Source organism: Thalassophryne amazonica, chromosome 4 (assembly GCF_902500255.1).
Source record: "Thalassophryne amazonica chromosome 4, fThaAma1.1, whole genome shotgun sequence".
Lineage (NCBI taxonomy): Eukaryota > Metazoa > Chordata > Actinopteri > Batrachoidiformes > Batrachoididae > Thalassophryne > Thalassophryne amazonica.
The window spans coordinates 121,235,657-121,307,745 of NC_047106.1; the positions used below are offsets into that span (position 1 = coordinate 121,235,657).

General features: G+C 41.7%; 2 protein-coding genes across 2 annotated transcripts; one reads left to right on the forward strand and one right to left on the reverse strand.

Moving 5' to 3' along the window:
* The first annotated feature begins 17,484 nt into the window (after window positions 1–17,484).
* Window positions 17,485–36,746, forward strand: LOC117508675 (F-box only protein 40). Its single transcript, XM_034168486.1, has 3 exons — window positions 17,485–17,532; window positions 24,782–26,657; window positions 36,328–36,746. The coding sequence occupies exons 2-3, from the start codon at window positions 24,798–24,800 to the stop codon at window positions 36,502–36,504; spliced, it is 2,037 nt and encodes a 678-aa protein (XP_034024377.1). The 5' UTR covers window positions 17,485–17,532; window positions 24,782–24,797; the 3' UTR covers window positions 36,505–36,746.
* Window positions 36,747–37,073: 327 nt separating this feature from the next.
* Window positions 37,074–42,117, reverse strand: ttc36 (tetratricopeptide repeat domain 36). The gene is made up of 3 exons (XM_034168963.1): window positions 41,816–42,117; window positions 41,415–41,603; window positions 37,074–37,470 (listed from the first exon to the last, which is right to left on the reverse strand). The coding sequence occupies exons 1-3, from the start codon at window positions 41,919–41,921 to the stop codon at window positions 37,211–37,213; spliced, it is 555 nt and encodes a 184-aa protein (XP_034024854.1). The 5' UTR covers window positions 41,922–42,117; the 3' UTR covers window positions 37,074–37,210.
* Window positions 42,118–72,089: the final 29,972 nt, after the last annotated feature.

Here is a 72,089-nt window from a genome sequence, read left to right on the forward strand (position 1 = left end):
TGTTAGAAATAATTTAATAGTTACATTTATAAACAATGTAGGTTAGAAATTGCAAGTTTTACTGTTACAGTGCTGTTAACAGTTAAATATGAGGTCAAGAAATAGGTCTTTTTTTTACTTTTTATAAAACAAGTATTTATTTTCATTGAAGTCAAGAAAGGGTGAGTTTTGGCAAAACAAGTATCATTGTCATGTTGAGGTGGCAGAGGGTTGTTGTCAGCAGCTGAAGAAAGTAACTAAAAAAATAACTAGTAATCTAACTTAGTTACTTTTACAATTGAGTAATCAGTGAAGTAACTAAGTTACTTTTTCAAGGAGTAATCAGTAATTGGATTACTTTTTCAAAGCAACTGTGGCAACACTGTCTGTGATATATACATATTACAAAAGAATCAGTTGACAATATACATCAGTTGTCACACACACACACACACACACACACACACGTGTATACACACACAACATGTGTCAACATGCAGGTTAGGTAGACTGGAATATATATATATATATATATACACGAGGTCTGTCAATAAAGTATAGGTCCTTTTTATTTTTTCAAAAACTATATGGATTTCATTCATATGTTTTTACGTCAGACATGCTTGAACCCTCGTGCGCATGCGTGAGTTTTTCCACGCCTGTCGGTGGACGTCATTCGCTTGTGAGCACTCCTTGTGGGAGGAGTTGTCCAGCCCCTCGTCGGAATTCCTTTGTCTGAGAAGTTGCTGAGAGACTGGCGCTTTGTTTGATCAAAATTTTTTCTAAACCTGTGAGACACATCGAAGTGGACACAGTTCGAAAAATTAAGCTGGTTTTCAGTGAAAATTTTAACGGCTGATGAGAGATTTTGAGGTGATACTGTCGCTTTAAGGACTTCCCACGGAGCGGGACGTTGCGCAGCGCTCCAAGGTGCCGTCGTCAGCCTGTTTCAAGCTGAAAACCTCCACATTTCAGGCTCTATTGATCCAGGACGTCGTGAGAGAACAGAGAAGTTTCAGAAGAAGTCAGTTTCAGCATTTTATCCGGATATTCCACTGTTAAAGGAGATTTTTTTAATGAAAGACGTGCGGACGGTTTGCAGCGTCGGCTCGCAGCCGCCGCGACACTCCGCCACAGGAAAAACACCTCTGTTGGAAGCCTTAAGGACAAGTTGGAACATGTCCAGCTGTTAAACAATTTCTCATATACTCACTCCACTGAAAGTCATCAAAAGCCGCCTGGATTTTACAAAGGGTTATCAACACGGAGGTGTTTTTCCTGTGCCGCCGCACCGCACCGGCTGCGTCCCGATGCGTGGACCCGTCCACACGTCTTTCATTAAAAAAATCTCCTTTAACAGTGGAATATATCAGGATAAAATGCTGAAACCAACTTCTTCTGAAACTTCTCTGTTCTCTCACGACGTCCTGGATCAATAGAGCCTGAAATGTGGAGGTTTTCAGCTTGAAACAGGCTGACGACGGCGCCTGGGAGAGCTGCGCGATGTCCCGCTCCGTGGGAAGTCCTTAAAGCGACAGTATCACCTCAAAATCTCTTATCAGCCGTTAAAATTTTCACCGAAAACCAGCTTAATTTTTCGAACCGTGTCCACTTCGATGTGTCTCACAGGTTTAGAAAAAATTTGGATCAAACAAAGCGCCAGTCTCTCAGCAACTTCTCAGACAAAGGAATTCCGACGAGGGGCTGGACGACTCCTCCCACAAGGAGTGCTCACAGGCGAATGACATCACCGACAGGCGTGGAAAAAGTCACGCATGCGCACGAGGGTTCAAGTATGTCTGACGTAAAAACATATGAATGAAATCCATATAGTTTTTGAAAAAAATAAAAAGGACCTATACTTTATTGACAGCCCTTGTATATATATATATATATATATATATATATATATATATACACACACACACACACACACAAAACGGTTTTCAAACATTTCTGTGTGTGCTTTGAGGTAAGCAATATGTATGTATATATTGACTGTCACCTGCAGCTTTTTGACAGACAAGACACAAAAACCTGTGCAAAGTATGTGACTAAGCACATCAGATAGACAAGCTGTGACATTCTGCCCTGCTGGTCTCAGACATCACAGACTGCTCTGACAGTGCACTGATGTGGTTCTGAAAAGGATTATGCAGCCGCAGGGTCTGAGCCCGGTTATTATAGGTCGAAGCTCGCTATGGCAGGATCTGGATTGCCCGGCTGAATCACTAAAGTACACCTTGCGAATCCCCAGGCTCTGCTGCCGAGACGCCCAGCATCTCCAATTCTTTCACATCCTTCAGCAACTCTGTGTCAAAGCCACTGTCTGGTAGGAGGAGATAAATGGGTTGAAAATGCTCTCCAACTCATTTGACAGGTAGCGTGGCAAGAAAAACATAGAAACATCACCTCAAGAACTCACTGTGGATTAAAATGTCATGTTTTCTTTGAGGCCAGGAATGGAATGTGCTCAGTCAAACTCAGTATGCTGTGAAATGATGAATGGAAAAGGCTGTGACATGATATGTGAAGCTCACGCTCACCATCATCGATTCATTCCTCCTCTTGGTTTTGGCCTGGGACGTCTCCAAAGGGGGTGGTGGGATTGAATATTGCCTGGAGTACAGCTCTGTCATATTCCCAGACCATCATAACACGTGTCACCAAAGAAAGCCAGCAATCACAATTACTCTTTACCGAGTCAATCAAAGAATGTGTTGGAAGCAGAGGACGACTGTAGTGATCATGTCTTCATGAACAGAAACATGCTCTTACCTGGGGATTCATCACACCAAATGAGGCTGATTTTTTTTAAAGCTTTAAAGTATTTGATATATTTTAACTGATTTAAATTAATCTAGTGCATGCTGTACATCTGCCAACAGATATTTCACAGTTTCTCTGAAATTGAAGGACCAATGGCCTATGTTTCACGTGAAATGTCCTCCTGATGGTCCATATTTACAATCATGGAATCACATAGTAAGTCCCTTTGGCTGCTCCCTTGTTTTCACTGGGAGTTGCCACAGCAAATCCGAGGTGGATCTGCATGTTGACGCAAGTTTTATGCCGGATGCCCTTCATGACCCAACTCCATATTGCATGGAGAAATGTGGAAGGGGTGGAGTTTGAACTGGAATCCTCTCATCACTCATTCACTCATCTTCAACCCCTTACTCGAATAAGGTGTCACGGGGGAGTGAGCCTATTCCAGCAGTCATAGGGCATGAGGCTGGGTACACCCTGGACAGGACTCCACATATAGACAGACAAACACATTCACACCCGCACGCACACCTACAGACAATTTAAAGTTTCCAGTCTACCTAACCTGCCTGTCTTTGGATGTGGGAGGAAGCCAGAGGACCCAAAGAGAACCCACACAAACATGGGGAGAACATGCAAACTCCACACAGAAAAGACCATAGGTGGGAATAAATTCCATGCCATATTGCCGTGAGGTAACACTGCAAACCGGGAATCTTCCACATTGAAACCAAGTGCACTAACCATTTAGCTACCACCACTACCCAGTCATGGAATCACATATTTTGTGGGAAATAAATAAATAAATAAAAACTGAAGCACAAAGTTCAAGTTATTTAATCAATAATGCCAATTTAAAAATGCTCCTTCAAAAAGGGATTCTCCAACCCCCCCCAAAAAAAAAAAACACAACCCAACCTTTGTCCAGAAAACTAGCAATGGTAAGGGCCCTTTCACACAGTGCAAATTTGGTTGAATTGCCCATGAAGTGTGCATGAAGCAGGAATCGTATGCAATACGTGTAAAATTGTAACTGCCTCTAACGCCTCGTACACCTGTTGCTACAATATTACATTATTATGATATTACTACTATTTGTGCACACCAGCAGCAAAAAGACACTGTGCTCTGTGAAAGCCCATCGAACCCTCTCGTGGCAGGTGTCGGCCAAATTCCAGGTGACACGCACAACATCTAACACCGCTCGCATGACGTGTGGCCATTCGCACTATTAAACTGACAACAGTCAGCAGATGATCACTGTTGAGCTGGATGTGAAATTTATCTAAGTGCCCTACGAGTGTGGCTTTGCAAACAGACACAGTGACAGAGTAGTGTGTGCCCTGAACTAACAGGGGTTGTGGCCGCTGACAGGAGCGGCTGTGAAGATCTGTGGTTTTGGACATCATGGCTGGGGAACACATACCGTGTTTGGATGGACATGAACTAATAATTGTCCACAGTGACACACGTATGTCTGCTTGCTGTCATCACATGGAAATACATAAAAACACATATCACTGTTGCAATGGGCTGCAGCGAGCACACGCACGCTACACATATTGACAAGCTACCACAGGTGGTCCGGACCATCAGATCATAACATGCCGTGGACGATGTGAATGTCACGCCACCCATGTGAGCTCTGTTCCACATGATGCAGTGTCTGTCCTGTGGCGCGTCATCTACAAGACACACGCATGGGGCCGGCTGGGCATGCTGCCAGCACATGTGTACATGATAAGATCTACCTGCTTCTCATTCATGTCATTTCATATATATATATATATATATATATATATATATATATATATATATATATATATATATATATATATATATTTGGGTCCATTGCCATGACACTTTTCTCCACTTGTAAAATCTCTTAATTCAGTCTTCTCTAAAAGGTTCCCCCCTCCCCCCACACACAGTTTCTGACATCTATATATATATATATATATATATATATATATATATATATATATATATATATATATATATATGGTAAATGAAAATCACCTGAACAGGACAAGAGATGTTGGGATTCAGATTCATTTCAATTTGTTACACCCTTGGGTAAATTTGATTTCCAGTGAGTAAGTCATCTCATTTTGTAATCACACAGAACGACACAGAACAAGACAAAGTAACGACAGCGCTAAGGCTGAAAGAACAATAAAGGATGACCCCAAGATTAAAAACTAGATGAGTTAAAACTGCAATTGATAAAAAGTCTAAAAACATATCATACCAAGCCAAAGGATAAAAATGTGCTATTCATAAAAACAAGGTAAAAGAAACTATACAAAAAAAAAAAAAAAATGCACAAGTTATATTGGAGTTTCTCTCACTTGCCAACAGCAATGATGACTGCTGGTGCAAAGCTGTTTTTGGAACATTTGGTTTTACCAGTCCAACCAGTCCACATGTGCTTTGTGGATCTGGAGAAGGCATTTGACTGTGTCCCTCGAGGCACCCTGTAGGGGGTGCTCCGGGAGTACGGGGTCCGGGGTCCTTTGCTAAGGGCTATCTGGTCCCTGTACGACCGCAGCAGGAGCTTGGTTTGCATTGCCGGTAGTAAGTCTAACCTGTTGCCAGTGCACGTTGGCCTCCGCCAGGGCTGCCCTTTATCACCGGTTCTGTTCATTACCTTTATAGACAGAATTTCTAGGCGCAGCCAGGGTGTAGAGGGGGTCAGGTTTGGGAACAGCAGAATCTCATCTCTGCTGTTTGCGAATGATGTGATCCTGTTGGCATCATCAAACCAGGACCTTCAGCGTGCACTGGGGCGGTTTGCAGCCGAGTGTGAAGCATCCAGGATGAAGATCAGCACCTCAAAATCTGAGGCCATGGTTCTCGACCGGAAAAAGGTGCCTTGCCCTCTTCAGGTCGGTGGGGTGTCCTTGCATCAGGTGGAGGAGTTTAAGTATCTCGGGGTCTTGTTCACGAGTGAGGGATGGATGGAGCGTGAGATTGATAGATGGATCGGTGCAGCATTTGCAGTGATGCAGTTGCTGTATCGGACCGTCGTGGTGAAGAGAGAGCTGAGCAGGGGGGCAAAGCTCTCGATTTACTGATCGATCTACGTTCCGACCCTCACCTATGGTCATGAGATTTGGCTCATGACTGAAAGAACAAGATCGTGAGTACAAGCAGCTGAGATGAGTTTCCTCCGCAGCTTGGCTGGGTGCTGCCTTAGAGACAGGGTGAGGAGCTCTGTCACTCGGGAGGAGCTCGGAATCGAGCCGCTGCTCCTCCACGTCAAAAGGAGCCAGCTAAGGTGGCTCGGGCATCTTTTCCGGATGCCCCCTGGACGCCTCGCTGGAGAGATGTTCCGGGCATATACCATCGGGAGAAGGCCCCGGGGAAGACCCAAATCACGCTGGTGGGAGTACGTCTCTCAGCTGGCTTGGGAACGCCTTGGGGTTCCCCCGGAGGAGCTGGGGGAGGTGTGTGTGGATCGGGAGGTCTGGGCAGCTTTGCTTGAGTTGCTGCCCCCGCGACCCAACCTAGGATAAGCGGAAGAAAATGGATGGATGGATGGATGGATGGATGGTTTTACCAGAATGGATGGATCACAAGCTTACTGATCATGTGTGACATTCTCCCACTCTTTTTTGTTTTTTTGACAATACTTTAGGTCAACGTCGTCAATCATGTCATCATGTCATCATGAAATGATGTAAAAGTTATGTAAAATTTCAGGAACAAGGGCCATCACACATTGTCAACACAACCTCCGTCTGCTGACTTCCATTATATAACTAGATGCATATGTCTGCATTTATTGTCTAAGAGTTTCTCATACAGTTTGTCTTATCCCTTGGCTTAATCCTTTACACTTTAGCCAGATCTATGTTTTTTTCTGGCAACCTCTGACTTATGTTCACTCACCATGTATTCCAAGTGTAGATAAGTCATTGCTGGAATCTGTCTGATTCCAGCAATGACTTGTTACACCTTCACTCTCACCACACATCATTGGTGCAACAGCCCAACATCATTTAGTGGTGCTCCCTCTCCCCAGCATTATTTAACAGATTCTCTGTTTTGTTAGCTCAATCAGTCACATCTCCACACTTCAAGTTTAAGTTCACCTCACCTTTATTGTCACTGCTACATACAGGACATGTTGATTTATGAAATGTTGTTCATTGTGGACCTTGGGTACCATACACACAACACTACACAACAACACGTGACATAAATCAAATATCAGATATCAAAAATAACAAATATCAAATAGTGCAAAAGACAAGAAAACAGTGCAAGACTCACATTGTAATACAGATAGGTGCAAGACAGGTAGATAGTGCAAAACAATAACAGTCTAGGATTGCCTGAGCAGCAGGGCAGAAACTATGGAGAAATACAACATCTGAATGAGGTAATCGGTTGCAGATTGTCCATTCTGGTATAAACTACATGTGCACAGTCAGGTGTGTGTTACAGTATGGAGGATGAAGGCAACAGGTTATGCGTGTGTGTGTGAGTATTCATGGTGATTTCTGATGACTTGGAGGAAGAAGAACCTAGCAGTGTGGGATCTGATGCTGTGGAACCTCTTGCCAGGTGGCAGATGGTCGAAAAGTCCATCAGATGGGTGGCAGGAGTCCTTGATGAATGAAGAAGCTTTGCATACAGAGCATGAGGAAGAGGTCCTGGAAGGAGAGGAGAGAGTTCCCAATGATCTTTTCAGCTGTCACAAAATGTTTGGTCTTACGTTCCTGTGCACTGCACTTACAAACACAAGGTGATGCAGCTTGTCAGGACGCTCTTCACAGTGCCTCCATGGAAGGTGTTGAGGATAGGTGGTGAGTGGTTGGATGGCTTCAGTCTCCAAAGGAAATTAAGACATTGTTGCGCCTTCTTCACGACAGAGCTGGTGTTTTGAAGGTTCAGGTGAGGTTGTCAGAGATGTACACTAGATGTCCAACTTTTTTTTTTTTTTTTTTTTGCAACCCCATAGTCCTGTATCATATTTTGAAGAGCTTTTGCTAGAAAACAATAAAAATCAATGGCTTTTTTTTTTTTTTGTATTTGATCAAAAAGGTTCACCCATGACTAACTTTGACATTTTTATACTCTATTGCTTTTGCGTGGATTCCCAAAAACTAGAAGTCTGGTTGAATAATAAACAAAAAAGGGGGAAAAATCCATGATGACTCAGCAATACAATCTAATCACCACTGAAGTTTTACAAATGCTAAGAATTTACTTAAAACCAAGAGTGCTATGCAACATTACCGATATTCATACATGTTTTGCATAAGAGTACAAACATGGGTTGATGGGTGAACGTTTTTAAAGATACGTAGCAAATATGATTATATAATGCTACAGAAGGAAGAGATGAAAGGATTTAGTAGAAGTGGTAGGCCAGTGTCAGAAGTTATAGACTCAGCTCTGGGAGGTTCAATGCAGTGAAATAAAGAGAGTGACAAATATCTTCTTTTTAGTGGCTGTTGCCTTATTACTGAAAGTGCAAAAGTATATTTACAATATTTACAAATCTGCAGATATTACACTCACAATCATTCAGTAGTTCAGACATGTTGTTACCCAGGTTTCACACAGTTTTTCTTTAGTTACCAAGTGCAATGGTCTTATAATTCATTTGTAGATCACAAAATATTTTCCAGCACAATATCAATCAACAGCAATACAGAATACAGTTCACAGCATTTTCCAACAAATCTGCCACTCGGCAGAAAAGTGCATTCTTTTCTAAAAGTCCATAAGCACCAGTTTTAATTTGTGCAGTCGCAAGAGTCCAAGGCACAGAGTTTGTGCAGAAGTAATAATTCATATGCACAGCACAGTTCAACACAGTCTTTACGTTTGTGCTATAAAACTCGCGCAAATGAGAGGAGGAGAGGTTAGGCTGTCTAGCCTCCTACTGCACTGATGGATTGGAAAAGTTCTTTAAGTTGTTGCTATTGAAGGTTCAGGCTCAGCTCGCCACAGGGTACCCAAAGGACCTGGCCAATTCCTCTCAGAGATCCCTCACACAGCAAAACCCGATGTCCTAAAGGTGGATATCCGAGGTCTGTCAGAGCCTTGTGCTAGCTTCCTCTCCCCGCATCTGCAGTGGGAGAGAAGCGGAAGGCTTACATACTCGAACGAGTTGCGTGATTGGCTGTACGCAGTGCGTGCGTGATGACTTTACGTGACAGTACATTTTAGGTCACACACAAAAAGATTGAATTTATTTATGTTTATAGTGAATGTTTGTTTTTTGTTCCCGTGGGTTACACATAGCTCAAAGGTGAGTTCACTTTTGTTACTTGAGGAAAAAAGTTGTATCGCTAGTGTTCACGCCAAGGTACGTGGTGGTTCTGACTCTCTCCACCTCAGAGCCGTTGATGAGTAGTGGACAGTAATCAGAAGGCTATTTAAATATGGGTGATGGGTGTAAAGCAGGGGTGCCAAAGTTTGGTCCCCAAGGTCAACCTTCCTGACACTCTTAGTTGTCTCCCTGTTCCAACACACCTGAATCCAATGAAAGACTCGTAGCAGGCTTTTAATGAGCCTTCATTGGATTCAGGTGTGTTGGAACAGGGAGACAACTAAGAGTGTCAGGAAGGTTGACCTTGAGGACCAAACTTGGGCACCCCTAGTGTAAAGACAACAACTGTGCATAATATGTAATGCTCTTCCTGTTGAAAATTCATGAAATATCACTCACATCGAGTGGAGGTCAGGAAAAGCTCTGGCTTGCCTCTACTGGTGGTTGACTCTCACTGCGGTATTGTATCACTTCCTGTTCCGGAGCACAGCCATGTTTTGCTGTATCTGTTAGTAGTTAGACTGATCTAGATAACAATTTATTTCAGAGTGTAATCTTTACGTGCCTTAACTAAAGCACCCTCTCTGCTGAATCACCTCTAAATTATTTACACATTATTCACTTTGTGTGTTTTTAGGACTCCGCTAGCTTAGCACAACTATTAGCTCTTAGCCGGTTTAGAATGGCGGCTTCTCCTGTCTCTCCCGCACTTTTCTGTTCTGGGTGTGAAATGTTTAGTTATTCCTCGGCTTCCTTTAGCAGTAATGGTACTTGTAATAAGTGCAGCCTGTTTGTAGCTTTGGAGGCCAGGCTGGGCGAATTGGAGACTCGGCTCTGCACCTTGGAAAATCCTACAGCTAGCCAGGCCCCTGTAGTTGGTGCGGACCAAGGTAGCTTAGCCGCCGTTAGCTGTCCCCCAGCAGATCCCGAGCAGCTGGGAAAGCAGGCCGGCTGGGTGACTGTGAGGAAGAAGCATAGTTCTAAACAGAAGCCCCCTGTACACCACCAACCCGATCACATCTCTAACCGTTTTTCCCCACTCGGCGACACACCCGCCGAGGAACAAACTCTGGTTATTGGCGACTCTGTTTTGAGAAATGTGAAGTTAGTGACACCAGCAACCATAGTCAAATGTCTTCCGGGGGCCAGAGCAGGCAACACTGAAGGAAATTTGAAACTGCTGGCTAAGGCTAAGCGTAAATTTGGTAAGATAGTAATTCACGTCGGCAGTAATGACACCCGGTTACGCCAATCGGAGGTCGCTAAAACTAATATTGAATCGGTGTGTAACTTTGCAAAAACAATGTCAGACTCTATAGTTTTCTCTGGGCCCCTCCCCAATCGGACCGGGAGTGACATGTTTAGCTGCATGTTCTCCTTGAATTGCTGGCTGTCTGAGTGGTGTCCAAAAAATGAGGTGGGCTTCATAGATAATTGGCAAAGCTTCTGGGGAAAACCTGGTCTTGTTAGGAGAGACGGCATCCATCCCACTTTGGATGGAGCAGCTCTCATCTCTAGAAATCTGGCCAATTTTATTAAACCCCCCAAATCATGACTATCCAGGGTTGGGACCAGGAAGCAGAGTTGTAGTCATACACACCTCTCTGCAGCTTCACTCCCCCTGCCATCCCCCCAACACCCCATCCCCGTAGAGACGGTGCCTGCTCCCAGACCACCAATAACCAGTAAAAATGTATTTAAGCATAAAAATTCAAAAAGAAAAAATAATATAGCACCTTCACCTACACCACAGAATAAAACAGTTAAATGTGGTTTATTAAACATTAGGTCTCTCTCTTCTAAGTCCCTGTTAGTAAATGATATAATAATTGATCAACATATTGATTTATTCTGTATAACAGAAACCTGGCTACAGCAGGATGAATATGTTAGTTTAAATGAGTCAACACCCCCGAGTCACACTAATTGTCAGAATGCTCAAAGCACGGGTCGAGGAGGAGGATTAGCAGCAATCTTCCACTCCAGCTTATTAATTAATGAAAGACCCAGACAGAGCTTTAATTCGTTTGAAAGGTTGACTCTTAGTCTTGTCTGCCCAAATTGGAAGTCTCAAAAACCAGTTTTATTTGTTATTATCTATTGTCCACCTGGTCAATGCACTTTTTATCGGCATCGGCCAAAATGCACTTTCTCGTTTACAGTTGGTCCAGAATTCTGCTGCGCATCTCTTAACTGGGAGCAGAAAGCGAGAGCACATTACTCCAGTTCTGGTGTCTCTGCACTGGCTTCCAGTTCATTTTAGAGTTGATTTTAAGATTTTATTGTTTGTTTTTAAAGCTTTGAATGGACTGGCCCCAACGTACATTTCGGACCTCATCCGAATTTATCAGCCTCCCCGTGTTTTGTGGTCTGAGGGCCAGTTTCCATCTTGTGGTGCCTGTGACGAGACTTAAAACCAGGGGAGACAGGGCTTTTTCTGTGGTGGGCCCTCAGCTGTGGAATGATTTGCCCCTTAATATCCGAACAGCCCCCACTGCAGAGTGTTTTAAGTCTCGTCTAAAGACCCATTTTTATGCTTTGGGTTTTAGCACCACGTGACTGTGTGGTCCTCTGTGTGTGTGTTTTTTTTGTGTGTGTGTGTACAGCACTTTGGAAACTGTGTTTGTGAAATGTGCTATATATAAAGGGTATGGTATGGTATGGTCGTTACTGTGAGTTTCTTTGTGATTTTTCAGACCTTTTGTCTGACTTAGTGCTTAGCTCAGTGATTTTAACATCCACATAGATGCTGAGAATGACAGTCTCAACACTGCATTTAATCTATTATTAGACTCAGTTGGCTTCGCTCAAAATGTAAATGAGCCCACCCAACACTTTAACCACACTTTAGATCTTGTTCTGACATATGACATAGAAATTGAAGATTTAACAGTATTCCCTGAAAACCCCCTTTTGTCTGATCATTTCTTAATAACATTTACATTCACTTTAATGGACTACCAAGCAGTAGGGAATACATTTCATTACAGTAGAAGTCTTTCTGAAAGCGCTATAACTAGGTTTAAGGATATGATTCCTTCTTTGTTATGTTCTTCAATGCCATATACCAACACAGTGCAGAGTAGCTACGTAAACTCTGTGAGTGAGATAGATTATCTCGTCAATAGCTTTACATCTCATTGAGCACAACTTTGGATGCTGTAGCTCCTCTGAAAAAGAGAGCCTTAAATCAGAAGTTCCTGACTCCGTGGTATAAACCACAAACTCGCAGCTTAAAGCAGATAACCCGTACAAGGTCTGTTACAAAAGTATCCGACCTTATTATTTTTTTCAAAAACCATATGGATTTGAATCACATGTTATTGGGTCAGCCAAGCTTGAACCCTCATGCGCATGTGTGAGTTTTTTCATGCCTGTCGGTTGCTTCATTCGCCTGTGAGCAGGCTTTGAGTGAGGTGTGGCCTACCCCTCTCGTCTATTTTTTATTGCGAATAAATGTCTGAATGATTTGGATCTTTGCTGCATCAATTTTTTTCCAGAAACTGTAAGAGACCTCCAGGTAGACACCCATAAAATCGTCCCTGAAAGCCATATTAATTTTTCGAATGTTACTGCCCCTTTAAGGACAGCCCATAACTGCTGAGAGTGCAGCGCACTCCCAGCGCCGATGGACAGGCTGACACCCCGCACAAACAACCAGATCATTTCCAACGTGAAGGCTTTGTTGATCCGGGACCTCGTCTGTCTTTCACAGAAAGGCAGAAGATGTGGACATCAGCACTTTTTCCGGCACATTCCACCGTTACAGGAGTTTTTTTTTTCATGGAAAAAGAAGCCAAGGGATGTGCCACGGAGCCGTTCATTACGCGGGACAAAACCACCTCGGTGTTGGTCTCACAGGATGGCTTAAAGGTGGATTTCAGACGGATTCTGGTTGCTTTCCAGTCGTGTGAATATCCGATTGTGATTGTGCATGAGCTGGACATGCCAGAACATGTCCCGTGAGGCTTCTTCACGGCGTTTCTTTTCACCATGCAGCTCCGCCGCGACGCGCGGAATTCCTCCACCTTTGTTCCTCTTTCCATGACAAAAACTCCTGTAATGGTGAAATGTGCCATTCATTTCTAAACTGGACGCTGTCTTGATCCGGTATGTCCTCTGACTAGCACAGGAATTGTGAAAAGACGTGGACATCAGCACTTTTTCGGCACATTAAGACAGACGTGCGGAGGAGTTCGGCGCGTCGTGGTGCAGCCGCTCGGCGCAAAGAAACGCCGTGATGAAGCCTCACAGGACATGTTGGGGCTTGTCCAGCTCAAGCTCAATTTCTCGGATATTCACACGACAGAAAAGCAACCGGAATCCGTCTGAAAGCCACCTGAAAACCACCCTGAGAGACAAACACCGAGGTGGTTTTGTGCCGCGTCAAGAGCGGCTCCGTGGCGCGTCCCTCAGCTTCTTTTTCCATGAAAAAAAAACTCCTGTAATGGTGGAATGTGCCGGAAAAAGTGCTGATGTCCACATCTTCTGCCTTTTTGTGAAAGTCAGACGAGGTCCCGGATCAACAAAGCTTTCACGTTGGAAATGATCTGGTTGTTTGTGCGGGGTGTCAGCCTGTCCATCGACGCTGGGAGCGCGCTGCACTCTCAGCAGTTGTGGGCCGTCCTTAAAGGGGCAGTAACACTCCTTAATCTGTTTAATCCCCGTAAAATCGTCCCTGAAAGCCATATTAATTTTTCGAACGGTGTCCACCTGGAGGTCTCTTACAGTTTCTGGAAAAAAATTGATGCAGCAAAGATCCAAATCATTCAGACATTTATTCGCAATAAAAAATAGACGAGAGGGGTAGACCACACCTCACTCAAAGCCTGCTCACAGGCGAATGAAGCAACCGACAGGCATGAAAAAACTCACACATGCGCACGAGGGTTCAAGCTTGGCTGACGCAATCACATGTGATTCAAATCCATATGGTTTTTGAAAAAAATAATAAGGTTGGATACTTTTCTAACAGACCTCGTAAGCTGGAGAGGAAATGGCATCTCACTAATTTAGAAGATCTTCATTTAGCCTGGAAAAAGAGACTGCTGCTCTATAAAAAAGCCCTCCGTAAAGCTAGGACATCTTGCTATTCATCACTAATTGAACAAAATAAGAACAACCCCAGGTTTCTTTTCAGCACTATAGCCAGGCTGACAAAGAGTCAGAGCTCTATTGAGCCGAGTATTCCTTTAACTTTAACTAGTAATGACTTCATGACTTTCTTTGCAAATAAAATTTTAACTATTAGAGAAAAAATTATTCATAACCATCCCAAAGACATATCTTTATGTTCGGCTGCTTTCAGTAATGCTGGTATTTGGTTAGACTCTTTCTCTCCGATTGTTCTGTCTGAGTTATTTTAATTAGTTATTTCCTCCAAACCATCAACATGTCTATTAGACCCCATTCCTACCAGGCTGCTCAAGGAAGCCCTACCATTAGTTAATGCTTCGATCTTAAATATGATCAATCTATCTTTATTAGTTGGCTATGTACCACAGGCTTTTAAGGTGGCAGTAATTAAACCATTACTTAAAAAGCCATCACTTGACCCAGCTATCTTAGCTAATTATAGGCCAATCTCCAACCTTCCTTTTCTTGAAAGGGTAGTTATAAAACAGCTAACTGATCATCTGCAGAGGAATGGTCTATTTGAAGAGTTTCAGTCAGGTTTTAGAATTCATCATAGTACAGAAACAGCATTAGTGATGGTTACAAATGATCTTCTTATGGCTTCAGATAGTGGACTTATCTCTGTGCTCGTCCTGTTAGACCTCAGTGCTGCTTTTGATACTGTTGACCATAAAATTTTATTACAGAGATTAGAGCATGCCATAGGTATTAAAGGCACTGTGCTGCAGTGGTTTGAATCATATTTATCTAATAGATTACAATTTCTTCATGTAAATGGGGAGTCTTCTTCACAAACTAAGGTTAATTATGGAGTTCCACAAGGTTCTGTGCTAGGACCAATTTTATTCACTTTATACATGCTTCCCTTAGGCAGTATTATTAGAAAGCATTGCTTAAATTTTCATTGTTACGCAGATGATACCCAGCTTTATCTATCCATGAAGCCGGAGGACACACACCAATTAGTTAAACTGCAGGAATGTCTTTCAGACATAAAAACATGGATGACCTCTAATTTCCTGCTTTTAAATTCAGATAAAACTGAAGTTATTGTACTTGGCCCCACAAATCTTAGAAACATGGTGTCTAACCAGATCCTTACTCTGGATGGCATTACCCTGACGTCCAGTAATACTGTGAGAAATCTGTTGTGTGGGCCACCAGAAGAGGAGGTACTGCTGGCCCACCACCAGAGGGCGCCCTGCCTGAAGTGTGGGCTTCAGGCACGAGAGGGCGCTGCCGCCTCAGGAACAAGCCGTGGTGACAGCTGTCACCCATCATCCATGACAGCTGTCACTGATCATCTCATCCACATCTGGAATAAAAGCAGGAAGACACCTCCACCACACTGCCGAGATATCATCTTCTACAAGAGGTAATATCCTCAGCCGTTCTGTGATTGCAATATTTGGATATTGTGAGTGTTTGCAGGAGTACCAGTTCCTCCGTCGGTGAAAGCTGTGAGAGCGCTGAAGGCACTCTTTTCCCCTGAGGAATCTACAGTACTCAGCAGTGTTTGAGTGAGAGGTGGAGGTGGAATTCCCACCAGGATTGTTACTGGGTGTTCACACACCCACCCTTGACTGTCTTTGCTTTCTGCCAGCAGTACCAGATCCGACACGCCGTGACGGTGGCCACCTGGGAACTTCGGGACTTGGCGGCTCCAGTATTCCTCGGGTTCGGTGGCAGTGGAAATCGTGTGGTTCCGGTTCGTTTCCAGACGGGCGTCTCTTATCGTCGAGCCTGCCCACACGACACCTTTACTGATTGACTTGTGCACATTCTGTAATCTGCTGTGTTTGGTTGTGTCATTCACAACAGTAAAGTGTTATAATTTGACTCCTTCCATTGTCCGTTCATTTATGCCCCCTGTTGTGGGTCCGTGTCACTACACTTTCCCAACAAAATCTTGGAGTCATTTTTGATCAGGATATGTCCTTCAATGCGCAGATTAAGCAAATATGTAGGACTGCTTTTTTGCATTTGCATAATATCTCTAAAATTAGAAAGGTCTTGTCTCAGAGTGATGCTGAAAAGCTAATTCATGCATTTATTTCTTCTAGGCTGGACTATTGTAATTCATTATTATCAGGTTGTCCTTAAAGTTCCCTGAAAAGCCTTCAATTAATTCAAAATGCTGCAGCTAGAGTACTGACAGGGACTGGAAGGAGAGAGCATATTTTACCCATATTGGCCTCTCTTCATTGGCTCCCTGTTAATTCCAGAATAGAATTTAAAATTCTTCTTCTTACTTATAAGGTTTTGAATAATCAGGTCCCATCTTATCTTAGGGACCTCATAGTACCATATCACCCCAATAGAGTGCTTCGCTCTCAGACTGCAGGCTTACTTGTAGTTCCTAGGGTTTGTAAGAGTAGAATGGGAGGCAGAGCCTTCAGCTTTCAGGCTCCTCTCCTGTGGAACCAGCTCCCAATTCGGATTAGGGAGACAGACACCCTCTCTACTTTTAAGACTAAGCTTAAAACTTTCCTTTTTGCTAAAGCTTATAGTTAGGGCTGGATCAGGTGACCCTGAACCATCCCTTAGTTATGCTGCTATAGACGTAGACTGCTGGGGGGTTCCCATGATGCACTGTTTCTTTTTATTCACCTCTTTTTGCTCTGTATGCACCACTCTGCATTTATTCATTAGTGATTGATCTCTGCTCTCTTCCACAGCATGTCTTTTTCCTGATTCTCTCCCTCAGCCCCAACCAGTCCCAGCAGAACACTGCCCCTCCCTGAGCCTGGTTCTGCTGGAGGCTTCTTCCTGTTAAAAGGGAGTTTTTCCTTCCCACTGTCGCCAAGTGCTTGATCATAGGGGGTCGTTTTGACCGTTGGGGTTTTTCTGTAATTATTGTATGGCTTTTGCCTTACAATATAAAGCGCCTTGGGGCAACTGTTTGTTGTGATTTGGCGCTATATAAATAAAATTGATTTGATTTGATTTTGATTAATCAAGATAAGTGTTAGTATTAATGATAGAGAAAATTAACATACAGTGGTGTAACATGAATACATTTACCATACTTATATCTGTTACAATACTTATATATGTTAAAAGTTACTTTTATGTATCTCTTAATTTTAAGAGTATTTTCAAATAGTTGTGTAATCTTGCATGCCGTTACAAAGAATTTATGATTTGACAGCATCACTATTTTCACAAATAAGACTTGATTTAGCAGCACACTTTCATTGCTGCAGCAGTAAGGTTGTAATCTGATTCCATAAATACTGAGTGACAATGGTGCCCCGTCCCACTGATCTGCCTATTCCTGTTTTTTGTCTATTTATAATACCCAGACAAAGTGCAGAGGTGCCAGCAAACAGAAGGTCTCAGGCTCAGAGGAACAAAGGGTGAGAATTTTTATTGTTCACTTCAAGGTGTTGACATTTCATTGACTAAAATTTATATTTCCTCACTGCATGTCATATTACATAATTTGTAGAGCTACATAATAACTCAAAATACTAATACTGTGACTTTAAAACCCTATTTTATAGTTAATATGAAATTTGTTTTCAGCACTACAACTTATAAACGTGTAAGATGTTTTTGTAAGTTAACACAGTGCTGATTACATTGACATCAAAATACATTTCACAAAAACAGACATCTGGGAAATTACTAGAATATATTTAAAAAAATGGTGACCAAACTAGAATTCTGAGACGACTGTGCAAATGTGGTGAGATACTTACCTACACTCATCATAGATAAGAATGCTTGTTTCTTTTCTGGGGGAGAATGATTGTACACTATAAATCATGTATAGAATAAAGAAGAATTTTTTTTATAGAAATGTGTTTGTTTTTTTTGTTTTTTTTCTGAAATCAAGACAGGGTCAAAATTATACAAACAGTGAAATATATTCAGCATACCTAATATTTGGTTTAATGCCCCTTACCAAGTTACATCTTGACCAGTTAATTGTTATAGACAGCAACAAGCCTCTGGCAGAATTCTGTTTGAGCATTTGACTGTTCTTGGTATAACAGTGTAGAGTGAAGTACAAATAAATGTGTTGGTTTTCTGGCACAGTGGAGATATTGTTGGTTCGGTTGAGGTCAGAACTTTGGGAAGGCCATTCCAATATCTAAATGACAGCGTACTTTATCCATTCCACAGTGTTGATGTGTGTTTGCACTCACCCTGTTGGAACACCTCACTATGTCCAGGTTTCAAGCAATTATCTCACGGGTTGGTAATCCTTCTTAAATTATTCAATCCACTTTGTGTAATGTATCAGTTCCACTGACAGTAAAACCGGCCCAGAACATGATGCTGACTGCCATTACCAGAGGTGGGGCGAAGTCACCATCAAATCACTCTCAAGTCATGAATCAGCAAGTCCCAAGTCAAGTCTCAAGTCATAATGACCACCAATTGTTTGCAAGCTGACTTGAGACTTGACTTGCGACTTGCAAATTCATGACTTGAGAATGACTTCATCCCACCTCTGGCCAGTACCATAATAAAAAGTTGGTCAACTTTTTTGGGGGCTTTGGGAGTAAGCTTGTCGCTCACCTTTACTCCTCCAAAATATACCTCTGGTTTTTGTGGCCAAAAAAAAAAAAAAATCAATCTCTGTTAGACCTCCAGGTGAAAAATACAAAATCAATCAAACAACTGGATTAGGTCTCTAACAGAGTCAGACATTTCAGACAGCATCTGCTGTCTTTCATCAGTGAACTGAGTTACCACTTGTCTTCAGAAACTGAGTTCACTGATGAAACGACAGCAGATGCTGTTTAAAACATCTGACTCTGTTACAGACCGTGTCCATGTCTTTGATTTGTTTTGTATTTTGAATTCAAAATTTGTCTTATAACACAATAAAACATTTTCCCAGGAGAATTTTTTTGTTTGTCCATGTGGTTTGCTGCAAACCTAAGGGCCCCTTCACACAAAGTATGATCAAAGCCAACTAGCACATGAAGGAGGAATTGCATGCCATTTGTGAAAAACTGGAGCCACCTCTAATGCCTCGTAGACCTGTCACCACAAGCATTCATGCACACCAGCGGCCAGAAGACAGAGAGTGCCCTGTGAGTGCCCGTTCGAACCCTCTCTCGGCAGGTGTTGGCCAAATTCCAGTTACCACACATGAACATCCAATACCACTCATGGAGCACTTAGGAAATGTGGTGGCAATCGTGCAGTCAGCACAAAAACAGAGAGCAGCAACTTTCGAGCTGGCTATGTATTTATCTAAGTGCCCCATGACTGTTGCATTGCCAAGCAACACACATGTGGCATGCCAGAGTGTCGGCTCCCCCCTCAACACATGTGGCGTGTATGTGTATTGCACATCAAAAAACAACAAAAAAAGATCACATAACACAGAAACAGAGAGTGACACTTTGGTGTGTGCGCTGAATGATCAGGGGGGCATGGCTACCAACAGCAGCAGCTGTTAAGATCTCTGGATCTGGATGTCACAGGTGTAGAACACATATTGTGTTTTGAAGGACATATATCGCTTTTGCAACGGGCTGGAGTGCGTGCACAGCACGCACATTGACAGGCTGTCCCAGGGGAAACGGACCATCAGATCATGTAGACACGCAGCAGGCAATCGGTATGTGTTCTACAGCTGTGATGTCCAGGTCCAGAGATCTCAACAGGTGCTCCTGTTGGCACCCAAGCCCCCTGTCAGTTCAGCACACACACCAAAGTGTCACTCTGTTTCTGTGTTATGTGATCATTGTTTTTCATTATTTTGGCATGTAATTGTGTATGTAGTTATTGTACTAATTATTTCGATACCCGGATGGACATAATAACCCAAAACAAGAGTGCACTGCTTCATTCATGTCATTTTATGACTGTACGTCTATGACCATACTTGTATTGTCCGCTCAATAAAAGTGATTAAATATTGGAAATTGCTGTGTTTTATATGCTGTGTGGTCTTTCATTTTTTTTCTCCACAGCAGCAATACGATGTGGTGCAACACATTCTAGCTGCTCATACTGTGTTCGTGCATTCGCACGAACATGCACAAAAACATTGCAGTGGGATCATTCATGCCTGCCTGACCATGTGTCCTCCCAACGTCGGCTCGATGTTTTCGTGGTTCGCTCATTAGGGCTGTTACGCTGTGATTCGCCCTGATTCATACTTATTCGTACTTAACACACCATATAAACACCACAATTTTCGATCTTTAATTCCACTTATCGAGTGGACAATACAAGTATGATCCATCTATGCCATGGTCACAGACGTACAGTCAAGAAATGACATGAATAAAGCAGTGCGCTCTCATTATGTCTTTATTATGTCCAGCCGGGTATATAAATAATTGCTACAATCACCGGACACTGATAAATTAGATATTGGTATATAATTAGTGAAAATCATTGGGTTGATATAAAGAATGAATAAAAGGGGACCCAATACAGAACCCTTCTGTTAAATAACCCTGGTTAAATAAAAAAATAATAATATATATAATAATAAGTGCAACTCTCGGGATTCAAATCTGCAACCACAAAAGTGCTGATTAAGGGGCGAAAACTTTTCCACTGCGCTTCAATCACTGTCTTATAACAAGAGCATAAAATGCCTAAAATCAACAAGGAGATAAATGTATTTTTGAAAAAAAAAGAGAAATTATATGATGTAGACGAAGAGGAAGGTTTCGTTGGAAGGTTACGGCGAAAAAAGCTGTAAAAACTGACACAACAGCTTTTGTTACGGCATATTTTTGGTGATACATGACTGAAAGTGGCAAATTTGTTGCCCTGTTGGCTTGTCATAGTCGTGCGGCACACCACTCACAGGACACACATGTCCTGTCAGACACGCTGTCAGACAGACATTCAGATCACCTGCTGCGTGTCTGCATGATCTGAAGGTCGGTTTTACCTGGAACAGCCTGTCAATGTCAACACTGTGCGCAGGCTCTAGCCCGGCATAATAGTGATATATGTTTTATGTATTTCCATGTGACAACAGCAAACACACACACGTGTCATGGTGGACAGTTGTAAGGTCATGTCCGTCAAAACACGATACGTGTTCTACAACTGTGACATCCAGGATTGGAAAGCTCAACAGCTGCTGCTGTTGACAGCCACACCCCCTGTTCGTTAAGCACAAAGACCAAAGTGTCACTCTCTGTTTCTGTGTTATGTGATCTTTTTTTAAGTTATTTTGCATGTAATTGTGTATGTAGTTATTGTAGTAATTATTCCTATACCTGTCCTGGCTGTTGATTTTGTGTTTTAATGTGACACATTGTGTGCACTGAGCCATCAGTGAGTCTCTATGATGTCATGCCGGGTTGCTCGCCGGCCAGGAAGAATTTGTCGGCGTCCTCCGCCAGCGCACGGCTGTCCGTGATCGTAGCTCACCTGAGGAGAGAGTTGCTGCACAAAAAGTCCAGCCGGTGTCCTCTCAGGAGCTGCAACATTCTGTCCATGAACTCTGAAGGGCTTGCTGCCCTCCAGCCTGGCAGAGAGAAGCACCTGCTGGCCCTTTTAGCGCATGCTAGCCGTTTTAGCATCTGACTGTTCTGACAGTTTTACCCTCTGACAGTTTTGAAGAGGTGATCTTTGATCACTGCATATTTGTTCGCCACGGGGGGGGGGGCTTTGCAGGAGCATGATCAGCCTGCTGATCGCACACCTGCAAAGGATCACCTCATATAATAATATTTTGTGTCATCTGCGGTTATCTCCCAGAGCGAACTGCACCTCGGTTTGTGCAAACCAGGGGGCAGTTTACAAAAGCGTGACTTTGAGCATCAAGTGTGGAAAAAGTTCCAGCAGCAGCTGACATTCACGTGTGAACAGGATTGATCCACACAGCCCGCAGTGCCTGTGATCCAATGTGTGCGAGTCTGTAATAAATGATCCACACAGCCCGCAGTGTGTGTGTGCATGAGCCAGCAGGGATCCATCCATTAAAATGCACATCAGAAAACATGGTTACATTCTTTCAATTCATAAAATGGATTTATTTTAAAATCTAGAGTACACAAACAGCAGGTCTCTGAAATTAAGACCAGACAGAGAGACAGCACACTCTCACTCTCTCTCTCTCTCTCTCTCTCTTTCTTTCACACACAAATTACACAGGAAAAATGCAGAGTATGTGCGCATTTCAGGCATACTCTATGTAAATGTGATGGGTTTTTTTTGTTTGTATGTTTTGTTTTTAAAAAATAAGGCGTCTTATGTTTAGCAAGCGCTTCAGTTTTTTTTTTTTCTTTTGAATTGGAGCAAGATGGAACGCGCAGCGCGTCATCAGAGTCTGAACCAGACAGTGAGGATTCTGATGATGAAGATGATTCCTCTTTTGTTCTGGATGATCAACCAGTTCAGGTGGATTCACCGATGTGCGCACAGATCTCCACAGTGTGTCAGATCGTGTGCTTCTGTTTGCAGATTCTCCAGGACTCAGGCACTACAGAGCTCTGTCCCAGCACCAAGTCATGGAACGCAGAGCAGAATGCAGACACACACTGCTCCAGCAGTGGCTCCAGGCATGTTTTGTTTAAAGCGATCAACATTCGCTTCGGTTTCGTTTTGTTCCTCTTTTGTTCCTTTTACACTTTTGATTCACAGCCTATTCGGTGATAAAGCTCGTTCATCCATCCTTTTCTCAACAATTTGTGACTTTACATTTTTTCCCTTCATTCAGGAATTGTCATATGCCGTGTGACCGGGCCATGAAATACTATCTATGTTTCCAAAATATTTGTAACTATCTATCCTCATGAAGTTAACCACAGTAATTTAATACTTGAAGTGGGTACTCCCCAACTCTTTATCATGATTGGGATGTCAACCTAGACCACTGGTTCAAAAGTGTGCATATGGTCCCACTCTGGTCAGAGTGGGGCCATATGTTCACTATCAGTGTTAATTTAACACGGTCAGTGTTAGTTTTACACGAGATATTACTCTGTAGCATTAAATCATCATGCTTACTTGTAGAGAAACTTTAAACTTTATTTAAAAACCTAACCTTAATCCAAAACCTAATTCCTAACCTGACCCATAACACCACACCATAACCATAACTCTGAACCATAACCCCTGAAATGGCTTTTTTATGTATGAATATTAATTGCAATTATTAATATGGCTAAGGAAGAATAGCGGCTTTGTTAATGAAACACTTGAGCCAAGGTTTGCACCAGTTAGCATTTTTAGCTGGTAGCTTGATAACTGTAGGTGCTGTTAATACATGACTACTCTGAAAATAAGATACATTTATATTTTTACCAGAAGTCAAAATATGACCATCGGGTATTGTGAAAACTTTGCATCCATCCATCCATCCGTCCATTTGTCTGTGCTCAGCATAAGTCTGTTCCAATTACTGCGGGGGTCTTCAAATTCATAGGGAGCATTCTTGAAATATAGTCCTTGGATAAGTTCAAAGATGGCTGACCTTGACCTATTCTAAGGGGTCAAAAAGTCACCTTCTTTCTGCACACTCTGTCATTGATTACATGCTCATAAGGCCAAGGGTATTTTAGCATCATTATATTTTTAATATCCACACCCAATCAAAACATGATGAAAACCATGGCTTGTCCCCAAAAACTATCCTTAAATAGAAGTTAGCCCATTATCTCTAAGGTCTATAAAGGCCCCCTGACACTTGAATGACATTGATCCACACACTTGCATGCACTCTGCCCTGCATGAGAGTAAACTTGTCTCAAACCTATTGTAAACTGTGCATGGCTTTGTGCATGTATGCAAAGAATATTTTGAAATGTTCAAAATCTCCATCACACATTAATGATGTGAATTTCAAGTGAACATTGCGCAAACAAGTCAAAACACTGTTTGTGTGTGAGTGATTGCATCAGCGCACCGCATCAGAGTGTGGCTCGTCTGAATGATTATAAAGAGATGTTAAATCTATCATAAATGTACTTTTACAGCTGGACACAAGAAGGGACGGACATGCAACTGTTTTATCAAGCCATTACAATATAAACATGACAAAATAATTACCTGTTTAGGTGGCTCCAAATATGTTCTCTACCTCATTAAGAGCATGCATGAGAAAAGCAGCAGCTGGAGCGCTCCTCTGTGATTCCAGAAGCAATTACAGGCATGTTCAACAGCCAACTTGAAGAGAAAATGATTAATCCGCAACAAAATAATTATTTTATATACACAGCATCCAGCGTTCAATGCGTAGCAGCCAGTGGAACAAAGCATGGCATCCAGCTGGGAACACAGCGGGTAGGATTGTCACAACGATGCAAGTGCGCGGATCAAAGTCGTGTAAGTGTCAGTGCACCTTAAGTCAAAGATGGGGGTGTGATTGAGCTTCATTTGTCCTGTCCAGGCCATGCAGGGTATCACCATTGCTCCACCTCTTTATCCATTTTTGGTCAAGTCAGGGTGTATTAGGTCTTTCATCAAATTTGCCATGCATTCATTCATCCCACCCACCACCTTTTTTGGCATTTTAGCAATTACAGTGTCTTGGGCATTCCAAAGTGCGAGTATGATATATCGTTGAACTCAAAATGTTAAATTGCTGTTGTGGTTCTTTAACCTTAGCTTATGCAACTTAATGTACAAAGAAATGTTGCTGACTAATGTCTTCTGCATTTGTATCTAAAGGTGAAGAGCAGAAAAAATGTCAGCAGAGAAGCATGAGCACTGTGACAAGTGTTACAACCGCTGCTGTCAAGTCCCAGTGCAGCGCTCTGTCTCGTGTTTGATCACAAAATGCAATAAAAACTGTGGTGCCGTCTTCCACATGTGCAAAGAAAAGGAACACCAGCTTCTCTGTCCCAATGAGTCTGTCCCCTGTCTCAGCGCATACTATGGTTGTCCTCTTACCATGCTGCGTCACAGGCTTTCCAAACACCTAGAAGTCTGTCCTGCCAGCATTGTCAGCTGTTCTCAGGAATGGAACCGCTGGCCTGTAGCTGACACAAATTTGACCTTCTACAGAAACCTGTCATGTAACCAAAAAAATGAACATTACCTGGATGTTTCCACAGCTCTTGGGGACCAAGAGCTGCTCTTTCAGTCAGTCAAAATGAAGAATATTTTTCCTGAGCTAATAATGAATGGGGATCCTGCAGACACTGACAAGGCTGCTGAGGTCAAATGTTCTGCCGATGGAGAAGACAGTTCATTTGATCACAGTGAATATACAGAAAATCAATTCAGAATGATGGAGGAAAATGAACTGAGCCAGAAGGAGAGGAATGCACTGGCAAACAACTGTGACATGGAGAGTATCCAAAACTACAGCTCCTGGGAGGGAATATTCAAGAAGGAAATGGAGGCATGCAAACAAACGGTCAAAAACCTGAATAAACCAGCCAACTGTTACAAGTCTGCAAAAGAAGAAAAAGAATCAGCGAATGAGACCAGAGACACCCAGCATGGACAAGCTGAGGCTGCTGCTGCAAACACAAATGGTGCAACTGGCCTTGCACCTTGGCAAGATGGGGTACTTGACAGGTTAGGAAGAGAAGTTAATATTGGTGAGTATAACATGTATCTTGTGCACCATGGAACAATGTTGATCACCTTTGGCCAACTTGCTGCATGTACACCAAGAGAAAAGGATTTTGTTTATGGAAACCTGGAGCCTATAGAGGTTCAAACTGTTCGGTCATTTAATGTCCCTACAAGTTACAGAGCAAAACGCAGTCTTCTGAGGGACCCCATGCACAAACCACCGACTGAACACAAAACTGTTGATACCACCGAGCTTGGTGTGTCAGTTGAAGATTTACCGAAGTCTGATGAGGTTGCTGACACACTCCTGTGCTGCTTGGAAAATGAACTCAAAGGACACATGATATCCGAGAGCACAGCAACAGATGGCCTTTACAAAGATGTGGGAACACAGACGTACAACTTTGTCTCTGCTCCGTTCAAAGCCAATACATCACTGGCTGATGTCATAGCAGGTAAACCTCAACATCTTTACATCAATATCGAAACAGAGTCAGTCACCAGAAGACATAACAAAACAAGTTCAGCCTTCACTTACCTCTGTGGCCACGTGTTTCGCCGGGATGAATACTGCACTCATTTTAAAAATGTGCATTTAGACATACAAGCTTCTCTGAATGGTTGGTTCCAACAGCGGTGCCCCTTGGCTTACCTCGGCTGTACTTTTGCTCAGAACAGATTCCACCCTACCAGGCATCAAGCTGCAATCAATTACTGTCGAGATCTCAGAACCTTTGTCCTCCATCCAGTTGTACCTTCATCTCTCTGTGAAAGTGGGAAAATTATCAGCCCTTACAGAAAAACTGCTTCTGACTTGGATCCTCTGAGCAGTTTTCCACTTGAGATCCTTCAGCACATTGCTACTTACCTTGACAGTTTCACATTATCCCAGCTGTCTCAGGTATCCCATCTGATGAGAGAAGTGTGTGCTACATTGTTGCACGAGAGGGGCATGGTGTCTCTCAGTTGGGATAAAAAGACATATTCCAATGGAGGAACCTCATGGAAATGCCAAAAGAAAGTAAGTAATCTTTTGCTTTTTCTCATGTTTTGTTTATTTGAGTTGGCACTTAAATACACACTATCTTTTGGATTCAGTCACATTTTTGTCCTGCTTATTTTAGCCAAATAGAGAGGAAATATTGCCTCTTGATCTTCAAATACACTTTTCTGTAGGTGATTATTTCAAAAAATAATTTTTTAAAGATTCAAACATCTTAGTTGAAAGGTCTTTCAACTAACTATTTTGCTGATCTTAGTGAATACAAGGCATGTAAGCCAGACACACTTCTTTCATGAATCTAGCTACCAAATAATTAAAAAATTCACAGAAATGCAAATGGTTAGCACTGTTGCCTCACAGCAAGAAGGTCATTGGATTGATTCCCACCTGTGGCCTTTCTGTGTGGAATTTGCATGATTTCCCAATGTTTGCATGGGTTCCCTCTGGGTGCGCCGGCTTCCTCCCACATCTAAAAGACTTACAGGTTAGGTATATTGGAAACTTTAAATTGTGCATGCAGACGTGAATATTTATATCATTGTTTATATGTGGCCCTGCGACAGACTGGCATCCTGTCTAGGGTGTACCCCTCCTCATGTCCTGTGAGTGCTGGGAAAGGCTCTAGCCCCACCCCCACAACCCTTAATTAGAGTAAACGGTTGATGATGAGTGAGTGAAAGAGAAATGCACTCTTTTTATTTGTTGTCACTCATTGCTGATAGCATATTTTCACACAGGGAAAGTCTTGGAGGATAATTCACTTGAGCATTCCCATGATGCTTTGCCACTACCCATAATTACTGAACAATGGAGGTCATCTCTGGTTGAGTTCTCTAGGCTAGTTTGTTATTGGACATCATAGCTGATACACAGACACCATTTTTCCTGAACTCTAAGTAATGTGCTTTTACTTGTTTTGCTGGTCCTGCAACTTATATTTCAAAGCGATTTAGGGTGTACTCACACTCGGCATGCTGGTCCTCGAGTGCATTACATGCACAAAATCCAATTTGTTTGAGTGTGAGTCCTCTGGACTCTGGCTTGGGCCAGGCCCATTTGTGCTTGTCTGGACTGTCTTGTAGAGGTGGTGTGGGGTGCAGTCCAGCTGACCTCAGCAGACTACTTGTGATCACAAACAATGCCAGATCACATCATGTAACTGATGTGACGGGTCAATTTAACAGTTACTACCAATATTATCATTACAACTTGCCTAATACAGTCTTCAATTAATTTAACATTATTGGGGTTAAAATCAGGTGCTGTTACTTACCTTATTGATGAATGGGTAGTGAGCAAAGCCACAAACTATTTCCTCATTGTCAACTACCTGCATGAAAATCTTACCATGTGTGCAGCATGACTGATTGATAAAGTCCACATTGCATAATTTATTGTGATGGGACATTTGTTCTGTGGTATATTGCTGTATCTGAATTCTTCATATTACTGTACACATCCATGCCAGTATTTCAATTTTTCAATTGAATTTCAATATATTTTCATTTATACCGTGCCATATCACAACAGAGTTGCCTCAAGGCGCTTCACACAAGTAAGGTCTAACCTACTAACTCCCAGAGCAGCAGTGGTAAGGAAAAACTCCCTTTGAGGAAGAAACCTCAAACAGACCAGACTCAAAGTGTTGACCCTCTGTTTGAGCCATGCTACAGACACAAATTACAAAACAATTCACAGAACAAATTTACAGGAAATGCTCTTGGTGCACAGGACAGGAGGGTCTCCAGTACAAATACCAGACCCATCTCTGGATGGAGCTGCACCTTAAACAGAGAGAAAAAACAGAATCAGGCATCAGAAAGACAAGAAATACAGTATAATTTGCCAGCATTAAACAACAAGAAAAATAGAAAATACTAAGGTGATCGCCGGCCACGAGCCCTAAGCTTCACTAAAAGATCCAGAATTTAGGTAAAATTGAGGCCGCGGCACACTCCGTTTCCTAATAAAATGAATTAAAAGACTAAAAAGTGTAGAACTATACTATGCCAGTATGCTAGCCATACGAAAGGGAAAATAAGTGCTTCTTAAATCTGGACTTGAAAGTCTCTACAGAATCTGACTGTTTTATTGACTCAGGGAGATCATTCCACAGAGCAGGGGCATGATAAGAGAAAGCTCTATGACCCGCAGACTTCTTATTCACCCTTGGGACACAGTCCTGCACCCTGAGAACACAAAGTCCAGGCCGGTACGTAAGGTTTAATTAGATCAGTTCGGTAGGGAGGTGCCAGTCCGTGAACAGTTTTATAGATTAATAGCAGAACCTTAAAGTCTGATCTCACTGAGACAGCAAGCCAGTGAAGGGATGCCAGAATGGGTGTAATGTGGTCAAACTTTCTGCTTTGTGTCAAAAGTCTGGCTGCAGCATTTTGAACCAATTAGAGAGCCCTAATGCTGGACTGCGGTAAACCAGAAAATAGAACATTGCTGTAGTCCAATCTAGAACAGATAAACGCATGGATCAGGGTCTCAGCATCAGCCATAGACATGATGGGACAAATCTTCGCTATATTTCGCAGGTGGAAGAAAGGGGTCCTCGTAATATTTCTAATGTGGAGGTCAAAGGACAATGTAGGATGAAAAATTACCCCAAGGTTCTTCATTTTGTCAGTGTGATGTATGACACACGAGCCAAGACTAAGTGTTAACTGGTCAAATTGATGCCGCTGTCTCACTGGACCAAGAACCATCATTTCAGTCTTATCAGAGTTTAAAAAGTAGGAGGTTTCTAGACATCCAATTTCTCACTGATGCAAGGCAATCTTCTAAGGATTTTATGTGAATGAGATTACCAGCAGTTATCAGCATGTATAACTGAGTATCATCAGCATAGCAGTGAAAGGTAATCCCAAAATACCGCAATATGTGCCCAAGGGGTGCTATATAAAGGGAGAAAAGCAGGGAGCCTAAGACGGACCCCTGTGGAACCCCAAATTTCATGTCACTAAGGTTAGAGGTAGTGTTACTGTACAAAACATAGTGAGAACGACTGGTCAATATGACGTCAACCATGCAAGGTCACTCCCAGTAGTCCCAAAGTGATTTTCCAGTCTATCAAGTAGAATATGATGATACATTATCAAATGTAGCACTGAGATCTAACAGCACTAGAACCATAGTGGTGTCCGAATCCATTGCAAGCAGAAGATCATTCACCACTTTAGTGAGAGCCATCTCTGTTGAATGATATTTTCTAAAAGCAGACTGCAGTGGCTCAAAGAGATTATTCTCAGTAAGATAGTCCACGAGCTGCCATGACACCACTTTTTCCAGAATTTTAGAGCAAAATGATAGATTTGATATCGACCGATAGTTTTTCAATACACTCGTGTCAAGATTAGGTTTCTTAAGTAATGGTTAAATCACTGCAGATTTTAAACATTTAGGAACAGATCCAAAAGTTAAAGAAAGATTAATAATTTCCAGCACAGTCGGCCCAACAGTGGGCCACAGGTCCTTGAACAGTTTTGTTGGTATAGGATCAAATAAACAGGTTGTGGTTTTTGTTGACATTACGAGTTTTGTCAGCATGCATAGTGAGATACTGTCAAATTCTGTAAATCTAAGTAATACCTCAGTAGTGGCGCCCACATCAATAGCAGGGTGTAGTGGATGGATTAAGGCATGCCGGGATATGTTTAACCTGATGTCTTCTATTTTCTTCCCAAAGTAATCCAGGAAATCTTGTGCTGTAAAAGGAGAGCGAACTACAGGTGGTTGTCCATGCAAAAGTGTTGCCACTGTGTCAAACAAGAACTTTGAGTTATGCTTGTTTTTGTTGATCAAATCAGAGTAGAAAGTCCGCTTTGTAGCCAATAATGCATGTTTATAGTCTAAGATAGTATCACGCCACGCAAGGTGAAATACTTCTAATTTTGAATGACGCCATTTCCGTTCTAGACCTCTTGCTTTATGCTTGAGGTCACGCAGATAATCACTGAACCAAGGTGACTGTGATTTGAGGGAGCGCGGTTTTAACACAGGTGGTGCAATCATGTCGAGTGTAGTTTTGAGCACTGAGTTTAAACTATCCACAAGTCTGTCTACTGACTGGGTGTTTGTCAAATGTGAAGCTAAGACATCAGGCAGTCTAGCTTCGAGTTCAGTCTTAGTTGAGGAGTTGATGCATCGCCGTAAAGATATACTAAGGCTGTTGTTCCACTAAACACGGCAGTGAAACTGTAAACTTAATAAGTGAGTGATCAGACACCACTGATGTAAGAGGCATGATGTCAATATTCATGACAGCAATACCACGTGCGAGAACCAGATCCAGGGTATTTCCACTAATGTGCGTTGAATCCCGAATGCATTGCCGAAATCCTAATGCATCCACAATTTCCATAAATTATTTGCAGAGGGGATCAGAAGGCTTATTTATGTGAATGTTAAAGTCACCAATGATGAGAATGTTATCTACACTAGTTGACAAGTTAGAGATGAACGCACCAAATTCATCTAAGAATTCAGAATATGGGCCAGGAGGCCTATATACAGTGACAAAGTAATATGACTGATTTTTATTCTTCTGACCTCGGCAATGTGTAATATCCTGAGCAGAGCGGAGAATCAGATGCTCAAATGAGTGATATTTGTAACCCCCAACAGCTAATAAGCTAAACCTAGATTTATAAATAAGAGCAACACCCCCGCCTTGCTTCGCATCACTAGGGACGTGACTAAATGTATATGCTGGTGGGCAGGCCTCATTTAAGGGGAGGACAGCTGTAGGTTTAAGCCAGGTTTCACATAGCCCAATCATATCTAAGTGATGATCAATAATTAGATCATTGATCAACAATGATTTTGAGGACAGTGATCTTATGTTAATGAGACCCAGTCTAAGGACCTCAGTGGGGTTGACAGTTGAACTGTTTGGGTTTAGGAGTGGTTCCAGAGTAGCATATATAAGATGCCTAGAAGTAGGTTTGGGTTTAAGACATTCCACACGCATTGTAGGTAGCAGACACAAAATCTTTGCTATTGCTGGAACAACCACTGGGCCATCCTCAATTTCAAGATCATCCAATATAGTAATGGGTATTAAGTTTGCAAAGCATATCCCTCTATGATTTTTATGGACATGACTACGGAAGCAGGCCACAGTCTCAACTTGTTGAAATTCCCTCCCTGGCAAATAAACTGCACTATCACTATAGTGGATTTTCTGCACTAAATTTCCCGCTAAGCTAATGGATTCCACACCCACTTTTGTCATAAGCCTTGCAGGGTCTCTAATCACCTGCTTTGTCACTTTAGTTTAGTGTCATGTTGTCATTATCATGGGTGAAAAGAGTATTGGTTTTGATGTCTTCCACCATGTCTCATGTTTGTGCATGTATCAAAACTAAAAGCACTTGCTTGTAGCAGAATGCAGAAAAACAACAAGCTCTGCGTGCGTGCAACTGGGGACAGCTGGGATTTGCTGTTCGGTATGCTTATGTATTTTGGGTCAAGGATGAACACTGGGAAAATGGAAAGTTGATAGGACTAATATTTTTGAAATTGAATTGGAGGTGATCCAGATCTGGGTCGGGATTCTGGATCAAGATTTCACTTCATATAGGCTTTAAAAGATTACGTCAAAATTACTTCACAGATTCTCACCAGATTTGCACCACAGATAGATATTAGGGCATGACCGACTCCATTAAATTTTGGAGGTGATCCAAATCCGGATTCAGGCTCAGGATTTCACTTTACAGGCTTTTAAGGATTATCCAATCCAATCCACTTCATTTATATAGCACATTTAACAACAAAAACTTTCCAAAGTGCTGCACATACAATAGAATCAATAGTCAAGAAATAAATTAAAAATAAGAAAATTAACAATAAAAATAACTAAAATGTGCAAGATAAATAAATAAATACATACAGCATACAAAAGATAAAACCAATAAAATCTACCAAAATAAAACAAAACCAATAAAACAGAGGGCTACACAACTCACGCAGTGTTAAAAACCAGAGAATAAAAGTGGGTCTTCAGACGAGACTTAAAACACTCCACTGTGGGGGCTGTTCAGACATGGAGTGGCAGAGCATTCCAAAGTCTGGGGCCAGCCACAGAGAAAGCCCTGTCCCCCCTGGTTTTAAGTCTTGTCTTGGGTACCACGAGCTGGAAATGGCCCTCAGACCTCAGAGCACGCGCCAGAGAGTAAATTTGTAGGAGGTCAGTGATATATTGAGGGGCCATTCCATTCAAAGCTTTAAAGACAAACAGTAAAATCTTAAAATCAATTCTAAAATTATTAATTTTAGAACTGATTAAAATAATTATCCAAAAGTACTTCATGGATTCTCACCAAATTTGCACCACAGATAGATATTAGGGCATGGAAGACTCCACTGAATTTTGGAGATGATCCAGATTGAGATTCTGGATCAAGATTTCACTTTATATAGGCTTTGAAGGACTACATCAAAACTACTTCACAGATTATCACCAAATTTGTTCCACAGATAGATACTGGGGCATGGAAGACTGTACTGAATTTTGGAGGTCATTTGAATCTGGATTGATGGACAACAGCAATCCCGGTTTGCTCTTGGTAACTTTGTAATGACATACAACCAGTGTTATTACTTAGAAAAAAGTATTCCAATTACTGATTACTCCTTGAAAAAGTAACTTAGTTACTTTACTGAGTATTCAACTTTAAAAGTAACTAAGTTAGATTACTAGTTACTTTATTAGTTACTTGAAGCAGCTGCCAACAGCACCTCAACCAGCCACCTCAACATGAAAATGCTAATCGTTTTGCCGATACTAACTTTGTAGTCAACCTTCTGTAATGGTAAAACTTAGAATTTCTAACCTACATTGTTTATAAATGTAACTATCAAATTTGGTAACACTTTACTTGAAGGTATCATCATAATAATGACATGAAACTGTCATAACTGGTCCATGACACAGTCATGAATGTGTCATAAACATTATGTCAATGTCATATAAATGTTTATGACTGCTGTCATTAAATGTCATTTAGTTTTTGTTATGATAAGTTAGCATACATTGAAGACCAAACAGGCCAAAGACAACTTCTGGTCATGTCACTTTGATTAAAGTCAAGTTGTTATAATCAAGACAATCCAAACAAATTTCAACATGTCATTATAAAAACCGAATGACACCTAATGGCAGCAGTAAGAAATGTTTCTGACCCTTTCATGACTGTGTCATGTAACAGTTATGACAGTGTCATATCGCTATTATGACGATACCTTCAAGAAAAGTGTTACCTTAAATTCAATTTTCTAACATTTAAATTCTTTCTAAAGATTTTAGTTGTTGAAATGGTTATTTATTATTATTATTATTATTATTGCTATTACTTTTATAAGTAGTATTAGTAGTTATAGTTTGAAAAAATGTCTTCAAAAGTGGCATTTTAATTTAGGGCTGTTGGAGGGAGCTGCATCTCCCCCACCTACACCCACGCTCCCTTCCTGCATGGCTGGCTTATTGTTTAAGGAGAAGAATGGATAACATTTATTTATGCAAAAAGATTGACAGATTGACAGGTAAGAAAGTTTTATCAATGTTACTTATGTCATGTCATCCTCAGACAAGAGACTTGGGTGTATTTGGATGGAAAAAAAAAAATACTATTTGCGTTTCGTCGATCAGCTGTTTTTAACAAGGACATTTACAGAGCAGCGCAATTTTAAAGAAAAAAGCATAAAAATGTCTTTCTAAAACCATAGTTCTGACTGTCACCGCGTTGTGAGAGACAACTGTTTTTTAACTCGGGCTGAGCTGCACAGTTGGATGCAGCTCTGTGCAGCAGCTCGCTGAAAGAGGACAGTTCAGACTTGCCCCTGCATCTTGTTGGGACACCTGTTTTTAAGCTGCGATCGACCCACAATACAAAAATAATAGTAATGCACAGTAACTCATAGAAGTAACTTTAATCTGATCAGATTAGAGTAATGCATTACTTAGTATGCATCACTGCACACAACAGTCCTGCCTTTTAATGTATACAAAGTGAGGAATGATTGTACAGCAGTTAACCAGCTATAGCAAATAGTTAGCATTTAAATCCATACTTGTTGGTCAGTTTCAGATTTTTTTGTAAATACAACCCCAATTGCAATGAAGTTGGGACATTGCTTAAAATGTAAATAAAAACAGAATACAATGATTTGCAAATCCTCTTCAACTATTATTCAATTGAATACACCACAAAGACAAGATATTGACTGTTCAAACTGATAGACTTTATTGTTTTTGTGCAAATATTTGCTCATTTTGAAATGGATGCCTGCAACACATTTCAAAAAAGCTGGGACGGTGTTATTTTACCACTTTGTTACATCAGTTTTCCTTCTAACAATAGTACATGTTTGGGAACTGAGCACACTCATGATTGGGGATAAAAAGAGCATCCCCAAAAGTCTCTGCCATTCACAAGCAAAGATGGGGCAAGGATCACCACTTTGTGAACAACTGTATGAAAAATAGTCCAACAGTTTAAGAACAATGTTTCTCAACATTCAACTGCAAGGAATTTAGGGATTCCATCATCTACAGTCCATAATTTAATCAGAAAATTCAGAGAATCTGGAGAACTTTCTACATGTAAGCGGCAAGGACGAAAACCAACATTGAATGCCCATGACCTTCGATCCCTCAGGCGGCACTACATTAAAAAACCAACATCATTGTCAGTTAACACACTTCGTCACTACATTAACAACTGCAAGTTAAAACTCTATCATGCAAAGTGAAGGCCATACATCAACAGCATCCAGAAACACCAGCGCCTTCTCTGGGCCCAAGCTCATTTGAAATGGACAGACACAAAGTGGAAAAGTGTGCTGTGGTCTGATGAGTCCACATTTCAAATTGTTTTTTGAAATCATGGAGGTCGTGTCTTCTGGACAAAAGAGGAAGAAGACCATCCAGACTGTTACCAGCTCAAAGTTCAAAAGCCAACATGTGTGATGGTACTTTCCACACTGGAAATAAGCACACTTAAACACATTGTCACCACCTGCCCTGAAGTTGGTTTAGAAATGAATCTACCTTGTAATATTTTTTCAATAACTATGTGGAAATAAAATGGACATTTCAATGGACACACATTGTTTGCCAAAATGGATCATGTGCAGTAGGACAAAACTGAGTTTAAAAGATTTTAGAGTATATTTCAAATTATTTACACAACTTGTTCCCAATTTTGACTAAAATAACTAAGTTTTTTGTGATATACTGCTTATTTACACACAAGAAAATAAATCAAATACAGGATTTTAAAAAGACAAAATAAAGAAAATCACCTCAAAGGAATAATGTGCCATAAATACATGCACATGTGCTTTCATAGTGAGTGCTTCTGTCACACGTGCAGTCATCACGGGATGTAGAGCGTGCCAATGACCTCAGTGATGTGGAATGCCCCGTCGCTTTGTGAAAACTGAGACCTTCACAGGGCAAATGCGTGATCATTCCTGGAGACACAGAGTACTGATAAGTATGGGTAATAGCTGTGGATCTGCTCTGCAGTAATTTGTAGCATTTATTTTATGGACACAGAAAAAAAAAATAATAAAAAAATGCTGCTGCTGTTGTGTTAAATATTGCTGTAGGCCAGCTGGTAGAAGCTCTGACAGCTTCCTCCTACACTACTTGAACGTCTTCTCTGTTCTCCAGGTGTGGGAGTTCAGCTCTCTCTTTTCACCTGTGGACAGCTGGAGCTTCAGCAACAATCCTTCGATGTCAGATCACCTGAAAAGCTGCTCCTTCTACCAGAGAGAGGAGCGCAGCGAGCCCGTGGCATTAACCTGCCTGTGGGAGGCCAGAGACAAACACGGACATGTACAGCAGTAAACACGAGGCTGTTGACACCAAACCTCAGTGGGAGGACTGCGTGTGAGAACTGCCATGTTTAGGATGACTGTTGTCTGAGATGCACACTCCCTCAAAATGGAAAGCACCTCTGTATGTACAGCTAGAGCTGACACATATTTTACATATTTATATGTGGAAAAATTCATTTTGACATAAACTACCTTTTTTCGATTCTCATCCTCTTGAGCTGTGAATATAACCCACTCACTGGATTTTACAGTTTAAAAACATAAAACAGTCCCTCTGAGGATGTTTCTAGAGGGTATCGCTGGATATTTCAGTATCATTCTGTCATGTGATACAATGTTTTACTGATGGGGGGGAAACAACATTGGTTAAAAGAAGCATCAGCTTCTTTGTCCAGAGGAATGCTTTGTGTTAATGTTGTCGGTGGTCTTTTTCACTATGACAAGTCTGACATCTAGTGGAGAAAATGTGAATTGCCTTATTTCCAGGGAATGATGAACATAATAAAAATAACTTTGGCATTTGTGTGGAACCATGTGTTCAAAGTGTCTTTTATTATATAAAAAAAAAAATAGAATGTAGGATAACAAAATAAGCAGTAGTTGCTCCAAGTGGTTAAAAATGAGAGTAAACTGTCAGTACTCAAGTAAATGTTTTATTAATAGTGTTCAAAATGGAGAATTTGCACATAAAAGAAGCTTTGATTTAATGTGTTTATCTATAAAATGTCAGGATTACGCAGTTTGTTGATCGCTTCTGACAGCATCCGGTTGCACAAAGCAGCATATGGATTTAGTAAAACTGCTTGTTGTCGAGCAAATTCACTTCCAAGTGCAGCTGCTTTCTCAAAATCAGCCCTGGCCTTCTCGTCCTGATGTTCTAAGCGATGGAGAAGTCCTCTTTGGACCAAAGCCTGGCATGCGCTTAGCCCACTGACGCCACTCAGGTTGATGGCTCGGTCTAGATCCTCCAGAGCTCCTGAGAAACCCCAAGCACACAGTGAGGATTGCACACATTAAGAACAAAGCTTTTCAGTAATATTAACACAGGGTTCCTGCAGATCCTTAAAGTCTTAAAAGGTATTTCATTCATAACTCTTAAAAGGCCTTAAGTGGAATATAACATTTTAAATTAGTCTTTCAAAAAATTGCCATTTTTTTTTCAATAATTGAAAGCCTCTTATAACATGATGTAAAGTGAGATAGTATAACCAAAAAGTCTGTTGTTTGATGCTGGCATGGTCAGAGGACACATCCTTTCAACTAGAGCACAAACCTTTTGTGGAATTTTCCAATTCCACAAAATTTTACCTTGGAAAAAAATTTCAAGGTCAAAGTCCTGTTAGAAGTGAGTTTTCAAAAGCTGAATTAAATGTGATCATATGTCAGGAGTAGGGATGGGTATTGATAAAATTGTATCGATATCGATGCCATTATCAATTCTGCTTATCGATCCAATTCCTTATCGATTCCCTTATCGATACCTCGTGAATTTTGTACTAAAAGTAGGCTTTACAGGTTTTCTATGTATTTCCTTGAGTCTTAAAGTAACTAAATATGAAATTAGTCACTGTATCCTTAAGGATACAGTGACTAATTTCATCTTTGATCTCTGGACATAAATAAAAATAAACAAAACTGTGTTTCGCTTTGAGGTTATTAATTCAGACTGGATTCTATCGTTCTATCTTGACTTGTCAGAGAGCCGCGTAGCGTTTGGAGCTGTGTGAACAGTACGGAGGACGATTCTCGTTTCTTTCTCGCAACGAGACAGGAGTCCCAGTTAGTAACTTTAATCCGCACAAAAGTGAATCACAACTCATATTCAGGGATGAAAGTGGTGAAAAACAAAAAAAAAGCCGAAACCCAAAATTACCCCCCAACACCACCTGCACGAAAATATTTCAATTCTAGAAGCTCTGAAATGCAATCTGGGACTATTCCAGACGATAAACTGGAGTATCCATTTAGGTGAGAAAAAAAAATACAACTTTCCTTATTCAGATTCATTCCAGTAGTATTCTGCTCTTACTAGGATGCAGCAGTTTTCTAGTTTGGCAGATAGTTCTGGAGGAAATCACTGAAGAAATTAACAAACTGAAAATATGGTTTGACTGAAACAAACTGTCATTAAACTTAAATAAGACAGGGATGAAATGGAGGTGTGAGAGTCACCAGGTGTTCACAGGAAACACTTATTTATTTCTGTATGTATGTATTTATTTATGTATGTTCATTGTTAGTTGCTTATATATTTTCTGTTGTGTTTCTATTCAGGTTCTTATGTCTCTTTCTCTAAAATTGTATATAATAATCATTAGATTATTAATATATAAGCAAAAATAAATTTAAGTAATATTACAATTTGAAAACAAATGCACCCGAACATGATGACTGCTGCAATTGCTAAATGATAACTTTTAACATTGAAAATGCCATAGACATGCTAACGCGTTAGCATCGCTCCCATTTTTAAGTTCTAAAATACATCTATCAACTGTTTCAGAAGACCATAACAGGTCGGTTTAACATAGAAAAGGTAAATAATACTCACAGACGTATGCTCTTTAGGGTTTTAGCGGACGAAAATTAAGCGAAAGAAAGAAATAAACGAAGCAATCGATCGAAGCATTGCTTCAATCTGCGAACCACTGCTTCGATTGGTTCAAGGTTCAAAGCAAAGCCGCGCTGCAGAAAAGTTGATTGACCCGCTGCAGGGTCTGTAATCAATGTAGAGAAATGATCATTTTCCTGACAAACACCCGCCAAAACAACGGCTACTCTGAAGGACCGATAGAATCGTTAAGCACAAAGCTTATTGATGTCGGTGGATCGAATCATTTCTTAATGATACCCGAAAGGAACCGGTTCTCGATACCCATCCCTAGTCAGGAGTATGTATTTAGTTCAGGCACTTGAATCAAAGTTTTTTTGTGGTGTTATCAGGTTTTTCTATTTCAACTTCTTCACTTTCTCAATTCTTTTATAGATCATTTTTACAGAACATTGTGTATTTTTGCTATGCACAAGTACTCATTGCTCTTTAGCACTTGGTTTCCGACTGATAACTGGAAGACAGACAAACAGGCATAAAACTGGAACCTCCATCCAATTTTGGTGGCGTAGGTAAATCCATAATAAAAAAAATAAGAGTAATTGAGGCACTGTTGATTGAGATATAATAAAAAATATACAGCAAAAGGGCTTTTCCATATTAAATTCAAATGTCCACAACATTTGTCAGGTGATAGTGAGTGCCAGTCTGCATCACACTTTCAAATATGAGAGTAATTGGGGAATGCTTGATTAAAATATAATGTAAAATATACTTTAAATGGGGGTTTCAATGTTAAATTTACATGGCCACAAAATCTGTAATCTGGATCAGATCTGGATCAACCTTTGTCAGTCGATAAAGGATATCATTCTACATAACACTCTCAAATGTGAAATCAATTTGATGGAATTTAGATTTTTTTCATCCTGTCTTTGACCTTTGACCTTGAAAATTTAATCAGTTCATATATATATATATATATATATATATATATATATATATATATATACATATACATACAGTATGGCTTGGTGGTTAGCAAGTGGGGAAAAGGTCATGGGATCAGTTCCCACCTCTGGGGTTTCTATGTGGAGTTTGCATGTTCTCCCCATGTTTGCTTGGGTTTCCTCCAGGTGCTCCGGTTTCCTCCCACATTCAAAGACATGCAAGCTAAGTTAATTAGAAGGTTCGTAGGTTTGCATGCAGTTGTGAATGTGTTTGTCTATATGTGTCTGTGTCAGACTGGCATCTTGTCCAGAATGTACCTTACTTTATGCCCTATGACTGCTGGGCTAGGCTCCAGCCCCTCATGACCCAATCTTGAATAAGCAGCTGAACATGTGTGAGTGTATGATTTTGAGTTGCTGGTGAGTCTTTGTCCCTCTAATGTTTACATGAAGTAGAGTGGACTGGATAAAAGTCAGTTCAGGGAGCATGTGCTGGTGCCACACTAAGGAAACTACTTTGGGTCCTGGATGGCACCACTCAGGCAGACAACCTGTCCATCTCCACTTCTTGAAAGTAGCCGCCGATCTGTCACAGCCAAGTGAAAGATGAACATCACCTTCTCCAGCTGCTCGATCAAGCACAGAGAAATGCACCACATGGTCAAAATGATGCTCCCTCACAATTCAAATGATACTTCTCACATTAGCTTCCATATGAAACCACTCATTGGAAACAAAGCCTTTCCAGTGGTACCCAAGGATCCTTCAAAGAGTGATGCTTAGTGATGTCACCAATTTATTTTGATATTTCAGTATAAATGAGGTGTTGAATAAAGACAGTAAATGGACTGCATTTATATATCACTTTTCCATCTGCATCAGATGCTCAAAGCGCTTTAAAATAATGCCTCACATTCACCCCAGTGTCAGGCTGCTGCCATGCAAGGCGCCCACTACACACTGGGAGCAACTAGGGCCCTCAGTTATTTTCTGGTCAGGCTGGGATTTGAACTGAGGATCCTCTGGTCTCAAGACCAACGCTTAACCACTAGACCATCACATACCCAGTGAAATACACTTCAGAATGATTTTGTTCATTCAGCTTTGATAACTTGAGAAATAGGATAACAAGACTATATATTGACCAGATCACAATTGTAAGGTGAAATACCATTATTTCCCACAGTAATTGCAATATAAAATAATTTTGAGCTAAAAAAGAAATATACATATTGAGTGTCACATGCAGCTTTTTGACAGACAAGTAAATGAAACAAAAGCCTGTACAAAGTATTTGACGGGACACATCAGGTAGACAAAGCTGTGACATTCTGCCCTGCTGGTCTCAGACATCAGACTGATCTGAAAGCACGCTGATGTGGTTCTGAAAAGGATTATTATTGAATCTGTGGCATGTACCTGCTGTGTTCCCCTGCAGCCGTAGGGTCTGAGCCCGGTTATTATAGGCCGAAGCTCGCTGTGGCAGGATCTGGATTGCCTGGCTGAACCGCTGAAGTGCACATTGCAAATCCCCAGCCTCTGCTGCCGAGACGCCCTGCATCTCCAGTTCTTTCACATTTTTCAGCAACTCTGTGTCAAAGCCACTGTCTGGTAGGAGGAGATAAATGGGTTGAAAATGCTGTCAAACTCAATTGACAGGTACCGTGGCAAGAAAAACACAGAAACGCCACCTCAAGAATTCACTGTGGATTAAAATGTCATATTTTCTTTGAGACCAGGAACGGAATGTGTTCAAACAAACAGCATGGTGTGAAATGATGAATGGAAAAGGCTCTGACATATGTGAAACTCACGCTCACCATCATCGATTAATTCCTCCTCTTGGTGTTGGCCTGGGACGTCTCCAAAGGGGGTGGTGGGATTAAATATCGCCTGGAGTACAGCTCTGTCATGTTCTGAGGCCATCAGAACTTGTGTCACCAAAGAAAACCAGCAATCACAACTAAATTTCACCTGAGTGGAGAATTCCCTTCATTCCTAACTACTGTTTCTCCCAGCCAATCAAAGAAGTGGGTGGAAGCAAAAGAGGACTTTGAGCTTTGCTTGCACTGAGCACATCCATATTTGGATAACACAGAAATGATTGCATGACTGCAGTTCTGCTGGAACACGAAAAAGAAAAAAAAAATGTATGGAAGATACTACTCCAGTTTGTACTTTTACTGCTAATAATAAAAAAAAATTGTGCCTGAAGCTGGGCATCTAGATCCACTCCCCTGTCACCCCTCACCCACCTTTGCCAGTGAATCTAATTATATATATTAATAGATATACAAATCAGCTTAACAAGCATATTTCACAGGTTGCTTTAGATTCTGCTGTGTCTCTTCATGTCACTATGTAAATTTGTATTTTTTTTTTTATTTCCACCAATGGTTATTATGTTTTTACGAGCCTGAAGGTCATAGAGGTGGGCTTGTGACATGGTTTATTTAACAAACCATGAAAAAGCAAGATCTGTAATCCCCAAGTTGCTCCTGCTGCACGGTTGAACAAAAATCTTGGTGGGGCTGTTGTGTCAATAGATTTCCCTGCCTAGTCCAGTACAGGCATTCAAATGAACAGTTGGAAAATTACTATAAGTCTACAATAATAATTTAATGTCCTTCTCAAAATCAGCAGTTTCATAGATAAAGTTAACCATTTACATCTATATTAGGTGTCAGTTATACTTTGGAAAGGAACAGTATCAAATACAATACAACACTCAAGTTCTTCAGTGAGGAACATTTCACCATTTGACACCAATTACACACACAGTACATCATACTGTGCTGCACTGCCATTATCTTCAGCCAAACACATCCTGGGTTTTACAGAGACACCCCCTTAACAGAATACATAATATCACCAAATTTAGTCTTTCAAAATATGGAAAAAGTCCTCAATTGACAAAATAACATTATGTACATACTACAATGTTCACATCACCTTCCAAAAAAGAGAGGGAGTGAAATAGGTGGTGTGTGTGTGTGTGAGAGAGAGAAAATTAAGATTAATTTAAGGTAATAATTTGCATGAATATTTCTGAGTGGAATGGATGCAAAATAAAGAAGTTAGAATAACTTAAATTAAATAATTCTGCAAACTAATAACACCAAAACTTTAAATTAAATTGGTTAAAATTAATGAACAGTGTAGAGGACAAAGCAAATTAAGTATACAAAATCACTTAATTAAATGCTTTGCTAAACTTGAGTTAGTCTGACTATAAGCATCTTTTGTGAACTCAGTAGTGGCTGTTATGGGTCTTTCACATTGGAAGCGGCAGCCCGACGCATCAATGTCTCCCAACGCGTCAAGTGATGTCAGACGTGTCACTCCGGAAGCGGCAAGGGGGCAGAGATTGCTACGTCACACTCTGGCTGTTTCACAAAAACAGCTGAGCAATTGCCACCTTGAATTTTCATATGTAGAACGAAGAAAAAAACTTTAAAAAACAGCAGTAGAGTACAAGGATTCTCCCATCACCCTACTGGGAGAACCTTTATTTCAGCTACTTTTCAGAGTGACGCCGAGCCGAGGGAGGACTGACGACTTGGCGGGGTATCGATTGAACCGCGACAGCGGGCCGACCCGCATGGAGGAGGCGGGGTTCAGGCCTCATCCCTGGGCAGAGCGAGGCAGGCAGCCGGGGTGATGGAGCAGACCCACTCAGTCCAAAATTCCTCACTTTTGGATATATAAAAACACCAACTTTATGCAACGGAGCTCAATTCTGCAAATTTGTCTGAGGTCAGAATAATTCAAACATAAATTGTGACATGAACTTCTGTAGGTTTAATGTTCAGCTAACGTTAGCTTAGCATTTAGGCTGCAGAATCACAGTCGAGCTGAGTGAATGTTTTAACTTGTAAATAAATAAAATATTTTTTAACCAAATAAAGCTGCATTGGTTTTGTTAATTCTAAGACCATTAAAATAAATAAATAAATAAATAAATCATTTTTCTTTTGGGGCAAAAGGGGGGGGAGGGGATGTTTTTGTTTCTCTTTATTTTTTTAATGTTTAGCGTTTCTATATATTTTAAGAATTTTTTTTTTTTTTTTGTCCCACAACCAGGAAGATTTGCTGTGCAGATGTCCAGCAAACCAACACCTGCTTCTAAAAAAACAACTATTTTATTATTTTTAAAAAGCTGTTTAATTTATGAAAAAAGATGAAGAAAGGTTTCTAAAGAAGCTTTTATTTTATTTTTACTATTTTAATTACAAGTGTTTTAAACTTTTTTTACAGTAATCAGAAATTAATTTTGAGGTAAAAAAAAAAAAAAAACTTGCAAGGATTTTCTTCAGAAAAATGCTCTGCATAAATGAGCAGTTCTGTGACATGTTTCTGCCACTGATATATAACAGTGTTTTATACAGATCAGGGGTTTCTGCCACTGCAGTCGTCCGTGTTTTGGCTTGACACCTCATTTCTATTGGACACAGCAAAGCTATGTCACAGCTCAGAGCAGTGAAAGTTTGACTGGGTTGAAATTTGACAGCGGCAGCCTGTCGACAAGCGGCAATGCGCACTTCCAGCAGAACTGTCACTTTAACTTGTTTTTTGACGTGACGCTTTTGCCGCGTCAAAAAGTGATGCATCTCATTGAAAATAATGCTTTTTAGACTGATTTGCGATGCCTCTGGCGGGGCTGATGCCTTCGGTGTGAAAGCCTCTTTACAGTGTCTTAAAAAATGCAAATTGTTGTTTTAGGTTTTTTTTAGTTTGTTTGTTTGTTAAGATGAGCAAATCATTTGTTTTAGACTGTAGAATACTACAAACAATATTTCACTTCTGTGGGCTTATCCTCATCATGTGTAAACTGAAATCAAGTTGAAACTACTATTATATTTTATGACCAAAATGCCAGCATGGCTGCAGCTTTGAACACTTTTACAAACAGCCCCGGTCTCCCCTAACTGTGATAACTGCTCCACTGTACCAATAAAGATCACAACTTTGACCCCCTAAAACAAACAAGCACACATCACTCATTCGTTTTATCTTAAATTTTCATCCTGGTTTCCACACCAGGAGCAACATTTGGGAGTAAATCCTAACAGCTCATCAGCTCACCTGAGCTGAAGTGCGATCCAAAGGCGAATCCGCAGTTAAAAACCACAGAGGACATAACGAACAGGAGGAGCAGCAATCGTAAAGTTCCAAAGTTCTTCAACTTACTCCAACAAAATACAGGGAGACAAAAAAATAAATATAAGCCATATGTCAGTGGGGTTTTTGTTTCCGCCAAAACCAGCAGCACTTTGATGAATCCAGGGGTGAGCCAAGCCATAATTTTGGCCAAATACATATTATTTTTCCTTAGCAACCACACACAATTGGTCCAGGGGTGAATATTCTGTCGCCCCCAAGATATTAAATTTGGTGATGCTGATTGGCCAAATATTTATTGTTTTTTTTCCTTAGCAACATACACAATTGGTCATTTCACTGCACTTCAAGGGGCTCTTGGAGTGATCGCCCAAGAAAAGAAATGATACACTCTGTGCTGTCAGTGTAAATGCACTATTGAATGAGAGTCAGTTGGTGGAAATGTTGATTCAGATTACATGTAGGCACATACTATTAAGTAAAACTGACATTGATAATACTTTTTAATATATATTTTATCATTTTCCCCCTCCACATCTAGGAGAGAGGTGCCCCAACACCCCCCTATGGGCCAGCTGCCACTGGTGTTATCAAACAACAATGCTGTGAACCTTGAACCACTGAAAGCTCACCATGAAGAGGCCGATACATGGCTTGTTCTTCATTACGTGAACTCCAACATCAGGGTCACTGTTGTCTGCAGGACACACAGATGTCCTACTCCTGCTGATGGCACACTATCAGCAGATGGGAGGCAAGACTGTCATCATTAAGGGTCCCTTCACATAAAACACAAAGTTGGCAGAACCAGGCAGAAACAGGCTAAATGGGCGAAACCCGAAAAATTCCAGCCGCAGTCAGGAGTGACAGATGGTCAGACAGATGCGAGCAGAGTACGCGGTGATGGTTTCACGCACAATTGTGTGCATGCACATAAACACAATGAGACTGCTGTGAGAGGTGTGACACCACATTACGCTCTCACAGCAGCATACACAATTAAATGTTGTACAGATGTTCAGAAATCGAAGAAAATGTGTAAGGACAAAATAATGAGAGACTATAGAATGTTATAAGACCAGTAAATGTACAACTCCAATTCCAATAAAGTTGTAACATTGTGTAAAATGTAAATAAACATAGAATACTGTCAGGGCAGGCAGCTGCCCGGCAACCATAGCGGCTGGACCTTCAATGCAAACTCACAGATTAGGCTTAGGTGTTGGCGAAAACATGGTCTTTATTCCAGGCTCTGGTTTTCGGAGTGACGCCAAGCCAAGGGAGGACTGACGACTTGGCGGGGAGACTGACGAGACTGCTCCGCAGAGGTACAATCCGCAGAGGTACAATCAGGATCAGGCAAACACGCAGTCATAGTTGAGCAGGGGTCAGAGGCACGGGCAAACACAGATATCCGGGATGAGACAAGAAGCATGGTCGAGGAGAACAAAGCAAAAAATATGATACATGGCAAGGCAAAAAATCAGGACTGAGAAAGAGAACTGGGATGTGTACAAGACAACAAACTGGTGGTGAGCTGTGAGACGGTGAAGGTTTAAATAAGGAGCAAACACATCAGTGTGATGTGAAGCACATGTTAATTGGGTGCACAGAGGAACAATCTAGAAAGGGGCGTGGCTAATGGACAAAGATTATACACGGGCAAGATTGTGAGGACGGGAGTACACAAAGTGGAGTGATGTAATACACAAAGATGCATGAGCAGGTGCAAAGAGCGTGAGTGAATGGAAACACTAGACAGATTGAATCAAAGTGAGGGACAAAGACATAATGGCAGGTGCAGTGGAGTGAGAATATAATCAGAGGGGAGTGAGGGAAACAGGGAACTAGGAGCAATCAGAAACCGAGGGCAGATATTACTATGAATCAGAAGGAACTGAGCATGAACATGAGGACGAAAGAACATAAACACTAAGACAAAACTAAACTGGAACTGACAAAGAAAACAAAGTGGCTAAAAATTCTATAAAGGAAACAGAGAGTCTGATTAACAAAACCCGCCACTAAAGCACAATAGATAATTTAACAAATGAGAAGAACAAAATAAACAAGTGATAAACAATGAAACAAAACAAGAACGGAACTGGACAATGACTAAAATATGAAAAGTAACAAAGAAACAAAGTGACAAAGCAAAATAGAACAGAATAAATACATGATAAATAACTAATACAACAGAGCTGGGGCAGATGGTGGGTAAAACAAGGAGAAAAAAAAAGAATCAAAGCCCCGATCAGGGCCAAAACGCGACAAATGCAATGATTTGCAAATCCTCTTCAACCTATAATCAATTGAATACAACACAAAGACAAGATATTTAAAGTTTAAACTGATAAACTTTATTACTTTTGTGAAAATATTGTGTTTCGGAGCTCTGGTGCCAGCATCTGTTAACTTTGTTAATCACTAAATTGTAACTTTGCTTTTTACCACAGCTCCCTGCATTTTTGGGTCCAAACTTGGTTCATTCGGTTCAATTGTAACAGGAGTTTCTGGCCATGTCATAGACTCAGCAGGAGCAGACCAGTTACACAAAACCCTTAGCTCACAGGGAACTCTACTCGGTCATCAACAGCAACAGATCCAAGCCCTCACTGATCAGTCTTAGTTCATTTGGTTTGATTGTAATGCACTTGTGTTTGTTAAATTGTTTCTATCAATACAAAGTTGTTTAAGGAATGTGAATTCTATTATATATAGTCTTGTGTACAAGATAGTTTAATGTTTATGTTGGATGTAGGAATATTGATATTTCTTTCTCACACACAATTTTAGATTCATATGTACATGTTTTTCCCATATTTTAAGCTTTGAGAGACATGTATATTTATCCTAAAAACATGTTTTGTAAAGGATTACATGTACATCTTTAATATAGTTATTTCACAGTTAATCTCACCAAAATACTTGATTTTTTTTTTTTTTTTTCTCATTTTGTTTCTGGAACACATCCAAGCAGACTCATAAATAAAATGGGTTGTCTTTCCTTTTTATGCAAATTGGGGTGACAGGGTAGAGATACAATGTGCCAACTGCATTTTTTTTATTATTATTATTATTATTCAGCAGGTCAAAATACATGGAAACAGAAGTTTCATATTCTTTTCTGGAGCAACAAAAAACAAACTTGTGGAAGGTTTGATAAATTAGGAGGCCATGGTTGTTTTATGCTAATTAGGTGGTAAAGGAGTAGCGATATAGCTTGCTTGCCTCAATTTTGGAAAGGAAATAGAAGTTTCATTTTATTTTATAGAGACAATAAAAGCAAATGTGTAGGAAAGCAGCCATTTTAGTGGTGAAGGAGTAAAGATACAGCTTGGCAATAGTCATTTTTGAATTCAGCACTTCAAAATACATTCGAATCAATCTGTCGTCTCCAGGCCCTTTTTCTGAAAACAGAACCTAACAAAATATAACAAGCAAGCATCTGCAGGGAGTGATGAGGGCAGAGGCTAGATGTTAAACTCAAAAAATGCTCTGTTCCTGCAATAAATCTGCTTTAAACAGGAGTTGTCTGATTGAATTGGAATTGTGCCAGGAATGACATTTGGCAAAACATGCTGGATTCCAGTTCAGATCTGAACTGGATCTGCTGTGGCAGCAGAAACAAAATGGGGTGGGGGGGTAGTGAATTTCAGTTAGCAATGCAAATTCTTCAAGATAGGGGTGATGGCCAAGTGGTTAATGCGCTTGGTTTCAGTGCAGAAGGTTCTGGGTTCAAATCCCACCCTTGCCACATTTCTCCATGTAATGTGGAGTTGCGTCAGGAAGGGCATCCGGCGTAAAACCTGTGCCAATTCAACATGCAGATCCACCTTGGATTTGCTGTGGCGACCCCGAGTGCAAAAACAAGGGAGCAGCCGAAGGGACTTACAATGCAAGTTCTTCAAGATAATACCTACAAATCTTGGACTGATCAGTGTTAAGATGAAAAAAAAACATTCACAGTAGATCAATAATGTAGTGAGACAGTGACCTTTTTTGTCATGTTGCCTCTGTACACCAGTACAGAGGCAACATGATCTTTATAGTAAATCACTTTTTGTGACATCACATTTTGCCACCTGTGATCAAGTTGGCATGGAACACCTACTACGGTGTATATATGGTACAGAGGTCAGTTTGATGTTTTAAAGTCCAACCGCAACAAAAGGTATTATAGGAAGGCTGGAATAGAAGGAATAAAAAAGATTCTGCTGATCCACGACAGGAAAACATCACAGAATAAGACAATAGAGAGCACAGAGTAAAGCGTACAGATTTTTACAGTTGGAAATGAAAGCATCTGCTCCTTCGGCACCAAACAGGTGTGAGGTTTTAAAAAGATGTTTTCTTCCATGTAACAAAGAGAAGATAACAGTGCTGGGGAACAGCAGATACCACTGCAAAGGGAAGCAGCCAGATGCCACAGTAAGCGATATAAATACAGGCAGGATTTATCAGAACACTACAATCGAACATGAAAAAACAGTAGCTTATCAGTGTTATTGTTTGCTAAGAAAGTAAGTGCTGCACCTGTCTCCTGGAAAGGTGCGTAAGTGAGACTCAAGAGTTGAAAATGTTTCCAGCTCAATGAATTTCTCGCTTGTTTCCAATTACTGGCAGCAGTGATCTGGAACACAAGCAAATGCAGGGAGGTGTGGGCTTTTGGGGCTTTTAAAAAGGAAACAGCAGATCTGACATTGGAAGTGGAGTAACTGAAGCTCAGAGTTTATTATGAAAGAGTTAATGATAGGTAGGTTGTTGTATGGCTGGGGGGCCTGGCTGCCTTTTTGTTTCTGTCTTTTGTTTTTCCTTCCAGGTGGCTTGCATTTGGGACTGAGTGGCTGTGTTGCTGAGGTTATCAGGACCTCACCCTGGTCACCTGCGGCTCGTCAGGACTCACAGCTGAGGTGCATCTGTATGGATTGGAGCATGGTGGCATTTAAGACTGGAGTATACAGTGTGTATTTGCCAGAGACTCGACCTTGTGACCAGACGGGAGAGATCGTCGTCTCGGGAGCCATCTCATCATCAGTGGATGCAGAGAACGTCCAGGGTTTGATGCACGGTCTGTGAAAGAGGAGGGGGTGAGGTCTCACGCTCGTCAGCACACTTCCTGAGGTACGTTAGATTTTGTGACTAACATTTATACAGTCAGTAAATGTGGTGTCCCTCACACCTTTATTATATTGAGCTGTATGTTAGTCATGTATCGGCTTCCACTGCAGTGGAGTTTTGTGAACTGGATGTTCCATGCCTGCAGGTTGGGAAGCTGATTAGTAATCAAGCCAGGAAGTGTTTGCTGTTTGTACACCTTTAAGTGTTCTCTCTGTGTGTAGAGTGTGGACTCACATAAATGGGTCCTTCTTTCACAGACTCGGTTTGTTGCGGCCACCTGGGGGGTGTCGGCGGGGTCCTTGGGTCCGAACAGCTTCTGGCTCCGGACCGTTAGCGCTGCTGGGAGCGCACCACGCCAGACCGCACTTTCTGTTATTTTTGTATCACTGTTATGTATTAAATTCAGTTAGCCTTTGTACCGTGCTCTGCTTATTTCATACTGGGTCCTTCAAACGCTGGTCGGTTCTCCGAGCTGCGTCCGACACATAACAGTAGTCTCTGGCCAAACATCACGGACCCAGCGGTAGCAGAGACGGTAACGCGCCGGGAAGGCGGCAGCAGACGTTCAGTAGTTATCCGGATCAGTTGCGGGTGCTCTCCGCCCGGATGGTGCGTGTTTGAGACCCATTGCTGAATACTGATTTGTGCTCTCTTGCAGCCGTGTTCCTGTGTTTGTGCCTTATCCGTGGGTCGTGGTGGAGTGTGACTGGCGACGGCTTCGCGTCACGCTCCGACCGGATAAGAGGTTTAAACGGGAGCTGCAAGAGTGTGTCTGTAATGGGTGCACGCGCACGGCGGAGCTCTGTGGCACGGGTCGCTGAGCTTCCTGTGTTACAGTTGTAGCCCCGTTTCCCCGGATAAAGATAACTACTGCGTCTGTTGTATCAGCTCCGGCGTTATTTAGTTGAGCACATTTTGGTTGTGTGTTGCACACAGCTGCGCACGGAAAGGCAGCATGAGTTTGTTTTCTCAGTTACCAAAGGGGGTTTTTCATTTCTAGCACTTTGGCTCCCTCTTTTGGTGACTGAGTCACATTACCGTCAAGCTCCTAAGTTGGAACAGGTGTGTTCCATTTGTTGGAGCTTGACGGTATAAATCACTTATTTGTTTTGTGTTAGTTCATTTTGTGTGGGTGTTTTTTGAGTTGGTTTTTGTGTGGGATTTTGTTTTTTGTTTTTCGCTGTTTAGTGTCTGGGGTCGTGACCCTGCAGTTCTGCCAAAAAAACAAAAGAAAAAGGGGAAGAAACAGGACCCGAGCGACCTTATGTCAGTCTGTTAGTCTTTCTTTTTATTTTATTTTTTTTCGGTTTCGCCTCCCAGGGTTTGATGGGACGGTCCCCTGGGGGGTCATGGGGGGGTATTTGGGTTGTTGTTTTTTCTTTCTTTTTTTTTTGTTTTGTTTTTTGTTATGCCCTCTCTTCTCCTCTGACTCCAGCCGTGTGAGCCGTAGTGTCGGCGTTGCTGGAGTGGTGCAGTTAGGTTGTGCTGGGCGTTTCCCAGGTAACCTCTGCACCTGGGTTACGAAACTGACATGACATTACGTAGACACGACTGTCATTCATAAAAAAAAAACTAAAAAAAAAAACTGGATGTTCCCAGGAAGATATCCTGGACGTACTAAGAACAAGGTATAATATATTATCTTTTACTGAAATATTTTTTTTTAAGGCTCAGAAAAACCTTTGACATGGACTGTACTTACTTTTTAAATTGTAGAACTTTGCTATATCATTAGGTGCAGTGGTGGGCACAGATAACCAAAAAATTAACTTTGATAACAGATAATCAGATAACTGAAAAGTTATCTTTGATAAAGATAAAACAATAAACCACCCAAAAATGTATCAGAAGTTACACATAACCAATAAATTCCAGTATTGTCTCTGGTATATTTGCACCTACCAATAAGCTGAATTTGAGATTTAACACTATAATCACTTCTGGTAGCATCAAAAGCGACGACAGACCCAAACAATGAGCCCACACTTCTGTCTTTGAACGTCTTGCCACCTGCTGGAAGCTCTAGTTTACTATGAGCGTTCCAGCACAAAAACAAGCTGCAAAGAGCCACACAGCTCAACTCTGTACACAATCACAACACTCCCGTCAGTCGGAGGTCTTGGAAAATAAAGCAATGCTGAGTTATGGTTTGGTGTATAAATAAAATGAATACTGATAGAATACCTCCATTAATGACAATTCTGTCATTTGTACAAAATTAAAATATAACATATATCTTTTAATGCTGAATAATGCACTAATTCTGAAGTTTTGTATTAAACACAGACAGGTTGCAAAGGATTCTGGGTAAAACGTGCCTCCGTTAAACACTGATTGGTTGAGTCATTCATTATGTAAACCAACACATTAATGTGATGTGTGTTGTGTGTTGGTGTTTACAGATAAATATGCTTTTGTAAAATATTAAATTTTTTTTATTTGTAAAAACAGGCATTTTTATGGAGCCCTGGAAGTGTCATCGCAAAATGTTTTGCATGTGGAGAGAATGTGCGCTCATTTTATTATATTGTGTGCACATTTTATTATATTGTGCACACGTTTTATGATGTTGTGAGCATGTTTTATTATATTGTGCGCATGTTTTATGATGTGCGGCTGTGTGCACATTTAATTATATTGTGCACACATTTTATTATATTGTGCACACGTTTTATGATATTGTGTGCATGTTTCCATTGCCTGCAGAGGATATAGTGGTTTCTTCTTGAAGCAGTTCTCTGCTTGCAGAGGGTAGAACTACACATCAGCTACAAAACATTTAGCAGGTAGATGCTGAACTGACTGAACTAAATGTTTGTAGCCGTTCAGCTTTATTTACCATGTTATCGGTCTAAAAATTATTGGACAAAAATTTATAGCAAGATAATTAGTCCGATAATGGTTTTTAAAGTTATCTATAAAGATAATTCAATTTATTTTTCAATTTATTTTCCTTTATATAGCGCCAAATCACAACAGAGTTGCCTCAAGGCACTTCACACAGGCAAGGTCCAACCTTACCAACCCCCAGAGCAACAGTGGTAAGGAAAAACTCCCTTTGAGGAAGAAACCTCAAGCAGACCAGACTCAAAGGGGTGACCCTCTGCTTGGGCCATGCTACAAACATAAATTACAGAAACAATTCACAGAACAATTCACGGACGAATATACAAGAATTGCTGTTGGTGCACAGGGCAGGAGGATCGCCAACACAAATATAACTCCCATCTCTGGATGGAGCTGCACCTTAAACAGAGAAAAAACAGAATCAGGCATCAGAAAGACAAAAAATACTGTATAATTTGCCAGCATTAATCAACAAGAAAAACAGAAGAAATACTAAGATGATCGCTGGCCACTAGCCCTAAGCTTCACTAAAAGACCCAGAATTTAGGTAAAGTTGAGGCCGCGGCCCGCTCCAATTACTAATAACATGAATTAAAAGAGTAAAAAGCGTAAAACGAAACTGTACCATTATGCTAGCCATATGAAAGGGAAAAGAAGTGCGTCTTAAGTCTGGACTTGAAAGTCTCCACAGAATCTGACTGTTTTATTGACGCAGAGAGACCATTCCACAAAACAGGGGCACGATAAGAGAAAGCTCTGTGACCCGCAGACTTCTTCTTATTCACCCTAGGGACACAAAGTAGTCCTGCACCCTGAGAACGTAAAGCCCGGGCCGGTACGTAAGGTTTAATTAGGTCAGCTAGGTAGGGAGATGCCAGTCCATGAATAATTTTATAGGTTAGTAGCAGAACCTTAAAATCTGATCTCACTGGGACAGGAAGCCATTGAAGGGATGCCAAAATGGATGTAATGTGGTCAAACTTTCTGCTTTGTGCCAGAAGTCTGGCTGCAGCATTTTGAACCAACCAATCAATAATCCCATAATGAAAACATTGTCTTCGATAATTATCGGTTATTGGATTATCGGAACTGTGCCCACCACTGATTAGGTGTGACATGAAACATTTTCTTGACACCAACAAAATAGTTGCAAACAACTTCAATAAACAACAAATGTCATCTGCAATGTTTGTTTTTTTTTTTCTTCCTCAAGTCCTGATGTGAATCATTTAATATCAAGTATGTGATGATACCAAGTCATGATCTGATACTTGTATTTTCTTAGATATTGCATATGCACAAAAACTCATTAAAGTCAATCCAATGTGTATTGGCATCTTAACAGCTCCATGCATTAAGAAACACAAATTCAATCTCCAAGCTGCTCTTTAAGGTTTTATTTATCTATTTATTTATAAAAAAGTAAGTCAACAGATTTTTTTTTTGGAATATGGATCATCAATTCCACGAAGTGCATGATTGTAGTAGTGAGAACGCTAGAAAAAAAATGCATACATTTTATGATGTGTAAAAAAATGGCTTTAAAATATCTTCAAAATTGGACTTACCTTGTAAATGTGTGTGTGTGTGGGGGGGGGGTTCGTATCCTTCTCTGGCTGTGCACCTTCACAGTCAGTCATCACATGGCACATTCTGTGTATAGGAGGAAAGCAAACACCATCACTACAAAATCTTTGGTAACACTTTACTTGAAGGTATTGTCATAACAGTGACATGACACTCCCATAACTGTTACATGACACAGTCATGAATGTGTCATAAACATTATGTCAATGTCATAAACATTTATGACTGCTGTCATTAAATGTCATTCAGTATTTGTTATGACAACTTGACATGAATCAAAGTGACATGACCAGAAGTTGTCTTTGTCATGACAACTTGACAATAAATTTGTTTGGGATGTTCTTATTTTGACAACTTGACATGAACAGAAATTGTCTTTGTCATGAGGGTAACCCTAACCATTCCTGGTTCTTAAGACCAGGCACCTAAGTGTCTCTACTCTACTCTTTTCTACTCTTCTATTTTACTCCTGCTTTTTAGATATTTAGATATATCTTAGTATACTAGCATAGTTCCACCTTAGAATTGGAATATAATATATAAAATATACCTTATGAATTGTCATGACAACTTGACATTAAATTTGCTTCTGATGCCCTTATTATGACAAATTGACATTAACAAAATATGCATCTATTTTTGTGTTTATGGCAAGTTGACATAATGACTATTAGGTAACACTTAGCTACACATTATTTAGCCTTAATTAAGCATGGATAAATATAAATTAGTAACAAATAATTAATTAAGAATGACTCATACTTAATAAGTAATTAATGCTTTACTTCTAATGAATAGTCCCGTACATTATGGGGTTGCTCATTGTTTTTTATACTTTTTTAATCCATGTAGGTCAGGTCTTGGCCAGCTCATCCTTGTAAAAGAGGTTTCGATCTCAATGAATTTCTATCATGTTAAATAAAGGATATTATTATGATGATGAACAAACTATTTGTAAGTGCACAATTGTGTGCACTGTTAAGACATGATTTAGACATGTATTACTGATTAGGAAATGTCTGAATAAATGATTTACTAATTGGGCAATGCATGAATAATTCTTAATAATCAGTCTTTTTGTGAACTTTTCTAAAGTGCAGATGATTTATGTTTTATTACATATTTGTTAATATATCTTTCCTGTGAGGCAGGAAGTGTGGAACCTTGAAGTAATTTTTGATCCTACATTGTCCTTTCACCTCCACATTAGAGATACTATGAGAACTGCTTTCTTCCACCCGTGAAATACAGCAAAGATTCATCCCATTCTGTCTATGGCTGATGCATGCTGAGACCCTGATTCATGCATTTGTGTCTTCTAGATTGGACTACTGCAATGTTCTACTTTCTGGTTTATCGCAGCCAAGCATTAGGGGTCTCCAATTGGCTTAAAATGCTGCTGCCAGACTTTTGACGTGAAGCAGACAGTTTGACCACATTACACCCCACCCTGCTCAGAGTGCTGCTCTCATTGGACTGACATCTCTGCTATTTTAGCATTGTGGGATAGCTCACCCACAGAGTGAGCTCGCTGGACAACTTTCGCCACCCTGCTCAGCGTGCCACTCTCATTGGAGCGACAACACACAGAATGTGTCTTTTCCCAGATCAGTCTCTTTCAGTGCAGCTTCTTGTTCTGACTTTAACACGGAGTTAACACCCAAGTCTTTCATCGCCAACTGTAAATGGTAATCAAAACATTACAATGGTATCTTTCTGAACTCTTCTGCATCAAACTCCATCGTGTCAATGTTTACAATGCGCTTGAGCAATAACAGGTGAAGTTGCTCATATACTTTAAGTTTCTTAAATATTTATTACGCCCACTCTTAAAACTTCAGTTATCTTGATCATTTTTATTACTGGTAAATTTTAGAATTGATTTAGATGAGATATACCGTATTTTCCGGACTATAAGTCGCACTTTTTTACATGTTTTGGCCGGGGGTGCGACTTATAAATGAAAAATATACCGGTAGGATCTCAATTAATTTACTGTAACAAAACAATTTTACGTGACAGAGTCGATCTATGTTTTAAAATGGCCACCAGAAAAGGAAATGCAATGCATCATGGACACTGTAGTATGGCGGCCGTCCTATAAGTCACGCTGGTCGCGATAACCAATCAGAGAACAGAACGTTGGACGCTATTCCTCACCTCACCCACAGCTGACGAATACGGTGCTTGCTGTTATTCCGGCATGGCGAACAAAACAGCTTCAACCCTTGGATATCAGTGTGAGCAGAGTGTTTAAGTTGACGCTGAGAGCTGCGTGGGAGCACCGGGTGAGCGACAGCGGAGGATTAGTGTGTGCACTTGGAAGGAGCTGGCGTCGAAGATTGTGAATAGCGTTTGAAGCAGACGAACATGGTGTTTATTCCGGGACGGCTAACAAAACAGCTTCAACCCTTGGATATCAGTGTGAGCAGAGTTGACGCTGAGAGCTGCATGGGAGCACTGAGCGACGGCGGAGGATTAGCGTCTGCACTTGGAAGGAGCTGGATCGACAACGCTGGGTGGTCATGAGCTGCGCAGGTAGGTGCTGCATGGTTCGGCTCGCAATGTGGTCCGCAAAATACAAACATATCCGTAGGTAAAATGCAGCTCACGAGAGGGCACTCGAGGCTTGTGTGACTGTTCCTGCGACTTCTGACTACCATAGAAAAATAAAAATTTCAACGTTACTGATAACTTAACAAGACAACGGAGAAGGCCCGAAAAAATGCCACCAAAAAGAAAATCATACTCTGCAGATTGTAAGTTACGACTGGTGAAATATGCATCTGAAAACGGTAGCCGTCACAATATTATCATCTGAACTTTTCATGTTAAGTTAACATACCTGTATGTCCATGGGACTTATAGTCCAGTGCAACTTATTTATGGTTTATTTTTCTTTATAATGATAAAGTGGCTGGTGCGACTTATACTCCGGTGCGACTTATAGTCCGGAAAATACGGTACTCATTATCTCACAGGAACGTATCACAATTATCTGGGAACTACTTTTTGCGCAGGAATTCATCAAGCACGTCGGCTGCGGGTGCGTATGTAACCTCTGCAAAATGTCCCCTGCGTTGACTGAAACCCTCGGAGCTGGTCAGAGTGTTGGTAACAACCAGTTTATTTTCCACCAACCCTGCATTGGTAAACAAAGGCACTCAATTCAGTCATGCAGATAACAGCTCATTCTCCGTCTCATGAAAAATCCTCCGCTGCACTCGTGATCGTATAGTGGATTTATATTCACAAGGTTAATAACAAAATAAAATTCATAAAATCATCTAAATCAAATTCAGGGACTCTATATAAAACAACCGATTAAACCAAAGAAATAATTTCCACTTTAGAACATTGACTACTATCACTTTCTGTTAACACTTTCCATAGAACACAATTTAATATATAAAACAGTACAAAATATTTTACAACAGATTTGGTAATTTTCCATTCATGGACTACACATCAACATACCTGCATTGGTAAACAAAGGCACTCAATTCAGTCATGCAGATAACAGCTCATTCTCCGTCTGGAAAGATGGTATCATGTGATGTTAGCTAGCTATGCTAACCGACAATAAAGTATCCATAACGATCTCGACTTCAATAAAAGACGACGAAATTAATGTCAACGAAACAAGGTTCAACAAGAGAAAACCATCTTAGCTCCAGCACCATTTACAATGAGTTAAATTTAATTTATCTGCAGACAATTAGAGACGCGTTACCTCATGAAAAATCCTCCGCTGCACTGAGGATTACCCACAATTCCTTGCCTTTATTACCCGATGCAGCGCTGTAACTAGGTTTAAGGATATGATTCCTTCGTTATGTTCTCTAATGTCATATACCAACACAGAGCAGAGTAGCTACCTAAACTCTGTAAGGGAGTTAGAGTATCTCGTCAATAGTTTTACATCCTCTTTGAAGACAACTTTGGATGCTGTAGCTCCTCTGAAAAAGAGAGCTTTAAATCAGAAGTGTCTGACTCCGTGGTATAACTCACAAACTCGTAGCTTAAAGCAGATAACCCGTAAGTTGGAGAGGAAATGGCGTCTCACTAACTTAGAAGATCTTCACTTAGCCTGGAAAAAGAGTTTGTTGCTCTATAAAAAAGCCCTCCGTAAAGCTAGGACATCTTTCTACTCATCACTAATTGAAGAAAATAAGAATAACCTCAGGTTTCTTTTCAGCACTGTAGCTAGGCTGACAAAGAGTCAGAGCTCTATTGAGCTGAGTATTCCATTAACTTTAACTAGTAATGACTTCATGACTTTCTTTGCTAACAAAATTTTGACTATTAGAGAAAAAAATACTCATAACCATCCCAAAGATGTATCGTTATCTTTGGCTGCTTTCAGTGATGCCGGTATTTGGTTAGACTCTTTCTCTCCGGTTGTTCTGTCTGAGTTATTTTCATTGGTTGCTTCGTCCAAACCATCGGCATGTTTATTGGACCCCATTGGACCCCTCAGTGCTGCTTTTGATACTGTTGACCATAAAATTTTATTACAGAGATTAGAGCATGTCATAGGTATTAAAGGCACTGCGCTGCGGTGGTTTGAATCATATTTGTCTAATAGATTACAGTTTGTTCATGTAAATGGGGAATCTTCTTCACAGACTAAAGTTGATTGTGGAGTTCCACAAGGTTCTGTGCTAGGACCAATTTTATTCACTTTATACATGCTTCCCTTAGGCAGTATTATTAGACGGTATTGCTTAAATTTTCATTGTTACGCAGATGATACCCAGCTTTATCTATCCATGAAGCCAGAGGATACACACCAATTAGCTAAACTGCAGGATTGTCTTACAGACATAAAGACATGGATGACCTCTAATTTCCTGCTTTTAAACTCAGATAAAACTGAAGTTATTGTACTTGGCCCCACAAATCTTAGAAGCATGGTGTCTAACCAGATCGTTACTCTGGATGGCATTTCCCTGATCTCTAGTAATACTGTGAGAAATCTTGGAGTCATTTTTGATCAGGATATGTCATTCAAAGCGCATATTAAACAAATATGTAGGACTGCCTTTTTGCATTTACGCAATATCTCTAAAATCAGAAAGGTCTTGTCTCAGAGTGATGCTGAAAAACTAATTCATGCATTTATTTCCTCTAGGCTGGACTATTGTAATTCATTATTATCAGGTTGTCCTAAAAGTTCCCTAAAAAGCCTTCAGTTGGTTCAGAATGCTGCAGCTAGAGTACTGACGGGGACTAGCAGGAGAGAGCATATCTCACCCGTGTTGGCCTCTCTTCATTGGCTTCCTGTTAATTCTAGAATAGAATTTAAAATTCTTCTTCTTACTTATAAGGTTTTGAATAATCAGGTCCCATCTTATCTTAGGGACCTCGTAGTACCATATTACCCCATTAGAGCGCTTCGCTCTCAGACTGCGGGCTTACTTGTAGTTCCTAGGGTTTGTAAGAGTAGAATGGGAGGCAGAGCCTTCAGCTTTCAGGCTCCTCTCCTGTGGAACCAGCTCCCAATTCAGATCAGGGAGACAGATACCCTCTCTACTTTTAAGATTAGGCTTAAAACTTTCCTTTTCGCTAAGGCTTATAGTTAGGGCTGGATCGGGTGACCCTGAACCATCCCTTGGTTATGCTGCTTTAGACGTAGATTGTGGGGGCCATGATGCACTGTTTCTTTCTCTTTTTGCTCCGTATGCATCACTCTGCATTTAATCATTAGTGATCGATCTCTGCCCCCCTTCACGGCATGTCTTTTTCCTGGTTTTTTCCCTCAGCCCCAACCAGTCTCAGCAGAAGACTGCCTGCCCCTCCCTGAGCCTGGTTCTGCTGGAGGTTTCTTCCTGTTAAAAGGGAGTTTTTCCTTCCCACTGTTGCCAAGTGCTTGCTCATAGGGGGTCGTTTTGACCGTTGGGGTTTTTCATAATTATTGTATGGCCTTGCCTTACAATATGGAGTGCCTTGGGGCAACTGTTTGTTGTGATTTGGCGCTATATAAGAAAAAAGTTGATTGATTGATTGATTGCAGTTACCACCTTCAGACAGTAGATGGCGTAGTTCGTCCATTTAGTAGGATTTTATCTGAACCATTTAACTATGTTACACGTACTAACACAGAATAACCAGAAACTGGACAGTTGTTCGGCCATAACGAGAGCATCCACTTTTACCTTGCCATAAGTTAAGCTAGGGGTGCTTGTGAGGGTGCGATTACACTCATTTTGGTGTCTCTTCACTGTCTTCCTGTCTCTGTGAGATCAGATTTTAAGGTTCTGCTATTAACCAATGAAATTATTCAAGGACTAGCACCTCCCTACTTAGCTGACCTAATCAAACCCTATGTGTCAGCCAGGGCTCTATGTTCTCAGGGTGCAGGACTACTTTGTTTCCCTAGGGTGAATAAAAAGTCTGTGGGTCACAGAGTCTTCTCTTATTGTGCACTTGCTTTGTGGAATGATCTCCCTGTGTCAATAAAACAGTCATTCTGTAGAGACTTTCAAGTCTACACTTACAACAGACTTATTTTCCCTTTTGGAAGACTAGCATACTTGCATAGTATGGTACTATGTAGGGATGAGCGAGTACACCACTATCTGTATCTGCTCAACCAACTAAATTATCTGTATCTGTACTCGTAGTGGGCGTGGCCTAAACCAGGAGTGGGCGTGGCTTAACCCAAAATGGCTGTGGCTTAAATCAGTACATTATTTTAAATCTGAAATTGATATGGATTGATCAGAAGTTGCTATATTTATTGTTTGTTTGAAAACTATTTACAGAACAGCATCAAAATTGAGATTTAAATCAATGTTTTTGAAAATGAATATTCTTAAATGTATGAATGACTATTTACAGAACAGCCTCAGAATTGAGATTCAATGTTTTTTTGATCACAATAGTAAAGGGACTATTTATAGAACAAGTTTTTTTTATAAACTCAGAACATGAATATTCTTAAGTGAATGAATGAATAACAGAACAGCCTCAGAATTGACATTCAATGTAGTAGGAAATTATGAACTACTACAGCTTCCTTTTTAAAAAAAAAATTATGATCAAACTGTGATTTTTTTCAATTATTTATTTATTTTTACTACCTAACGTTCTCAGCATTTTTTTCCACACAAAGTTAAACAATATTGATTAAGGTGTGTGTGTGTGTGTGTGTGTGTGTGTGTGTGTGTGTCTATGCATGCATGACTGTCTGTGTGTGCATGACTGTCTGTCTGTGTGCATGTGCGTGTGACTGAGGGAGAGAGAGAGGTTGTTCTGACCAATTTATTTTTATGAACTGCAGTGAGAAAGTGGTCAGATACTGCATGCAGCCATGTTCAATAAAAATATTAATATCGGCTACTTTGTGTGTTCAGCTACATGTGTGTAAGTGGTCTGTAAGATTGTTTATTTTTTAATGATCTGTGTGAACTTGGTGATTCATGCAAACATCCAGTGATGGCAAACAGGGTGTTGTGGCTGGGGTGCCTGGCGTGCCTGGCTGGCTTTTGTTTGTCTTCTGTTTTCTGTCTTCTGTTTTTCCTTCCAGGTGGCATGCGTTCAGGACTGAGTGGCTGTGTGGCTGAGTTATTAGGACCTCACCCTGATCACCTGAGGCTGGTCATGTGCAGCTCGTCAGGACTCACAGCTGTGGTGCATCTTTATGGATTGGGGCATGGTTGCATTTAAGTCTGGAGTACACAGTGTGTATTTGCCAGAGACTCGACCTTGTGACCAGACGGGTGAGATCGACGGCTAGAGAACCATCTCATCATCATGGATGCAGAGACCGTACCAGGTTTGATGCCATGGTCTGTGAAAGAGGAGGGGGTGAGGTCTCACGCTCGTCAGCACACTTCCTGAGGTATTTTAGGTTTTGTGACTACCATGAGTACAGTCAGTAGATGTGGTGTCCCTCACACCTTATTATATTGAGCTGTTATGTTAGTTGTTTAATCAGCTTCCACTGCAGTGGAGAATTGAACTGGGTGTTCCATGAAGCAGGGTGGGAAGCTGATTGGTGATTAAGCCAGGAAGTGTTTGCTGTTTATGTACACCTTTGAGTGGTCTCTCTGTGTGTGGAGTGGTGGACTCACATGATGGTTTCTTCTTTCACAGACTCGGTTGGTCGCGGCCACCTGGGGGGTGTCGGCGGGGTCCTTGGGTCCGAACTGTTCTGGCTCTGGACCGTTTGTGCTGCTGGGAGCGCACCATTGTTCCACCTCGCCAGACCGCGCACTTATTTGTTATTAAGCACTCACTGTTATGTCATTAAATTCTGTTAGCCTTTGAACCGTGCTCTGCTTATTTTATGCTGGGTCCTTCAAACGCTGGTCGGTTCTCCGCCCGCGTCCGACACATAACACAGGGAAATAATATGTCAGCCTTGTTCACTGTATTCTTCTCAAAAGCACTGCGTTCAGTAGGAGCAACGTTTTCCAAGTGACTTTATATCACCAACAAACGAAGAGCAAACAAACAGTTTAAAAAATAAATAATTAAATAATAAACCCGACTGGAGGTTGTGACCGCCGTGGCAGGAGCTGTTTTCAGCTCTGTCTTGTTGCACTGCATATGACACGAAACAAGTTCACCAAATATCTTTAAATATCAGACAAACCGAAAAAGAGGCGAGCTGAAGAAAACTTAAGAGTACTGACAGAGCAACGTGAGGCAGAATCCGGCCAAGCACAGAGAGAGATCCTGTCTGTGTGTGAGAGAGAAGCTGCAGAGAGACGTGTCTGTGTAGGGAGGGGCGGGCGCTGAGTGTGACTGGCCAATCACAGACCGTGAAGACAGTCAGTTAGCCAATGAGAAATTTTCCTTCAGCACGAGCACAGATATTGATGAGTTTTATTCGGATCATCCTCGTGATCATCAAAAATGCTTTATCCATACCTGATACTTGCCTGAAATGAGTGTCCGGCTCAACCCTAGTACTATGCTTCCTGTTGTTGTCAGTTCAGCTGCTCCCATTATTTTTCGGGGTCGCCACAGCGGATACAGTCAGATCCGCATTGGTATTTGGCACGTTTTTTTTTACGGCGTACGCCCAACCTGATACAACTCCAGTTTTACTTAGAGAAACACACACAGCTGCTGGTGTTCCAAAGAGGTCTCCCATCCGAGTACTAACCAGATGCTGCACTGCTTAGCTTCTGAGATCTGACGGGATAAGGCTGAGACAGATCAGACCAGCTGCGGTCCTATGCTTCCTACCCTTTTAAATTCACTGTAGTAGTAAACAGAATGGGCCACGGTCTCACCTTTATCTAAAGTCTGGCACTTTTAGTGAAGCTTAGGGCTTGTGGCCAGCGATCACCTTGGTATTTCTTCTGTTTTTCTTGTTGCTGACAAATTATACCTTATTTGTTGTCTTTCTGCCACCTGATTCAGTTTTTTTTTTCTCTCTCTTTCTCTGTTTGAGGTGCGGCTCCATCCAGAAGCTGTCTTCTTCTGCAGGGCTCCGTCCTGTACACCAGCAAAAATGTCCTGTATATTTGTATTATTAACTGTGTCGGGAGCATGACCCAAGCAGTGGGTCACCCCTTTGAGTCTGGTCTGCTTGAGGTTTCTTCCTCAAATCATCAGAAGGAGTTTTTCCTTACCACTGTCACCTTTGTGCTTGCTCTAGGGGTTGGTAAGGATAGACCTTTGTTTTTTGAAGCACCTTGAGGCAGCTTTGTTGTGATTTGGCGCTATATAAATGAAAATAAATTTGAATAAATTAAATTGAATTCCTATGACCTTGTGTTCTGTGTCCTGCTGTTTGGGGACAATGTGGTTCTGTTGGCGTCGTCAAATCAGGACCTTCAGCGTGCACTGGGGCAGTTTCCAGCCGAGTTTGAAGCATCCGGGATGAAAATCAGCACCTCCAAATCCGAGGCAATGGTTCTCGACCGGAAAAACGTACTTTGTGCTCTTCAGGTCGGTGGAGTGTCCTTGCCTCAAGTGGAAGAGTTTAAGTATCTCGGGGTCTTGTTCACGAGTGAGGGACGGATGGAGCGTGAGATCGATAGACGGATCAGTGCAGCATCTGCAGTGATGCGGTCGCTGTATCGGACTGTCATGGTGAAGAGAGAGCTAAGTAGGGGGGCAAAGCTCTCGATTTACCGATCGATCTATGTTCCGATCCTCACCTATGGTCATGAGATTTGGCTCATGACCGAAAGAACGAGATCGCGAGTACAAGTGGCCGAGATGAGTTTCCTCCCCAGGGTGGCTGGGCGCTCCCTTAGAGATAGGGTGAGGAGCTCGGTCACTCGGGAGGAGTTCGGAGTTGAGCCACTGCTCCTCCACGTCGAAAGGAGTCAGTTGAGGTGGCTCGGGCATCTTTTCCAAATGCCCCCTGGACACCTTGCTGGAGAGGTGTTCTGGGCACTTCCCATTGGGAGGAGGCCCCGGGGAAGACCCAGGACACGCTGGAGGGACTACATTTCTTGGCTGGCTTGGGAACCCCTTGGGGTTCCCCCGGAGGAGCTGGGGGAGGTGTGTGTGGATCGGGAGGTCTGGGCGGCTTTGCTTGGGCTGCTGCCCCCGCAACCCAACTCAGGATAAAGTGGAAGAAAATGGATGGATGGATGGATGAATACATGAATGAATGCATTTTCTCTTTATAAACTTCTTCTGGAGCCACTTCAGTTTTAAAATCTTCTTATTTATTTTCTCACCATTTCTAAACCTCCTGAGTGCATGAATCGAGTCATTGTTGGCCATAACAGGTTCTTAAAATTTTACATTATTTTTTAGGACCTATACCACAGTATCCAAAGGACCAGCACTGGCGCGATGCCCTGCACATGCACTTGTGCTATGAATAACTCCTGCACGAATGCTCATTGTGTCGCTTTTGTTACATCATCAAAACAGGACTGTACACCTAACCGTATGCAACAGTTGCACATGATAAGAAACATCTGTTAAAATTTTAAATAAAATTTTAAATATGCCAGATATGCACACAACCCCAACATCACTTGTGAGGCTCGGCCTTGAGCACATGATTATACAAATGCATTTTTCACAGTGCTAAACAGTGGGTTCTGTTATGTGTCGACGCGGCTTGAGGAGCGAACCTGCGTCAGACAGAACCCAGCGCTAAAAATAACCAGAAAGCGGTTCCAACAACAAAAACAATTTATTTTTCACCTGTGCCTAAATAAAATGTACAAAACCAAAACCAACGTCCTTCTGGAGGAGTGACTGCTGGCACGCTCTCCAGCGCCCGCAAGGAGAGAAGTCCGGCACTCCTGGACCCACTACCACCAGACAAACACCCCCCAGGTGGACACGACAAACTGACTCTCTGTGAAGCAAAGAAGATGTGAGGTAAGTCAGCAGTTACAACAATATCTTTCAAAAGACACACGCTATCAGCAACACATTCAGGTCTGTACTTTTTATCTTTATGCAAATGAGCAGCTTCTCACAACAAGTGGAGGATCACTTATCCTGCACGCCACAGCAGTGAGAAGCAAGCTGCACAATTCTCATCACAATTCAAGTATACTATGTAACAAAACACCAAGTTACTATCAACAATTAGTCACATACTTAATTACCTTTAATGTGTGCTGACAGCATGTGTCCTCACCCTTCCTTGCTTCACGTGCTCGATGTGTCAAACCCAGGCGCGGTCCTCAGCGTCTCACAAACGAACATCACAAGGTCGAGTTCCCGGCAGTTCTGCTTGAATCACACATGCCTTAAAAGCAGAACGCCATCCAATTATCTGCTTCAGCTGAAAGTCTTTAAGGTTGCATGTGAGCACCAGTCACAGGTGCTTCACATGATGTTGATGAGGGTGAGGATTCTTCAGCCAGCACCTTCTCCACAGACAAATCAGTTTCCATGCCACCTGAGGAGCAAAGAAAAGAAAAGAACACCAAAACATCCAGCCACACCCCCCAACACACAACAGTACCCCCCCATCAACGGGAAGCCTCCCGGCGACCGAACAGACCAGGCCCGAGAACAGCACCTCCCTCCGGGGTCCACGTCAGGAAGTAGACAGCACCACGCTCCCAAGGTCCACCACAGACAGCAGGACAGGCACCGCAGCTGGAAGGCCGGCTAGAATCAACAAAAGCCCCAAAACATACCCCAATACACTCCAACACACAGAAAAAAACATAAAACCCACCCAAAACCTCCCCAGGGGACCATCCCATCAAACCCCGGGAAGAAAAGAAAAACTCCCAAACGCCAAAACCCAACACAGCCCCACAAACACAATACAAACAGAAATGCATAAAAGAAAAATAACAAACAACCCCCCCAGAATGACCTGCAGAGTCCAACCCCCCCCCCCCAGAAGGCCTTCATCGCCAGTTCCAGGAGGAACAGCCAGAACCATGATCCCACACAGGTCCCCAGGTATACATGGAGCAAATCGGCGCCCCCCAGGGGACCGTACCATCAACCCCAGGAGGTACCCTCCCCACAACCCCGGAACCCCAGACCCGGTCACACTTGGCCAGTTGGCCCCAAGCCAATTCCCCCCCAGAGGACCGTCCCATCAACCCTGGAGGTGGAACCCGGAAGGAAACAGAACAAAATCAAACATCAACCCCCGGAGGACTACCAAAAACAACCCCGAGGGGATATAAAACAACTGTAAACCCTGTTACCCTCCCCGGCACCTCGAAAGACCCCAGGTCCCTCCCAGAGCCTTCGGCGGCTCAATTTTGGCGAACGGCTCAAAATATCAAGCCGGAGAAGGGAACAGAAAAAAAACTAACCCAGCTCCAACCCCAAGGCACAGCAGAGAACCGGAAAAACGTCCGGTGCCCCAACTCGACCATACCCCAGCCTCTCGGGAGAGGTGGAACTACCGAAATGGCGAACGGCAACAGATCGGCCCACCCCTCCGACTGAGGTAAGTCTCTGCTGCACCACACCCCGGCAACACCAATGACGAACGGTACAAAGGCTCACCGAGGCTGGAGTGGAACCGGGCCCTAACCAAACCAAAAGAAACGCCTCTAACACCCCCCCCCCCCCCCTAGGTGCAGAGGTCTTCTGAGAATGCTCAGCGTGACCAACCTGCACCACCCCACCACCCACAAGACAAACGGTCTTGGGGCAAGTGAGGTTGGGGTTAGGGATGTAGAGAAATAAAAAACAACAAAATAAAACGACCCAACAACCCAAACAGAAAATACCTAAAAACACATAAAAAATTAATAATGACGTGAGATCAGGCGGACTTCCAACCGCCTAACAGTCACTCCACCAGATACGCCTCTGACTCCCCATACAATTATAACCCCTATTTAAGGAAAAAAAACATTTACCCGTGCTAGATTTTTTTTTTTTTTATGTGTGTGTGTTATGTTGCCTGTCCCGGAACACTTGGAGACACGTCACCATTATTTCTCTTGACGTTTACATGTCGGGGCAATACAGTAATCTCTGTTCGTCCGAGCTGCATGGGCTCGTCAACAGGAGGAGCCAGAGGTCCCGTCGGAGGAGCCTCAGTGGGGCAAAGAAGAGGCGGCCCAGATCTGTGTCGGGGAAAGCCCCGAGACGAAAAAACCCACTCTGATGGGCGTCCTCTCTTGCATCCACGCTCCTTCATCCGATCATCTAGACGAATCACCAACGATATTAGCTCATCTAATTCGTTTGGCTCGTCACGGACTACCAGCTCGTCTTTCAATGACTCACCCAACCCATCTACAAATACGCCTCGTAAAACTGCGGCATTCCAACCTGTGGGTGACGGAGTTATCGGCACCGGTATCGATAGTGCCGCAGCTGGAACAGCAGGAAGCAGAACGGCTTGCGCTGCAAGCTCTGTAACACGGGCGTCTGTTTGTTTAATTTGGTTCACGAGATGCTGGAATTGCTCCCGTATGTTCTCCAAGTGTTCTTGAACTTTTTCGACAAAAGGAACCGCTTCTGCCGCTGGGTCCATTATGGAATGGCCGGGAACTACTGTTATGTGTCGACGCGGATTGAGGAGCGAACCTGCGTCAGACAGAACCCAGCGCTAAAAATAACCAGAAAGCGGTTCCAACAACAAAAACAATTTATTTTTCACCTGTGCCTAAATAAAATGTACAAAACCAAAACCAAGTCCTTCTGGAGGAGTGACTGCTGGCACGCTCTCCAGCGCCCGCAAGGAGAGAAGTCCGGCACTCCTGGACCCACTACCACCAGACAAACACCCCCCAGGTGGACACGACAAACTGACTCTCTGTGAAGCAAAGAAGATGTGAGGTAAGTCAGCAGTTACAACAATATCTTTCAAAAGACACACGCTATCAGCAACACATTCAGGTCTGTACTTTTTATCTTTATGCAAATGAGCAGCTTCTCACAACAAGTGGAGGATCACTTATCCTGCACGCCACAGCAGTGAGAAGCAAGCTGCACAATTCTCATCACAATTCAAGTATACTATGTAACAAAACACCAACTTACTATCAACAATTAGTCACATACTTAATTACCTTTAATGTGTGCTGACAGCATGTGTCCTCACCCTTCCTTGCTTCACGGGCTCGATGTGTCAAACCCAGGCGCGGTCCTCAGCGTCTCACAAACGAACATCACAAGGTCGAGTTCCCGGCAGTTCTGCTTGAATCACACATGCCTTAAAAGCAGAACGCCATCCAATTATCTGCTTCAGCTGAAAGTCTTTAAGGTTGCATGTGAGCACCAGTCACAGGTGCTTCACATGATGTTGATGAGGGTGAGGATTCTTCAGCCAGCACCTTCTCCACAGACAAATCAGTTTCCATGCCACCTGAGGAGCAAAGAAAAGAAAAGAACACCAAAACATCCAGCCACACCCCCCAACACACAACAGGTTCTTTTGGATCTGTCCTGGATCAAAGACTCTGTTATTACAAAATAACTTATTTTCTTACATAGACAAACATGTAGGCATATGGGCAAGCATCGATTGACCCCACCACAGTACTCCCATGCCGTGCCCTCATAGCTAGTCATTATTGAGTCAGGACATCACAGAGTGAAGGCCGAGTAATCGTGACTGTGCCTGCCTTCAGTCGTCCCGTAGTGTAAGATGGATCTTACCCATCATGAGTTATCCAGCCTTCCATACTCACCAGATACAGAATGCTGACTAGGCAGAGGTACCAAGGGGTGAGGGGGGAAAAAAAACATTTGAGGTGTCATATCCAAACAGTTAAATTTTCACAGATCATTAAATTTATAGGATCACTGAACATGAACTGAAGTGCCTCCCTAGTAATTTATGTAAGAAAAGACATGATGGATGAATCAATGCTGCAATCAGCAAATAACAGTATTATTACATTCCCATAAAAATAGCAGCTAAATATTGCCAGAATATAGTCTCTAAACACCCAGCTCCTCACACCTCGTGGCCTGGTGTGGGTGTTTAGGGCACATCTTCACTGGAGAGGGCTAACGGGGTGCCCAAGATTCCCAGCCCCATGCCTCAGCCAGACAAAATCTGTATGTAATCCTTAGCTGAATAATGTGCAGTAATTCATAATATCGAATAATGAGCAGACAATGAAACAGCTAAATAAAATAATTAAAACAGAATAATAAAATCTGATCAAAGAAGAAGAAGGAAAATACACTCAACAAAAATATACACGCAACACTTTTGGTTTTGCTCCCATTTTGTATGAGATGAACTCAAAGATCTAAAACTTTTTCCACATACACAATATCACCATTTCCCTCAAATATTGTTCACAAACCAGTCTAAATCTGTGATAGTGAGCACTTCTCCTTTGCTGAGATAATCCATCCCACCTCACAGGTGTGCCATACCAAGATGCTGATTAGACACCATGATTAGTGCACAGGTGTGCCTTAGACTGCCCACAATAAAAAGCCACTCTGAAAGGTGCAGTTTTATCACACAGCACAATGCCACAGATGTTGCAAGATTTGAGGGAGTGTGCAATTGGCATGCTGACAGCAGGAATGTCAACCAGAGCTGTTGTTCATGTATTGAATGTTCATTTTTCTACCATAAGCCGTCTCCAAAGGCGTTTCAGAGAATTTGGCAGTACATCCAACCAGCCTCACAACCGCAGACCACATGTAACCACATGTAACCACATCAGCCCAGGACCTCCACATCCAGCATGTTCACCTCCAAGATCGTCTGAGACCAGCCACTCGGACAGCTGCTGAAACAATCGGTTTGCATAACCAAAGAATTTCTGCACAAACTGTCAGAAACTGTCTCAGGGAAGCTCATCTGCATGCTCGTCGTCCTCATCGGGGTCTCGACCTGACTCCAGTTCGTCATCGTAACCGACTTGAGTGGGCAAATGCTCACATTCGCTGGCGTTTGGCACATTGGAGAGGTGTTCTCTTCACGGATGAATCCCGGTTCACACTGTTCAGGGCAGATGGCAGACGGCATGTGTTGCGTCGTGTGGGTGAGCAGTTTTCTGATGTCAATGTTGTGGATCGAGTGGCCCATGGTGGCGGTGGGGTTATGGTATGGGCAGGCGTATGTTATGGATGAAGAACACAGGTGCATTTTATTGATGGCATTTTGAATGCACAGAGATACCGTGACGAGATCCTGAGGCCCATTGTTGTGCCATACATCCAAGAACATCACCTCATGTTGCAGCAGGATAATGCACGGCCCCATGTTGCAAGGATCTGTACACAATTCTTGGAAGCTGAAAATGTCCCAGTTCTTGCATGGCCGGCATACTCACCGGACATGTCACCCATTGAGCATGTTTGGGATGCTCTGGACCGGCGTATACGACAGCGTGTACCAGTTCCTGCCAATATCCAGCAACTTCGCACAGCCATTGAAGAGGAGTGGACCAACATTCCACAGGCCACAATTGACAACCTGAACAACTCTATGCGAAGGAGATGTGTTGCACTGCATGAGGCAAATGGTCACACCAGATACTGACTGTTATCCCCCCCCAATAAAACAAAACTGCACCTTTCAGAGTGGCCTTTTATTGTGGGCAGTCTAAGGCACACCTGTGCACTAATCATGGTGTCTAATCAGCATCTTGATATGGCACACCTGTGAGGTGGGATGGATTATCTCAGCAAAGGAGAAGTGCTCACTATCACACATTTAGACTGGTTTGTGAACAATATTTGAGGGAAATGGTGATATTGTGTATGTGGAAAAAGTTTTAGATCTTTGAGTTCATCTCATACAAAATGGGAGCAAAACCAAAAGTGTTGTGTTTATATTTTTGTTGAGTGTAAAAACACAGAATACATCCTCAACTTATAAGTTCATTGCCTGTAAAATAAATAAATAAATAAAAATCATGGCCTATATGTGTTAACACTTAGCAGCGCAGCATTTTATTTAGGCAGTAAAAACATATCAGTCTTCAGCCTCATCTTCTTCCAGGTCTTCTTCTTCCACTTCTGCTGTCTCAGGAAGGGAGATTGAAGGTATGGTTTCTTTTGGAGAGTGCTGTGGCAATT

Coding starts and splice junctions, on each gene's coding strand:
- ttc36 (XM_034168963.1), bottom strand. CDS start 41,921: ATGGCCTCAGAACATGACAGAGCTGTACTCCAGGCGATATTTAATCCC. Junction 41,604..41,815: donor GGAGGAATTAATCGATGATG/GTGAGCGTGAGT, acceptor TCCTCCTACCAG/ACAGTGGCTTTGACACAGAG. Junction 37,471..41,414: donor GCTGCAGGGGAACACAGCAG/GTACATGCCACA, acceptor GGGGTTTCTCAG/GAGCTCTGGAGGATCTAGAC.
- LOC117508675 (XM_034168486.1), top strand. CDS start 24,798: ATGTCAGCAGAGAAGCATGAGCACTGTGACAAGTGTTACAACCGCTGC. Junction 26,658..36,327: donor CATGGAAATGCCAAAAGAAA/GTAAGTAATCTT, acceptor TCTGTTCTCCAG/GTGTGGGAGTTCAGCTCTCT.